Here is a 69,837-nt window from a genome sequence, read left to right as displayed (position 1 = left end):
TTATTCGCACAGCCTTCACGTGATCGTAGCACTAGAGCGTATATATATGTTACACCCAGGCCTGTCGTACAGACCACTTTAGGTGGTTCCGACTCGTGGGCAGGTTCAGTTATTGAATTTGAGATTTGAGCTCTAGACGCAGCCGTACAGGTCACGTTAGGTGACTCCGGCTGCCAGATTACGTGATATTGACATGATTATACCTGAGCACTTGCATATCATTATAAGGTTTCGACATGGCATATTATTGAGCACATGGTATATATTTGAGCATGATTGGCATATATACTATACGTATATTTATGTTCTGGGAAGTATACAGGTTTTACGGCGAGGGGTTAGAATGTATTTTATTGAATGGTTTTCGAAAGCTTTGTTTTTGCCCACTCACGCTTTTGTTTTGCGCCCCTCCAGGTTCTAGTTGAGTAGTAGTTTCGGTGGTTTCCCAGAGGGCGTCCCGGCATTTCTGACAGACACTCACCATTGTAGGGTCACCTTCGGGTGTACTATTGTCGCATTTTTTGCTTTTGGACTGCTGTAGACTTATTGCTTTGAACTTAGCGTCTCACTTACGCTAGCACTTATTCTTAGTACCTTGTATGCTAGAGTTTTTAATTACTCGTACTTTTATTACTATTTTATTAGCTTCCGCACGTGCACATGGTTACGTCACCTTCGTGTGACGGCCAGCACGCCCTGATCTCAGTCGGGGTGTGTCAAATATGCTATGCCAGAACCTCAAAGAAAAATGCAAGTGCTCAGGTACTATCACATCAATGTCATATAATCTGTCAACCGGAGTCACCTAACGTGACCTGTACGGCTGAATCTAGAGCTCAAATCTCACTCTAACTAACTAGACCTACACATGAGTCGGAATCACCTAAAGTGGTCTGTACAACAAGCCTGGGTGTAATATAAGTACGCTCAAGTGCTACGATCACGTGAAGGCTGGGCGAATAATCGCAGGTCACCTACGAGTGAGAACCACCTAGAGTGGTCTGTACGACAGGACTGTGCACCTAACTTGGATCCAAGCTGAGCGTGTGGTGCGGGAAGTGAACATCAGGTGAAGGACTGTGCCCAACTCTGGGCAGGAACACTGACACCGGGGTACAGGTTATGAGCTCTCTATGCATCTCAAATCACTATTGAATGTAAACATAAATCACAACTCACCTGGCACTTATCTGTGCGTTCGCAGCACCAAACATACATATATATATATATATATATATATATATATATATATATATATATATATATACACAATTAACGATGCATAAACAACGGCAACTATAAGCATGACATATAAACGAATAAACGTTCTAAATTACTTTCTGGGAAAAGTATAAGTATATAGGTATATACGGAAAACCAAAAGCCCACTCACTAGTATGTGGAAGGGTCGTAACCCCCCTGCCTCGAGTGACCATGCTCGTCCTCGGGATAGGTATCACCTATATGCGAAACAACTATAAAAACGTTAATTTTAAAGCACATAACCAAACTTAAGAAATAACTTCTCATACAATGCTCAAATGGGGTGTATGAATACACCAACGTGATCTACTCAACCTCAGGAACATCCCCATATTTTTAGAAAAAATTTTCACCACCGCACGCACCCCCACGCGCCGGCCACGCGCAGGCACGTGCCTGGCACGCTGACGGCGTCAGTTAACGCCGTCAGGAATATTCCGTTAACTTTAATGGATTCCGTCAACGGCGTTAGGAATATTCCGTCCAAACTGACGGAATATTCCGTCGTCTTCTCCGGCGAGGCTCCGGCACCGTCGCCTGTGTCGGAAAATCGAGAAAAACTTCAAATCGTCCTATCTTCTTCATTTTTCAACCAAATTTCACAAAATTGGTACCAAATTGAAGCTTACAACGAGAGGAACAAAATCATACCACTTTCAAGTGCTAAAATCCACGAAATCTCACCGGGAAAATACCCCCAACTCCGGCCAACCTCGAAACTCGCGATCCCGACGTCCAAAACCTTCAAACGAACCACCCCGAGTGTCCTAATGACCTCACCAAGCTTTCTACAAGCTTGAAATTCCCCAAAACATAAGAATTCACGTGTGCATGAACAGTACCAAAAATCGGGTATCCCGAGTTCGACGTAAAAATGAAGGTATCCTTACCTGAAATGGGTATGGTTGGACTCCAATGGACCTCACAAGCATGGATATGTACTTTGTTTCTTCGATCTGTGAAGATTACATGGGTTTTGGAGGTGTGTCCGTACAAGGGATATGAAAATGGGAAGGGAAATGGCACAGGATAGGTGCAGGGATAGGGGGAAAGGGTGAGGGAAATTATGGTAGTGTGCGTGTGGTCCACAACCAGCCACACCAACTCAAAACAACCACACAACGTAAAAAAAATCACACTAGGGGCAAAATCGTCTTTTCACGGATACGTTTTAAAATTTTTAGAACTGGCTGTCACATTTTTGTTATTATTATTTTTTTAAAATTTATCTGATCTCATAATTAAAAATTAAAAAGGTGTATAAAAAATAAAAATAAAGTGTGCATGTGCTAGTTTTTATTGGTTTTTTTTTTTATATTAAAATCAAAATCAACCGACATTGAGGCTTGAATGGTCAATTTGTTAAGAATGGATCATATATTTCTTATCGGAATGTGTGGTGGTACACGAATTGAAGTACAAAATACACTTTGAGAATTGTATTGTAATATAAAGTACAAAAATATTTTAGTCTTTATTTCTTATTATTTTATTCAACTGTGATTTGCATTGTAATATAATTGCTATTTGAATCTTGGTTCCGCACAACCAAACCCCAACACAATTACCTTCTTGTTGTTTTTGCTAAAACAATACAGACTGGATTTGGAGTAGATTACCTAGTAGGTACTGGATTTATTATTTATTTATGTTGGATTAATATTTTTATTTACCGAGAAACATCAATTAACGGTAGTGCACAATTATTGTGTGCTTTTTACAAAAATGCCACTTTCTTAAACTCTTTTCTTTCTAGCAATGATGTAATATAATGCATACTTTAGGGATATCCGATATGGTGGAGGGTTATATGTTTCTTGACTATTACTTGATATCATGATTCTAAGATCATCTCTAATAGGGAGGATTAAAAGTTTAAAAGCTAAAAAGTGACTCGATTTGTTCAAAAATTTATCTTTAATTGATGGCTGGTCTATAATTTTATAAAGTACATCAAGTCATTATTTAACTAGAGGGCATCAGACAAGCTAAATGTAATCCCTAGCCTTTTTTTTAGGCTAACTTTTCGGTTACAATAATTAATTCAAATTTAATGGCTAAATTTGAATACATTCAATTAATTTAATTAATTAATCACTAAATTTAAATTATAAGCTTAGATCTAATAATTATTGAGGATTATGTTTAGCAGGACTATAATTGTGGATGAAGCTATGTATAGCCTTTTCAGATGGAGAAGACTTTAGTTTAGTTGTATAAAAACCGGGCTGCTTCGTTGGTGACTACAGAATAGTTATGGAGGGAGATGAAGCAAGAGATTTGTTTGGAGCACAGTCCCATTTGTACAAGCATGTATTCAGCTTCATAACTTCAATGTCACTCAAGTGTGTAGTGCAGCTCGGCATACCGGACATAATTGACCGCCACGGACAGCCCATTACTCTACCTGACTTGGTCACAGCACTTCAGATCCACCCGGCTAAAACCGGTAATGTGCACCGGCTCATGCGCCTCATGGTGCACTCCGGCTTCTTTGCACGAAACCAAGTTCCTAAAAATCATGGAGAAGCAGATGAAGGAGAAGAAGAGGCGTATGATCTCACACCGTCTTCTAGGCTCCTCCTGAAAGACAAAGTACCCAGCTTGTCTCCGTTCGTTCTGGCGATGCTCGATCCAGCTTCCGCAGCACCGTGGCAGTTCCTCGGAAACTGGTTTCGAGGAAGTGAGGTCACGCCTTTTGAGAGCGCTCATGGGGTGGGGTTTTGGGAATACGGGGAACGAAACCCCGAATACAGCAGTCTTTTCAATAAGGCAATGGCTAGTGATTCTGGAATGGTGAAATTGGTGATTAGAGATTGCAAGCCAATCTTTGATGGGTTGAGTTCATTGGTTGATGTTGGTGGTGGGACTGGAAAAGTCGCTAGAATTCTCTGTAACGCTTTCCCTCGACTGAAATGCACAGTTCTTGAACTTCCACACGTTGTTGCTGATTTGCCAGACAGTGAAAATTTGAAGTTTGTTGGAGGAGACATGTTCGAGGGTATCCCTCCAGCGGATGCTGTTTTCCTCAAGGTAAGCAAATTTTCAACTTTTCAATTATCTTCTGTTTTTGACCATATGTAATTGCATCAACCATTTAGCCTTTTATAACAAGATGGAATAGAATATGGTAATGTTTGGAAGTGGTTAAAAATGGCTAAAAGCATTTTCAGGTAGCAAAAAATTCTTTTAGTAACGTTTGGCATAAAAGTGTTGGAAATTATATATTACAATATTGTTTTATAATATTTAATTTTTGTATGAATGAAAAATAAGTGTCAAGTGTTATAGTTGAATTCAAATTCATAAGTTGTATTTGTTCGTTGGAACTTTAGACAACAATTACAATTGTTTCAAAAGGGATGGCTTGAGTTCTATATAAACTCAACCATCCCACTCGTCTAAATAATTAAGAGTAGAGTTTTCCTTAGGTTTTTTATTCTTTGTTAGTCAAATTCCGAGTCGTGTCTGGAGAGTACGGAATATAGACGTTCGCCAAAATTCGAAAATTGAAGTGCTTTGACTTCAGATTATAGATTGTTGAATCCTAGGAGATTGACGCCTACCGAACTACAAGTATAAGAGAAGGGGCGAAATTCTGTATTTAGGACATTGCATTTATGCAAGCCTCAATCTTCAAGTTTGTCAGTTTTTCTAATTTTCTCTCTAGTTGTTTATGTTAATCTCATGTATACTTGATGTTGTGAATTTGTCATTGAAATTATATTGTTATTTTTTCATATTTTCTAATATTGCTCTAACAATCTAAAAACAAAAATTCTTATGCAATAATTAGAAAAATATGAATTTAAGAAATAATTATATTGATAAAGTAGAAAAGAATGATCTGAATATATGTTAGTGAAACTGCCGTTTAAAATTTAGACTTTTAGACACATGCATATTGCTGTGAAGGAATTGTTCTTGATCTTCATTAAGAAGGACATGAGTAGTTTGTTATGGTATTGTTTATTTAATTCTTTTTTCCACTTAACGTTATTGTTGTTGGTTCAATATTCTAAAAATTAGACATTGAGAATGGTGATCAGTTCTTGTGATATGTGATTGGTTTTGCGAATTCAAATCTTGCCAACCATTGTGCTAGTTAAATGGTTTCTTAACGATGTTGATGAAGATAATAGTAAAAAGAGAATGGATATTATTGGAGTTCGATTCATGCCTTTTGGTTTGAATGATTTTGATTCAAACAAAAGAGGGTTTTCAACATCTTTTTTGGGGTCTTTGAAAATTTGACCCTTCACACCGTAAGAGGTATGTGCAGAATTGTCCATTAACTGTTAATTGACATGGCATGCATATACACATGCCACGAGGATCATGCACTTTCTTATATAATTTGGCATTATAAGGTTATAGTTTATGCATTAATCTGGATCACTAAAGTTTGATTCTAGGACCCAACATGTTTCTGTGAAACACATGTCGATCCTTTATACATATATGTAGTTTAGTTTAAATAACTGATTGTCGGTGTTTCCAATTCCTTTCTCTGGAAAAATGAGACATCATTATTAGAATGTGGATAATAAGTTGCGGTAAGATTTCATAAGTCCTTAAATTATTTTACTATCTACATGTATAAAATACGCGAGACATATTTGTACTGATGGAGGAATTTAGAAACAACACAACGGTTCTTGATGGGTTTGCAAATCGTTGCATCATTTGAAATCAACGAGGCCAGGATAGGCCCATGCTAAAGTATGCTCAATTTTAGTTTACACTGAAAAAAGGTGTCGGTTAAGGTCAAGTGAAATGACTTGATTCAAGAATTTGCTTTATCTGCAAATTTAGAATGGTTACAGTGATACTAGTTCGTGAACTCAGATCCTTTTTCAGAAAGGAATGAGTCTGAATTGATGCATTTAATCCACAATGCGATAAGTTCTTTTTTCATGAAAGAGAAGATAAACCCCTTATGTCCGTATGTGACTAAGAACTTTGGTTGTGACAAAAAGAACCATTGATTTCATAGTCACTGAAATGAAATTGGCTGGTATGTGAAGGCTTCAAAGCCATAGTGCTAGAGAAACTTGAAATCAGTCTTTGTTTCTTAATAATTATGCGATATTAAGGAAAAGAAACCTTATATAACGTTGAGGTTTTCTAGTTTTTTTGTAAACTCAGTTTAGTTAAGCATATTTATAGAATGATAAGCACTTGTAATAAGAGTTGCATAACTAAAAACTGCGTTTTTCTACCAGTCATGATTATGAATGATAAGAAGCCCAAGGGATTAATAATTTGGACTTGGAAGCGTGAAATAAAATTTGTTGTTCCTAGTCAAATTATAAATCTTTGAACTCATTTTTACATGAGTTATCATCGTCGTAGAAAACGATGAATGGACAGAAAGTATGGGGGTATTTCGTAAAGAGAATGATGAAGTGCTGAAATTGATGTTTATTGAGTAAGCATACACAATTAATATAGACATGATGATGCTTATTAAGCAAGAATATTAATGAACATGTTATGAATTCAATGATGCTGGCTGATTGAATTTTGATAATTTGAAGTCAAAGTACATATGGATGTGCAAATGCATAATCTATACTGGAATTGAAGATAACCTTAAATAAGGCTAGTGAACATGTACTCATGTGATCATTTAGCCGAATAAGGGCTAAACATGAAGTTCAAATACGAGTAATTTGTTTCTTAAAAGAGAGATAATATAAAAACAGTTATCTCTTATAATGAGTAACTTTAAGGTATGAAGAGTTAGAGACCTTCCTACAATTATCTTAAGTGGGGGAGTATGCCCAAATATTAGCAAATTACTTACTAAAGTCCCAATGTGTACAATTGAGGACTTGAAATTGTAAATCTACTTCGTATGAAATATAATTTCATAAGATGGATTGTGTATACCATTAAAGATAGTCAACCTAAGTAGTACCAATTATTAAAGGATTGACTAAAGAGTAAGTTGATCATCGAAGGGAATGAGGCTAAAGCCAATATAACTAATGAATCAGCCGGACAGAAACCTAACTTAGTTGATTGGAGATACTATAGTCTAAGTTCAATAGGCAAACTAGTTGGGCATGATTCAAAGAAGTTAACACATTATATACCTCATTCCTATGATGGAAGAAGTGTGTTGTCTGTAGAAGTTTTAGGGTGTATATTTATACTTAATGACAATGATATCTTATAAATAAGAGGAATAGAGTAGACTATTCTTAATCAATGGTCACCTATGTGAGAGTAGAAGTGGGTCATTTCTATGAGAATGAGATGACTAAATTCTCTAAAGCTCTTATGAATTCAGGATCAAAATGAACACAACCATATGAACTGTAATATATTAGGATAAAAGATGTGTGTTGCTTATTATCTCGGTTTACTGTTGCAGTGAATAGTTCAAGATCTTTCACATCTACTACGTCACCAAGTAAATCTGATAACTATTCACTAGATTAGGTTCAAGTCCAAAAGACACATCTCCCAATGCATCTCTTGTCCGCCTATACTCTCAAATTCTTCCTAATTTTTCATTCATGTGGGGGATTGTTGGAAATTATATATTATAATATTATTTTATAATATTTAATTTTTGTGTGAATGAAAAATAAGAGTCAAGTGTTATAGTTGAATTCAAATTCATGAGTTGCATTTGTTCGTTGGAACTTTAGGTAACAATCACAATGTTTCAAAAGAGATGGCTTGAGATCTATATAAACTCATCCATCCCACTTGTCTAGAGTTTTCTCCAAGGCATGGACGGGGCCAATGAAGGCCCACTGGGGGTATATGCCCCCACTCAAGTGGTTCGTTTGTTAAGTTGTAGATTACAATTATATACTACACAAGCGTTATCTTTGAAGAAAATATATGAATCTAATATTCAACATACCTTCATACTGCATATACTCCATATTAAATATTATATGAGCAAAAATGTTCTTATTCTGTCATTCAAACCGAAAAACCTCTCATGCGTAATCATGTATTAATATTTTTCTTATCACCTTGTCACTTTCCACTACTACATTGAAATTTTTGTAATATTTGAATTGTGATGCATCATCATTTGAAATCATCTATATTATCATATTAGGTATAAGATACTATAATAAGGTTTTCTTAGTTGATTTTCGGGTTGTCCCCACTAGAAGAAATTTCTAGCTCTGTCCCTGCTCCAAGGTCTTTTATTTTTTGTTAGTCAAATTCTGAATCGTGTCTAGAGAGTACAGAATATAGACGTTCGCCAGAGTCCGAAAATTGAAGTGTTTTGACTTCGGATTATAGATTGTTGAATCTTGGGAGACAAACGCCTACTGAACTACAGGCACAATAATATGAGTGAAATTCTGTCTTTAGGACATTACATTTATGCAAGCCTCAATCTGCAAGTTTGTCAGTTTTTCTAATTTTCTCTTTAGTTGTTTATGTTAATCTTATGAATTTGATTATTATCATTGAAATTATATTGTTATTTTTTCATATTTTCGAATATTGCTCCAACAATAAGTTTAGTGGCATACATGAACAACTAAGTATTTAGATCTCCAAGATGATATGTTTATTTCAAACTTGAATAATTCATGGTTTTCTGGACTCCAACTAAACATGCCACAAATGTGGTTTTGGGTTAAAAGGACCTGGAGCTGAACTGCTTTTCGAAATGGTGATTAAGGGAAGAAGTTCCAAGTACTTTTCTTTAAAGCACTTAAAAATGTGTTAAATTTTCGACTGCTGCTAATAACAGCGGCTTTGACAAAGACGATTTTGGTTATATGATGTGAAAATTGGGTAATTGGCAGCTGATTTTGCATGATCTGAGCGATGAGGAATGCTTGAAGGTTTTGAAGAAATGCAGGGAAGCAATTGCAAGCAATGGCCAAGGGAAAGTTATAATCATAGACATAGTGATAAACGAAGAGAAAGATGAGCATGAAATAACCGAAGCAAAGCTTTTGTTTGATCTGTTGATGATGGTTGTGGTCACTGGAAGAGAGAGGAGCGAGAAAGACTGGAAAAAGCTCTTTCTGGAGGCTGGTTTCAGCAGCTACAAGGTGACACCAATATTTGGTTTGAGATCCCTCATTGAAGTTTTTCTTTAGAAAGTTAGAAGCAACCATGTAATATGTGTGATTTACGTGGATGATGAGTTTTAAGACTAATCAGCTACAAAATAAAGTAGTTGAGTGTTTGATAAACTATATTTATAAAAGTATTGTGAGAATGAAAAACAGTGAAAAGGCGTTTGGTAAATTTGAATGTAAAAAGTGATATAATTATATAATGATAGAAATGAACATGATAGTAGGGACGATGACAATGACAAAGGTGGTAAGAGTAATGGTTGTGATGTTGGATGTGGTGGTGTCAATAAAGGGGTTTGGTGGTTGTGTTGTAGTCTTGCAGAGGTAATAATGGTGGTAGGGATGCGACAAGTGACAACAACGATAGTGGCAGTTGTGGTGGTGGCCATTGTGGTTATGATGGTGGTGGTGGCGACAATAATGGTAATGGCAGTTGTAGTTGTGGTGGTAGTGGTGGCGGTGATGGTTGTGGTGATGATGGCGGAGTGATTGTGGTGTGGTGGTGGTGACAACAATATAAGCGGTAATGGCAATGGTGATGCAAGAGGTTATGGTTGTTGTAGTGGTAGATGATTGTGTCTAAAAGCATAAATAATGTCTTTTGTTTTTTAATTAATGAAAGTATTACAAAAATTGAAAATATTTATTAAAAGACTCAACTCCATTTTTTTTATTAAAAAAACTTGTAAAAGTAGGATATTTTATTTTTATCAAACAGTTTTTATTGCTTAACTGAAAAGTAAAGCAGTTTTTTTGTAAAAAAAACAATACCAAAGGGACCTATTAATGATTTAATATAATTCATTCTAAAGAGTGATATGATTGGTCGCACACACATGTATAATAATTTTGACTACTTTGTAAATATTATAAGCATAAATAATCATAATCAGTCTATTAGCAAAAAAAAAAAAAAAAAAAAAAAAGAGTCAGAATCAATCGTGCATACATGTGTAAATTTGTTCTGATAGTTCTTTGTAGTTTTACAAGCATTAAAAATTATGACAGTTCCACACATGTAATGCCACAACCCGTCCCGGAATTTTTAATTCCGAGGACGTGAAGTTACGAAAATGCCCTTAAACGGGACTAAGGGGCGTAAAGTTGGCATTGGTTTTTACCTGAAGTTCCTAAACTAATGTTAATTGGAATATTCATTAGTTTTAGGGACTTAAATTTAAGACTTAGAACTAGGTTTATATGTTATAACTTGATGATTTGGGAATTGGGTAGGAACCCCACATCCCTCAAATCTCTCCCCCATTTCTGCATCTTGTCTCTCTCTCTCTCCTCCCTCACAAACCTCTCATTCTCTGTCAGTTCTCTCTCTCTCCTTCGAACTCACACGGACCACCCACAAAACCACCCCAAAACTATACCAACGAAGGATCTAAGACCACCATCGTACTCCTGAAGACCACACGAACACGATGGTACCAATTTCAGGTGAGTTTCACTTCGGAAAACATGGATTTCAATTTCACTGTGCGTGTGCACTGTTCATGAACACGTAAAACTTGATGTTTTTTGGGATTTTGAAGCTTGTAGGAAGCTTGGTGAGGTCCTAAGGAAGCTCGGAGTGCTTCGTTTGAAGGATTTGGACGTCGGGATCACGAACTGTAAGTTCGGCCGAATTTTCGTATTTTTGGAAAATTTTGATTCCGTTGTTTTTAGGCCCTAAAACTAGTCCAACGTGGTAGATTATGATTAGGGCTTCATTTTGGTATAAATTACGTGAAAAATGGACGTAGGAACACGGAGAACGACAAGTTCAAAGTTTGGCCGCAGCTTTCGGGGCTTTTTCTGGTGAATCCACACCGAGTTAGAGGTCAAGGCAGGTATGGATGTGTTCGTCTCGTCAATACCTTCATTTTGATATATTGTACGTCGAAAATGGTTAAGAAATGAAGAAGTTATGACACTTTGAAATTTACCCAGAAATTCCGGCAAAACACCCACCTCCGGCGAAACCAGTCCGGCGACGCGAGGAAGAAGACGCGCGCGTGGGCAGCACGTGAACAGGGCGCGTGGGGGCGCGTGAGAGCTCCAAATTGAGTTCTAAAAATTGTCACGCGTTCGTGACGTCGTGTAGATCACCGTGGTATATTCACACACCCAAATTGAGCAACGTATGAGAAAGTTATGGACGAATGTTTGTGTGTGCGTTTAATTGATGATTTTATAATTATTCTGTTATAGGTGAAACTTGTACGGACGACGAATGTAACCAAACTAGGCGTGAGGGTTACGAGCCGGCTACTTATCAGTGAGTGGGCAGTTATTTTTCAGTATATATATATATATATACGTATGCTTGACGTATTTCCCAGAAAACGTATTTAAAAAGAAATACGAATTAAATATCCTGTCATATATGCATCATATTTTAATATGTGCATTACCATAATTATGCATACTGTTGCATGGTGCTGAGGAGGCCCAGGTAAGCTACATTTGAGATACATTTGATATACGTACGAAATACATTTGATATACGTATGAAATACGTTTGGAATACGATTGAAATACTATCATCACATGCATTAGTAGCGGTATACATTTATATATGTGTATTGGTGCTGTGGACGCACAGGTAAGTGCCAGGTAAGTGGTATTCATGTTTGTATGCAGTAGTAGTTTGAGATGCTTAGAGAGCTCATAATCTGCACCCCCGGTGTTAGTGCTCCCGCCTAGAGTTAGGGGCATAGCCTTCACGTGTATGTTCACCTCCCGCACCGCATGCTCGCCTTGGATCCAAGTTAGGTGCATAGCCTGTCGTACAGACCACATTAGGTGGTTCCGACTCGTAGGTGACCCGCGATTTATCGCACAGCTTCACGTGATCGTAGCACTAGAGCATATATATATATTACACCAAGCCTGTCGTACAGACCACGTTAGGTGGTTCCGACTCGTGTGCAGATTCAGTTATTAAGTTTGAGATTTGAGCTCTATATGCAGCCGTACATGTCACGTTAGGTGACTCCCGGCTGCCAGATTATATGTTATTGATGTGAGTTATGCTTGAGCACTTACATTTCATTATGAGTTTCCGACATGGCATATTCTTGAGCATGAATGATATACCTTTGAGCATGTTGGCATATTTATACATACGTATATATGTTTATTTTTCTGGAAACTATACTTGTTTTACGGCGAGGGGTTAGTATATTCAAAGAGAAAAGAAGGTTTTGAATACGTTCGTTTTGCTGACCCACTCAACTTTGTTTTGCGCCCCTCCAGGTTCAAGAATTGAAAAGGTGTGGTGACTACGAGGAAATTCAACGGTGTTCTGACAGAATGGACAAAAATGAGGACTCACCTTCGGGTGGTTCATCTTAGAAGTTGTATATTTTTAAAGCTTCCGAACTGTGTAAATGGTTACGTCACTCTCACGTGACGGCCAGCATGCCCTCCTTCGGGACGGGGTGTGTCATGTAAATGACTATTTCTAGCATTTCTTTTCCCTTAGTTTTAATTAAATAATTGTTCTTGCATTGATAGATAATTGGGGGACTTTTCTTCATTTTCACATTTTGATAGATATAATTCCAGTACTTTGATTTGTGCAATTTACAATCAACCCAAAATTATGCATTAGTTTGCAGGTGGCTCTTGATCGTTGTGGTGAAAATGAGTGTTATCTTTGTATTCTAATGTGAATTTGAATCTCATCTAATTTGATAAATTTATTTTTTGGACAAAAAAAATTTGGAGTATGCTATTTACACATTTATTTTTATTTTTTACACAATTTTAGTTAATTTTTGTTTATTATTATTATTTTTTAAATTTATCTGATCTCATAATTGAAAATTAAAAAATGTATAAAAAAATAAAAAGAAGTGTGTATGTGCTAGTTTTTATTGGTTTTTTTTTTATATATTAAAGACAAAATCAACTGACATTGAGGCTTGAATAGTCAATATGTTGGGAATGGCTCATATATTTGTTTTCTGAATGCGTGGTGGTACAAGAATTGAAGTACAAAATACACTTTGAGAATTGTATTGTAATATAAAGTACAAAAATATTTTAGTCTTTATTTATTATTTATTTTATTCAACTGTGATTTGTATTGTAATATAATTGCTATTTGAATCTTGGTTCCGCACAACCAAACCCCAACACAATTACCTTCTTGTTGTTTTTGATAAAACAATACAGACTGGATTTGGAGTAGATTACCTAGTAGGTACTGGATTTATTATTTATTTATGTTGGATTAATATTTTTATTTACCGAGAAACATCAATTAACGGTAGTGCACAATTATTGTGTGCTTTTTACAAAAATGCCACTTTCTTAAACTCTTTTCTTTCTAGCAATGATGTAATATAATGCATACTTTAGGGATATCCGATATGGTGGAGGGTTATATGTTTCTTGACTATTATTTGATATCATGATTCTAAGATCATCTCTAATAGAGAGGATTAAAAGTTTAAAAGCTAAAAAGTGACTCGATTTGTCTAAAAATTTATCTTTAATTGATAGCTGGTCTATAATTTTATAAAACACACCAAGTCATTATTTAACTAGAGGGGCATCAAACTAGCTAAATGTAGTCCCTAGCCTTTTTTTGGGGCTAACTTTTCGGTTACAATAATTAATTCAAATTTAATGGCTAAATTTGAATACATTCAATTAATTTAATTAATTAATTACTAAATTTAAATTATAAGGTTAGATCTAATAATTATTGACGATTATGTTTAGCAGGACTATAATTGTGGATGAAGCTATGTATAGCCTTCTCAGATGGAGTTGACTTTAGTTTAGTTGTATAAAAACCGGGCTGCTTCGTTAGTAACTAAAGAATTTGCAAAATAGTTATGGAGGGAGATGAAGCAAGAGATTTGTTTGGAGCACAGTCCCATTTGTACAAGCATGTATTCAGCTTCATAACTTCTATGTCGCTCAAGTGTGTAGTGCAGCTCGGCATACCGGACATAATTGACCGCCACGGACAACCCATTACTCTACCTGACTTGGTCACGGCACTTCAGATCCACCCGGCTAAAACCGGTAATGTGCACCGGCTCATGCGCCTCATGGTGCACTCCGGCTTCTTTGCACGAAATCAAGTTCCTAAAAATCATGGAGAAGCAGATGAAGGAGAAGAAGAGGCGTATGATCTCACACCGTCTTCTAGGCTCCTCCTGAAAGACAAAGTACCCAGCTTGTCTCCCTTCGTTCTGGGGATGCTCGATCCAGCTCTCGCAGCACCGTGGCAGTTCCTCGGAAACTGGTTCCGAGGAACCGAGGTCACGCCTTTCGAGAGCGCTCATGGGATGGGGTTTTGGGAATACAGGGAAGGGAACCCCGAATTCAACAGTCTTTTCAATAAGGCAATGGCTAGTGATTCTGGAATGATGAACTTGGTGATTAGAGATTGCAAGCCAATCTTTGATAGGTTGAGTTCATTGGTTGATGTTGGTGGCGGGACTGGAAAAGTTGCTAGGATTCTCTGTGACGCTTTCCCTCAACTGAAATGCACAGTTCTTGAACTTCCACACGTTGTTGCTGATTTGCCAGACGGTGAGAATTTGAAGTTTGTTGGAGGAGACATGTTCCAGGGTATCCCTCCAGCGGATGCCGTTTTCCTCAAGGCAAGCAAATTTTCAACTTTTCAATTATCTTCTGTTTTGACCATATGTAATTGCATCAACTACTTAGCCTATTATAACAAGATGGAATAGAATACGGTAATGTTTGGAAGGAGTTAAAAATGGCTAAAAGCACTTTCAGATAGCAGAAAAATCTTTCAGTAACATTTGGCATAAAAGTTTAGTGGCATACAGGAACAACTAAGTATTTAGATCACCAAGATGATATGTTTATTTCAAACTTGAATAATTCATGGTTTTCTGGACTCCAGCTAAACATGCCACAAATGTGGTTATGGGTTAAAAGGACCTGGATTTCCAAGTACTTTTCTTTAAAGAACTTAAAATTGTGTTAAATTTTCGACTGCTGCTAATAAGGTTTTAAGTTTTTAACAAAGACGGTTTTGGTTATATGATGTGAAAATTGGGTAATTGGCAGCTGACTTTGCATGCTCTGAGCGATGAGGACTGCTTGAAGGTTTTGAAGAAATGCAGGGAAGCAATTGCAAGCAATGGCCAAGGGAAAGTTATAATCATAGACATAGTGATAAACGAAGAGAAAGATGAGCATGAAATAACCGAAGCAAAGCTCTTGTTTGATCTGCTGATGATGGTTGTGGTCACTGGAAGAGAGAGGAGCGAGAAAGACTGGAAAAAGCTCTTCCTGGAGGCTGGTTTCAGCAGCTACAAGGTGACACCAATATTTGGTTTGAAATCCCTCATTGAAGTTTTTCTTTAGAAAGTTAGAAGCAACCATGTAGTATGTATGATTTATGTGGATGCTGATTGCTGAATAAGTACTGTCAAATTGCATACCATATGATTATGGACTAGTTTGGGATTGATGTGTTTTATTTTTTTAAAGCTGTTTCTGCTATGTTTTAAGAATAATTAGTTGTAAAATAAAGTTGTTGAGCGTTTGATAAACTGTATTCATAAAAGTGTTGTGAGTATGAAAATAGTATAAAAGTGTTTAGTAAATTTTAATGTAAAATTGATATAAAATTATACATAATAACAAAAGATGAACATGATAGTGGGGATGATGACAACAACAATGATGGTGAGGGCGGTGGTTGTGATGGTAGTGTTGGTGGTTGTGTTTATAGTGGTGGTGATGGCAATGGCGATTGTGACAACAATGATAGTTGCAGTTGTAGTTATGATGTTAACGTCGGCGGTCATGCTTGTGGTGGTGCTTGTAGTGGTCGTGTTGGTGGTGTTGGTGACGCGATTGTGGTGTGGTGGTGTCACCAATGGTAGTGGTAATGGCAATGGTGGTGGTGGTCAATTTATTCTTCAAAGATAAAATGTGTCTACATGGATAAATAACGTCATTTTTTAAAATTAATGAAGATATTACAAAAATTGAAAATATTCATTAAAAATTGCTTTTTGTTACTTAACTAAAAAGTGAAGTAGTTTTTGGTTAAAAAACCAATACCAAACGGGACCTATTAATGATTAATATAATTAATAAAAGAGTGACAGGATTAGTCGTTCATGCATGTATATTAATTTGGGCCACTTTGTAAATATTACAAACATGATTGATCAAAATCAGTCTATCAACAGAAAAGAAAATCAAAATCAGTCAGTGCACGCGTGTGTAAATTTGTTTTGATAGTTCTTTGTAGCTTTTCAAGCATTAATAATTATGATAGTCCCACACGTGTATGTGACTATTTCTAGCACTTACCTTAGTTTTAATTAAATAATTGTTCTTGCATTGATAGATAACTAGCCTTTATGCACGCGCTCATGTGCGTACAGAAGACATTTTTTGAATTACGGCGTGCTACGTGCGACTTACACGTTTTAAATGTATTTATATGCATGAATTGACAAAAGGAAAGTCAAATATTTGAAGTAAATGAATAATCTTATATCATGCTAGAAAAAACCCCTCGCAAACCAATCAAAGTAACTGAATTCACTTAATAAAATCGATCTTTCAATTTCCATCTACATTCTATTGACTTTACATTAAGAATATAGAAAATAATATTTAATAAACAACTGGTTGAATCACATTATTGCTAGCCTATTGTGAGGCTAAGTCCACTGTAACATCCCACATTGTCCAGAAGAGTGGATCCTGTAAGCCTTATATGTATATTCTCATCTCTACCTAGCACAAGGTCTTTTGGGAGCTCACTTACTTCGGGTTCCGTAGGAACTCCGAAGTTAATCGAGTTCACGCGAGAGGAATCCTATGATGGGTGACTCACTGAGAAGTTTTCCCACAAACAAAACCGTGAGGGTATAGTAGGGGCCCAAAGTGGACAATATTGTGCTACAATAGAGTCGAGCCCGAGATGTGGTGGAGGCCCGGGCCAGGATGTGACACCCACACATTCCCTTTTAATGTAGATAAAATCGTATGTTGAAACAAAAAAAACAAAAACATTTTTGTCCAAAAATTTTTGGTGAAGCTTGTGACCCCAAAAGGGGTTGTTGGCTTTATATATAAAGATTTGACAACTAATTTAATCACATTATTATACACGTGCGAAAGATTTTTTTTATAACCGGCATTACATGCCTCTTAAGATGTTTTGAACGTGTTTAAAAATAGAGAAAATAATATTTAATGAACAACTGATTGAATCACATTATTGCTAGCCTATTGCGAGTTACTAATTAAAAAAAATGTACAAAAATAATTAATTAGTTAAAAAAACAATGTTAAAAGGATGAAAATACCCCTACATTATTTTGGGTTGGTTTTTCATTTTTTTCATTTTAGGGGTATTTTTGTCCAAAACTTTTTGATGAAGCTTGTGATCCAAAAGGGGTTGTTGGCTTTACATATAAAGATTGGGGGACTTTTCTTCATTTCACATTTTGATAGATATAATTGGGGGATTTTTCTCCACCTTCACATTAAACAAAGGGTACATGCCTAACTTTCTTCATTTTCCATATGCAAATTTTCTAATCTTCAGATTTTAACTTCACCACGGCAACTTGGCCAAGAGAAATCTGCAAAGAAACGAAAACAAAGAACACAAAGTAAACAGAAAAATATGGACAGATGATGTCAGTTTTAACAAAAGCGCGAGACTATTTTGTATTTTTTTTCACTTAACCCTATACAGATTTTACTTAATGTGTTGTCGTAGTCAGTCGATGCCATTAAAAGTTTTTTTCCCAAGTAACCAATGCAGTAATAGAGGCAAAAGGCAAAAACCAAAAGGGTATGTAAGAACCAGCAACTCATATGCAAACAATCTTGCAATATTAATTAGGGATTCGAGGAGCTCCTCTCTGTTATCTTTGCCCAATAAATCAACACTTCTAGAAATTGTTGTTTTTCTTTTTTAAGTGTCCTTAAATGTGGATTAGTCATTTGGTCTGAATTAATTAGTACTAAATAATAGGCAAATCCAAGTCGCTCTTGCAGGCAGCCGAAATTGAAGTCAAGGCTCCCTTCCAACAAATCCAAAGAAATTATGATCTTCCTACAATATTTGGGAAATGTATATGAAAAAAATTCATTTATAAATTACAGTCCACTTAATCCCTACTTCCTTGATTCTGAAGTTAGCAAACCAGCAAAGCAAAAATTATGAATTTTGGAAAGGAGGACCTTGATCTGGTTTTGGTCCCAAGTGGACTGTTCATCATGCTTGTCTATCACATATTCCTCCTCTACAGATATCTCCATCAACCTCACACCACAGTCCTTGGGTTTGAAAACAATGACAAAAGAGCTTGGGCTGAAAGAATTATGCAGGTAATAACAATCTCTCCCTGTTTCTCGATGAGCGGACCGGATTATATAACAACCTGACATGCATAAGTGCAAGAAAAAAGATTTTGAGATTTCCAAAGTTGTGACCCTAGCATCCAATTTGGGTCCTTGATGCACGTTGCGTAGCTGCATAATCCGGTCCGCTACCTATTACCCTAGCATAACCTAATTTTCATTGCACCTAAATACCTTTAATTGCAGGTTGATAAGAGAGATGTTGGCACAGCCTTAAATGTGATCTCATCCAACACATCAGCAGCAACTTTTTTGTGCTCCATCTCCTTGACTCTCAGCTCCCTCATTGGAGCTTGGCTCGGAAGTAATTCAACTAAGACAGTCTTCCAGAGTGAATTGATCTATGGCAACACCAACCCATCAATCCTCGCAATAAAATACATAAGCCTCTTGACTTGTTTTCTTCTAGCCTTTGCATGCTTTGTTCAATCGGCAAGGCACTTTGTCCATGCAAACTACCTGATCAGCATGCCAGATAGTAACATTCCGGCGTGGTACGTGCAGATGGCGGTGATAAGGGGAAGTGATTTCTGGTCACTTGGGCTTAGAGCACTCTATTTTGCTCTCACTCTTTTGCTGTGGTTTTTTGGTCCGATTCCGATGTTTGTTTCCTCCATGGTTTTGGTCATAGTTCTACATAACCTTGACACAAACACCAGACCACTGCATCAGCATCAGCTTCCGGGAAAGGAGCTCGTTAAACACACCGGCGAGAGAATCTCAGAGGTGGCTGTGACCATTCAGCATGATACAGAAACGGTTAAAACTACGACTAGTAGTACAGCGTAATTTTCAATCGTGTATGCATGTTTGTTTGGAGTTGTTGGGTAGTAGGTTTCCTTAGCTAGTAGTGCTATTTGATTTATATGAGTGTGCTGCCAAGGAAGATCAAATTGTAATTTGATTAAAAAAAAACCAATGTCTTACAAACACCACGAAAGAGTTTTGGAAGCTAGAAATTGGGAGATTAACTTCAAAATTTCCCTTCAATGGCCCAAAATTTTGTTAGTAGATTGGAATTTAGCATGATTATTACAAATAAGCACCTAGCATCCTAGTTTTGAAAAAAAAAAAAAAAAATCAACTGTTATTGCACTCGACTACTAACGCACTATAGACGAAGAGGTTTCTCTTTTATTGTAGTTTGATCTCTCAAGTGCTTTTCTCTAATATTATCGGTTGTCAGAACTACTATTTTAGTAAATTTATATTGATTGGCTAGTACATGGAGATGTCTATAACCTATGCACTACAAGTTGGATTTTTACCTAACTTGAAACGTGTGTTTGAATACTCTTTATATATAGCCAAGACAAGTTGTTGGTTTCTATATTTTATTTAGAGGCAGTTGAATTGACAGTATTGCTTAATTAATTTTGGTCTAATAAAATTATTTTTTCCCAATAATAAAAGCAAACTTATGTATGCAACTTGTTTTATAGGACATCCTTGTGAAAACACATGTGTACATACTCCATATTAGAAGCACACATTGACTTTTTTTTAGAACCTCGATGATACTAAAAAAATTTATGAATCTGAAAATAAAAAGTTACACTTAGCCAAGAAGACATAAAACTTCTCTCTCATAAAATAAGAAAACCAAAAATAAAAAAAATAAAAAAAAATAGGGACATAAACCTTACCCTTCTTTAAAAAAATACAAAAAAACGAGAGGGGACACAAACCTTACCACATATCAAGAGGGGGAGATAAACATGTAGGTGGGCATGCCCAAGAAACCCAAATGCAGAAAAAGAAGAATCTGTATAGGAGGAGCGGCATGTTAAACAAATACGAGTGAAGACGAGAGATGCACACATTGATTTAAAGTTGTGCATAATTGATAACGTAAGTAACTGGAAATTATTGCATTCACGATCAATAAAAATTTGATTTAACTCTACAAACTTGACGCTCAAAAAACCACTAATAATAGTTCGTTTGTAGCCATGGCCTCCAATGCCAGTCACTTCTGATCACCGCCGGACTTTCTCAAAGTCGTGGCAAGATAGGATCACGATGGTCGCGACAGATGAAGCTAACATGGGAATAGGTCCAAAAAACCACAATAGAAAATTGAGAGCAAAGTAGAGTGCTCTAAGCCCAAGTGACCAAAACTCGCTTCCCCTTTCAACTGCTCTCTCGGCTTTTTTCACGTCGCTTTTCGCGGTGGCTCCTGGGGTGGCTAAAAGGTAGTTTGAGTGGACAAAGTGCCTAGCTGATTGAACAGCATGAAAAAGCAAGGAGAAAACATGTCAAGATGCAGATGCACTTGATAGAAACGGTTAATGGGTTTGTGCTGCCATATATTATTTCACTTGGTAAGAAGTTGTTAATGGAGTTTGCCATCCAAGCTCCAATGAGAGAGCACAGAGTTAGAGAGATTGATGCTAAGGACGTAGTTGCACTTGTATTGGAGGAAATGACATCAAAAGCTGTTTTAACTTTCGTTGCAACTTGAACATCTTCACCCTGCAGCAACCAACAGTGAACAAATTAACCCGGAACATGCAATGGCTCATAGCGCAAATGGTTAACAGCTTTCGTCCATGCACTTGAGAGTAGTATATATAAACAAAGTTCACAAAATTAGGTGAAATTAAAGAAGATATGAAACTTACCTGCAAGATTTTTCCAACCCAATTTTTCTTGTCAATGTTTTCAGATTCAATGACAGTGGAGAGAGGGTGATTGATGTATTTGTAGAGCTTGCTTCAGTTTCCATTTAGATGCAACTAATAGTTGACATTGAAAGCTGTTGCCGAAATCGAAAGCAAGTGGTAATCTTCAAACTCAAAACTACAAGGTGGAGACTCCTACATGCTGAATATTCTGCAAGTTTCTGATTTGCGGCCAAATCTTATCCCTAGAATCATGGATTGGACTTGACCGGACAGGAAAGGACGGAACCATTCCTTTATAAATAGAACAGGAAGACCCCTTACTCATCGCCATTTAGCACCAAGAGATCGGAAAACTATGGAGTTCTAATCATGCTGATTTACCACCTCTTCCTCCTCTCCTCTATAAGTACCTCATGCAGCCTCTTTCCACTGCCACTGTATACGAAAACATGGACAAAAAGAATTGGGTTGGCAAACTTCTGCAGATAAGCATCATGTGTCCTTTTTTAATACAAGCGATATTTGAAGGACCTCGACTGCAAGGGCACGTAAACGCTAATAACCGTAATTTGTTTACATTTGATGGCTGCAGGACCAAGATGCTACGAAGAATGTTTTACCAGCTTTTACTGTGATTTCCTCCAAGTAAACTTATCAGTAATCTCTCTAACTTTCTGCTCTCTCATTGGAGCTTGGATGGCTAACTCCACCAACAATTTCGTCCCAAGAGAAATAATATATGGCAAAACACACCGATCAGTTATTTCTATCAAGTACATCTGCCTCTTGACCTGTTTTCTCCTTGCTTTTTCATGCTTTGTTCAACCAACTAGCCACTTTGTCCATTCAAACTACCTGTTAAGCACTGTGGGAGCTACTACGAGAATCGATGGTAAAAAAGCCGGGAGAGCGGTTCAAAGAGGAAGTTCAGTTTTGGTCACTTGGGCTTAGAGCACTCTATTTTGCTCTCAATTTTCTTCTATGGTTTTTTGGACCTACACCGATGCTTGCTTCCTCCATTGTAACGGTTCTGATCCCAAGTTGCCATGACTTCAAGAAGCCAGATACAAATCAGCAAGTCATCGCTATGTAAATGAAGGGTATTATTCATTTCTTGGGCATGAATTTTGTACACAGCTAAAACCATATATTCTTCTTCCTTGTTGGACATATTTGTTCTGTCATTTGTGGTTTTCATCAAGTAATAAACAATCCTATTCATGTTAGAAATTTCAATCCCTAATTGCACGAGGGGTAGTATAAGGAATAATGATAGTCAAGCATGCTTGATATGTCACCCGAATGGTAAGGCCAGCTTCTGCAACATTTGCAAGCAAGTTGGCCTGGCCATTTGGTTTAGCAGCATCCAATCTTCGCTCCGGTTGAGAGAGGTCCAAAGTTCAAATTTCACGAACAATAATTGTTAATAAAAGAAACTTTTGTAAGCATGTTTCGTTTGGAGCTTATGCAAGAGGAAGTCAATGAGTGCTTTTAACAAATCCAAGCACAATGGAGTCCTCAACTAATATATATGAGTAAAAGGTCTTCTTGTGATAAGATTTGAGTTGCAAATTAGACCTTGCACAGAATATTCAGCATATGTGAGTCTCCATTTTTGCAACATCTTACAATGTCAACTACTAGCTGCATATAAATTGGAAACTGAAGTAATTAAGTTATAGTATACAGGCAATCGAAAGCGAGTCAAAGATTACGTTGTTAAACAAATCCCGAAATATCCCATGAATCTTGGGCAGGACAGCTTATAAACAGAACAAATCCTCTACTGCATTATAGTTTTTAGCACCATGAGGTTAGAAGCTATGGATTTTCTGCATTTTCAGAAAGAGCACTTAGATGTGGTGTTGGTCCCAAGTGGGCTCTTGATCATGCTAATCTACCACCTCTTCCTCCTCACAAATACATCACTTACCCTCTCTCCACCGCCATCGGTTCTGAAAACAATGACAAGAAAGTTTGGGTTGGAAAAATCTTGCAGGTAAGTGCCGTATCTTCTTTTATTTCTCCGAAGTTCATGATCTTTTGATTGATATTGGGGTAGGGGTGAATGCTCCTAACCAGTTCAGCTACGAGCCCTTTCAAGTTCCGTGTTAATTTGTTTACCATTTGGTTGCGTCAGGGTGAAGATGTTCAAGTTGCAAACAAAGTTAAAACAGCTCTTGATGTGATTTCCTCCAATACAAGTGCAACTGCGTCCTTAGCATCGATCTCTCTAACTCTCTGCGCTCTCATTGGAGCTTGGATGGCAAACTCCAACAACTTCCATAAAAAATAATATATGGCAACACAAACCCTTGAACTACTTCCATCAAGTACATCTGCCTCTTGACATTTTTTTGTCCTTGCTTTTTCATGCTTTGTTCAATCAGCCAGCAGGCCCGGCCTAGACCCAGTACTGGCAGAACGACCGTCTGGGGCCCAAAATAATTGGATGCACCAAAATTATTAAGATGATATATTTATATATATTTTCATAAGAGTATAAATTTATAAAATTTGGTTCAATGACAAAGAAATTTAACTATAACTGATGGTTTTGTTGTTTGAAATTAATGAGGAGGTCTTGGGTTCAAAACACTATGTGTGTGCTTATTTACTTTTCAATTTTTACAAATTTCTTTTCATAAGAGTATAAATATATAAAATTTAGCTAAATGATCAAAAAGTTTAATTAGAATTAATGGTTTTTGTTGTTTAAAATTAACGAGAGATCCTAAGTTTGAAATGTTAAGTGCATATTTATTCTTTTCAATTTTTACGAATTTTTGTTTGGTTGTTAATTTATTTTTAATTAGTAGCTAGTAGTTATGTGGGTTGTTATTTTTCAACATTTGTTCCAATTCAAGTCTAATCTTCAACAAAGAGTATTGTGTTGACCAAATTTTTAGACCGAATTTGCAAATCATATGACACGTCATCAAAAAGTTTAAGTACTAACCCATTTATTACTTATACATATCAACTAAAGACTCAAAAACATCATTATTTTTTTAGTCCCATATTGACAAGGTTAGTAAATAAAAAAAAACATCTCACGATTTATACAAAAATAATTTAAAAGTTTAAATGGAAAACAAAAGTTATATCTATTTTGACACACCCCGACCGAGATCGGAGCGTGCTGGCCATCACACAAAGGTGACGTAGCCATGTGCACGTGCGGAAGCTAATAAGTAGTAATATAAAAGTACGAATAATTAAAAACTAGCATACAAGTACTAGAATGAGTGCTAGTTAGTGCGATACAAATTCAGAGCAGGTCTATAGCAGTCCAAATAAAACAACAACAGTAGTACGCCCGAAGGCGACCCTACAATGGGGAGTGTCTGTCAGAACGCCGAAAAGCTCTCAAGGGAAACCACCGCAACGGCTAAGCAACTAGAACCTGGAGGGGCGCAAAACAAAAGCGTGAGTGGGCAAAAACAATTCTTTCTAAAACCATTTATAAAATACTTTCTAACCCCTCGCCGTAAAACCTGTATACTTCCCAGAAAATAAACATATATACGTATGTGTAAACATGCAAAACATGCTCAAGGGTATACCAATCATGCTCAAGATATGCCATGCCAAAATCTCAAAGTGATATGCAGGTGCCCAGGTATAATCATAATCAATATCATGTAATCAGGCAGCCGGAGTCACCTACGTGACCTGTACGGCTACATCTAGAGCTCAAATCTCACTCTCGATATCTAAGCCTGCCCACGAGTCGGAACCACCTAAAGTGGTCTGTACGACAAGCCTGGGTGTAGCATATATATACGCTCTAGTGCTACGATCACGTGAAGGCTGTGCGAATAATCGCGGGTCACCTACGAGTCGGAACCACCTATTGTGGTCTGTACGACAGGCCTATGCACCTAGCTTGGATCCAAGCTGAGCGTATGGTGCGGGAGGTGAACAACACGTGAAGGACTGTGCCCTACTCTGGGCGGGAGCACTAACACCGGGGGTGCAGGTTATGAGCTCTCTAAGCATCTCTAAACACTATGTAATGCAATCGTTAATTAACGCTTACCTGGCACTTACCTATGCCTCCACAGCACCCACATATAAATATAAATGACATATGCATATGTATATGTATGCCACAAATAATGCATGCAAAGATGCATAAACGATAAATAATAAAGTGCTTGGCATAAGGCAAATAACCCTTTTTAATTCAATTTCTGGGAATATAAATGTATATAGGTATATACGGAAAACAAAAGCCCACTCACTGGTATGTAGAAGGGTCGTAGCCCCCCTGTCTCGCGTGTGCACGCTCGTCCTCTGGGTACGTGTCACCTAGATGCGAAACAACTATAAAAACGTTAACTTTAAAGCACATAACCCGTTTCTCGTAATAACTTCTCATACATTGCTCAAAATGGACAAATGAATATACCCACGTGCTCTACACAACCTCAGGATCACAACCATAATTTTAGAAAAAATTTTGGACGCCGCACGCGCCCCCACGCGCCAGCACAGGCACGTACCTACGCGCCCCCCACGCGCGGCCACGTGCCAGGCACACTGACGGTGTCAACAGACGCCGTCAGGAATATTCCGTTAAACTGACGAAATATTCCGTTAAAACTAACCGGATCCGTTAACGGCGTTAGGAATATTCCGTCAGAATTGACGGAATATTCCGTCGCCTTCTTCATTCGAACGCCGGCGACGTCGCCGGCGCCGGAAACTGGGAAAACCTGCAACTAGGGTTTTCTCGCTCGTTTCTCGACCGTTTTTTGTGATTCTTGGACCAAATGAAAGCCCTAGACTAGTAGAACATGTCCCAACAAGTTTTAAGGGCTAAAACTAAGAGATTATACCTGTGCAAATTCTCCAAAATCGGCCAACTTCGAGTAGGACGATCCCGACGTCCAATTTTGTCCAACGAAGCACTCCGAGGCTCCTTGGGACCTCACCAACACATCTACAAGCTCAGAAAACCCAAAAACTTAATGTACAAACTTTGCATGAACAGTACACAATTCGGACCACTTCGAAACGACGTGAAAACGATGTGTTTCTCACCTGAAAATGCTACGGTTGTGTTCCCCTCGACCTCACGAGCTCAAATGTGTCCTTGGTTTCCTCGATCCACCACAGTTTGAGGGGTATGTGTGTTGGTCCGTACGTTTTTGGAAGAAGAAGAAGAAGAAAGGGAGAGAGAGAGAGACACGGGACAGAGACAGAGAGAGGGTGAAGAGAGACAGTGTATGTGCAGGTGTGTGTGTGTGGCCCAAAGCTTGCCAACACCACACAAAGTAACCAAAAACAATAATACGAAAACCAACTAGGGGTAAAAAGGTCATTTCCTAAGCACATTTCCGATATTTTCGGGACGGGATGTCACATATTTACTTGTAAACCCGGAGTTTTTTTTTTTGTTTCCTTCTCACGTTACAAAATATATTAGTTTTTTCGTGTTTCTAAATTATTAAGTTTGAAGTGCTTTTTATAAGTATAATTTTATCGATGTCTTAAATGTGAAAACAAATAATTTTCTTATATAAAATGATGGCACATTTTTTTGCGTCACCCCGGGCCTCAAAAATCTCTAAACTAGCCCTGTCAGCCAGGCACTTGGTCCACCCCTCCTTTGGAGGCTGGCCCAAAGCCTAAAAAATTAGGCTAGCACCCAAAAAACTCACTCCACCCCCACAAAATAGGCCTGCCTAAAATGGACTAAGGGAGGAACTGGTCTATCTGGCATCATGCTGACACCAGCATAACGTCAACGAAGGCCAGAATTTTTTTTTGCGTCAGGTACACTAAAGAGGCGCGAGATATGGCCACATGGCGCGTCTTCGGCCGTTGGATTTCCAATGGTAAAAAAAATTTGAAATTCAAACCCAACGGCTAGTGACGTGGCACAATCTGAACTGTTAGATTTTCATATCAACGGTCCAGATTTTTCGCCCAAAAAACTTTAAAAAAATAGATAAAATGTCATAAATTAATGATTTTTTTATATATAAATAAAGAAAATATCATAAATTAAAAATAAAATAATTATTTTAATTATTTTATAATAAAAATTAATGATATTTTAATAAAATAGACTAGGTTATTTAGTTTTAGAGGTGAAAATGCACTTGGCCAATTACTATTCATTTGGGTGGGGGTGGAGTTGCTCTCAAAATACCTGTTAACTGCACTAGGAGCCACTACGAAAAGCGACGTGAAGAAAGCCAGGATAGCAATTGAAAGGGGAAGTAAATTTTGGTCATTGGGTCTTAGAGCACTCTACTTTGCTCTCAATTTTGGGAGTTTTAACGAAAAACCACATTTTTACACAAAAAAATCAATTCTGGTACTATTCACTTTACCTTTTATTTTGTCATTATCGTTAAAACTCAAAGTTTTCAAACCCTTTTCATTAGTTTTCCTCTCAATTTTCTGTTGTGGTTTTTTGGGCCCATTCCCATGTTTACTTTGTCTGTCGCGACGGTCGTGATCCTATCTTGCCACGATTTTAAGAACTACGGCGGTGATCAAAAGTGCCCGGCGTTGGCCAAGGCCCGAAATGAACGGTTATTGTTGGTTTCTTGAGCTTAACGTTTGTCGAGTTGGATCAAAGTTTGATGGATCATGAATGCAATACCAAACGCTTACCATACAACAAAACCCGACAGCCTCTGTCAGCGACAACGACCGATGCAGTTCCTGAGAGGTCCTCCCGCTCCACACATCTTTCGACACGTGTTATCCGAATCTCGAGATAGGATTACCCTCACGCCCAGCAAGAAGGAAAAATGGAAGACTGAAAATTTTCTCTGAGTAAGTTAAATTACCTACAGCGCTGAGCTGTGGGGCGCAAATCACCGAAATGACGGAATTAGCCCTTCGCTAGTGCAACGCGTGGCGAGGAAGGGGACGGAGAAGGAGCGTAACTGAAAAAACGACGTCGGGTGCGCGCGGATGATTAAAGTGACAAAAGTACGATGAGGGGCAGAGGCACTGGGCCAAGGCAGGGGCAGTACCCCGGTAAAAGTCGAGCGGTCTCTCCTACAAAAACGACGCCTTTAGTCGTTTAGGCCCTTTGGTCATAAGAGCGAGTCCAATCGATTAAGGAGGACAAATGCGCTGAAATTGTCTTTATTATTTACTTTGAAAGGTAATTATTTTTGTGCAAGTTTACTTGTTGAAGAAAAGGAAGGAGCAGGAGTGATTACTTGTTGAAGAAAAGGAAGGAATAGGAGTGATTACTGTTTAAGGAAAATTAATGAAAATGACAAAATAAAGGGTAAAATGAATAGTACCATGATTGACTTTTTAGTGAAAAAATGTGGTTTTTTGTTAATGTGAACAATACCAAGAGTTTTCGTTAAAATTCCCTACTATTTAAGGTTAGGCATGAATTGGCAGGGCACCTGCAGCCCACTCGCTGATCAAACAAGTATTGAGTTAGAGAGATTTTTCAATGTACTTTAAGTCCGAGTTGGTGTATTTGTTTTGTATGTGTCTTAATATTATGAGAGGAAGATTAAAAAGTATATTTTTATTTTATAAAACGACACATGATGTACTTTTTTGCTTTTCAGGCACATGAAAATATCATGCTATGAGTTATATGTTTGTTTAATATACGAGAGCAACCTACTTAGAACATGTTCACAAAAAGATTTTACACACGACAATATATTATTAAACCAAATCGTCAAATGAGCGTGAATTCATCTTGGTAATTCATTCTATTGATACATGGGTTTTTGCTGAGACCAAGGCGCCAGGCGCGAAGAAGAAGAAGAGAAGGTCATGTGCATGGTAAAGAATCAAGAAAGGTGGGGGTAGGAGAGGACAGGAGAGGGTGGAGACAATTGGCCCACTGGATTCGTATTTGTAATGTGTCACATGGTTTTGCACAAAGTGGAACCTTGTAGGGTTATTAGGTTGTGAACTCACTTGGCTGCGGATTTGCTGCATGATTTACAATTGCCACACTAGGGGTTAGTATGTTCACTTATTCAGTATCAATGAGATCATTCTTGCAGAACATATTCGAAGTTCAAACATAGCGGATTTGGGAAAAATTATTCGAAGGGTTACATGTAAAAGTTCACAAATATTTCAACATAGCGGATTTGGGAAAAATTATTCGAAGGGTTACATGTAAAAGTTCACAAATATTTCTTAAACATACAATAACTTCAAAAATTAAACCAGAGTTCCGTCATTCATACTAAGACGAGCAACTCCTCTTTGAGGCATTTTAATAAGCAGTTGTACAAAAGGTAACTCTAACTTTTAAAAGAGCAACACCAAAGTCATCTATGAAGATTTATCGAAATTTGGAAGTTCAATTGATCATGTGCCCGTGTCCACCCATGGTTCAAAATATCCAATTTTACATGATGTTAGCGTAAAAGGAATCTTAAAATGATTACCAATTATTAAACCAAAACCAATAAAACTGAAAATTAGAATGGCGTTGAATCTTGAACATGTTGAATTATTCATCTAGATGCCCTCGTTATACCTGTTTGCCGTAGGTCCACATTTGACGTTCTTCATTTGGATAAATTCAGAGACGGTGAAAAGTACTTTAGTTTCATCAAATCTTTCACGTAAATCCAACAACTTGCAAAAAGGGGTACTTTCACTCTTCACTTCGATTCCTTCACGTTCATGTAAGCAAATTATTAGCCTGGCAAACCCAGCAAAACCATAACTGCTTTAGCAACAATTTAATTTCGTTCACTTACAGTTTTACCATGTCACCGGACATCATTCTGAGAAATCTTACGCATAAAATCTAACTGTTAGTTGCAACCAATATAAATATACGTAAAGATTTACATATCGCACAATAACGAAAATAACTAGTAACTAGTAACGAAATAAATGTTTCGAGTTGACAATGATAGGAGTGTAGTCGAAGGATGTTATTAAAAAGATTCGTTAATTAAGTTTTAATTGATCACCATTAGGACAGCATTATGATATCAGATTGTCTCCCACATTATTAAGTTTTGCTTTTTTAATGATGTTTTTTAACCTATGGTCATCTCTAATGGTATTCTTATATTTGGCCTCCATTCGTATATATAGCACACTAAAAATAGAGTTTTTAGAAGAGTGGTTATCATTTTTCATCACCAATGGCGCATGAGCTATATATATATTTTTCTAAATATTTTATTATTTAATAATATATTGAGGAATATTAAATTGTACAACACTCAGTCTAACTCATCAACTATTATGTATTGTTTAAAATTAATTAAACTGGAGAAAAAAGTAGGAAGAAAATGAGTAAATATATGGGAAAAAATTATTTTGTGCTAAGAAGGTGTGAAATTATTAGAATGTGAGTGAGATATTTAGATTTTTTTGAGTTTTTATTTTTATTTTTGAACAAACGATATTATTTACACTAAGAGGGATGCGTAGGCTTGGCCTCACAATGGGCTAGCAATAATGTAGTAATTCAAATTCGCCTTCGGTATTTAAACAAATGGCTGATATTTGATATTTACAAAATTATCACCAGTTTTGACATTTTTTTCTTAATAAAAGAAATCCCAGCCCCAAGTTCCAAAACCCCACCAGCTTACTTAAAGGGTGTGTTTGTTTGCAATCACTGGGCTTCATTGGACTGGAGTAAATTAAGAGTTGGTGTAGTCCCATATTTGTTACCTGCAAAGACTAGTTTTAATGGAATTAGAAGAGACTTGTTTTGACAAAAGGGCTCGCTAGATGGTCTTAGTGAGACCCTTTTATTTAAATTCGGCTATCTTCTTATAAATTAGAGTATTTAAATTCTTAATTGTCGCGTATAATATTTCTCTTCCAAAAAATGTTTGGAAATTTTCTTGTGAGATCAACAGAAAAATATATATCATTGTAAAGCTAAGACTGAAGTCATTTGTCATAAAACTAGAATCGAGGCCTTTTGGGTTATATATTATAACTTCATTCCAACTAAAATTGCAGCATTTTGTAATAAAACTTCACTCATGTCTGATGTGCATGTGATAATTAATAAGTTGAAAATAATATTAGTATCGGTGGAAGTAAGTCTTTAATCTGATACTTTGACAAAACTTACAGTATTGAAGCTTGTTTTGTGATTGTAGGTCCATGGTTATTTCGTCAACGAACTTTTCAATAACTCTCCAAAATCCAAATAAAGATGATCTAAATTACGTAGTATGAACTCCGAGATTTATAAAAAGTAAACCAAATGAAAAAGAAGAGGGTAACAAGTAATCGTTTATAGAATCCAGGGTCGAAAGCAAAACTATAGGAATGTAAGGGTGAAAAATAAAAAAATGAGTGGGGTGGGTGGGACTGACAGAAAAGTTAAAAAGTGAGGCAAAAGGGAAACAATTTATGATGCCAAGTTGCCAACCCAGTGAACCTTTAAAGGCAGCTGCAGACACGTCTCTTTCATACCGGCCACGGCCACGGCCACAGCAATTCAATACACACAAGAAAACCTCACGCTTCCCCATAAGACCTTTTTCCATCCCTCATGCTTGCTGAAGAAATATTTTTTAGTGTACTCAAAACACGAGAGCGTTATACCGTATGTTACTGTATAATTAGAAAAATATAATTTTTTTAAGGGAATTGTTATTAGTATTTCAAAATTTTCATTCTAAACTTATTACAAGTATATTTTTCTTTCTAATTATAGAAAATTGAAAGTGACAAATGAGATTTCTGAAGCGTTAATAATAATTCTCTTTTTTAATTGTCCCTTCAATTACATAATAACATAGGACGCACTAATAAACTCTGAGTCAAAAGTTCTCCTTGGTCCACAAAGAAATTTTAATCTTCTCTTACCCTAATTACCTCTCAACTTTTAAGAACATTTCGAACATAATAGAACCTTTTTCCCAATCTAGCTTTCGACGTAGGCAATTTAAAGTATAAAATTAGGGTAGTGCTATTCTCACACTTCTTTTTACCTCTCACATACCGTTGTTAATTTTTCCACTAATATTCTTTAGTTTATTCAATCCAACGAATCGAAAATTGAAATAAATGTGTGAAAAAAAAAAAACTGAATTGTTCTATTTCGTTCTTAAAATGCGCAACAAACCCACATTGAATTGCTGCAACTAATAATTAACTCGAACTGAATTGAGAGACTCAAAACAAAAGAAAGAAAATAAAAGACACTTTCATCATTGACAATTAAGCACCACCAAATAAAAGCTTGATAAACATTTCTTGTTCTACAAACACGAAATCAAACTGTGTGTCAAACGCTCTCACAGGGCGAGTGGTGGTTGACAACTTTCCCATGCGAATCGAAAGACCCGAGTCATTTGCTCAATCGGGCATTGAGTTGCAACCCGTTTTATCCGGGTTATTCACCTAAGCATTGCAAAAGCGACTGAAGCTAGTAAACCTTAACCTAACGTGTATACACACACAAATATATATATATATATATATATATTTATATGTATAGGTGTATAGCCCTATAGCCTGTGGTTACTGGGTTCTTTGCAGTTGATGGCTCAGGTCAGATAAAGACCTGCTCCTTTACTGTGACACAATTGTTTATCCAACAACTAAAAAGACGGTTTTACCCTAATTTATACCGTACATGCCAAACAGTAGAGTATAGTAGAATTCTTTTATTTTTTTGTTATATATAAGAACATTAAACTAATAACCGCAATGACCTATAATTTTAATAATGAAGTTTTTACAGTAGAGCGTAGGAAAATTTGAACCACATTATTACTAGCACATTGTAAGGCTTATCCCACTTTCTTACTACTTTAGTATCGTTTGTTAAAAAACCAAAAAAAAAATTCTTTGGACCTTCCTACATTACTTTAATTGGCAATTCAAATAAGTTTCCAAAACCGTTAAAATTTAAGTGAATAGCTATATGTTTTTTTTTTAAATGATCAGCTGATGATTTTATCACGATAATCCACCATTTAGAAAGTCAAGAAGACTCAAAGTCTGAAATTCCTGATCACAATTATGTGATTCACATCGTTCAACCAAATAGTTGTGACAATTATTTAAAGTTTGGTTGTCCTTCCTTTTTTTATGGGGAAAGGTTGTATGGGTTTGATTTTCATGAGTGAATAGTTTATTTGTGAACAAGTTTAGGTTTGTGTGCAAAAAAAAAAGGGGGGGGGGGGGGGGGAGGGGGGGGGGGAAGGGGGGGGGGCTGGTATCAAGGAATAACAAGCAAGAATGTTGCATGTGAAAATGTCCTAATTAATCACAACCTATGTCTTTGAGTCCATAGTCTGTTGAAAAATGTTGATATTTAGTATTTTTTAAAGTGCGATCCACTTCTGTGAACTTATATTTAAAGGACAGAGATCCCATCCAGATCTCACTCCACCAAATCTTAAAGATTTGAAGATCTAAATTGTTGAAATTTGATCTAACGGCTACAAACAGGGGGCCCTTCTAAAAGTGATAATAATTGTAGCTGCTTAATCAAATTGCAAGGGTCCGGATCTCCGAATCTTTAGGACTTGTTGGGGGAGATCCGGCTGGGATCTCTGTCCATATTTAAATGTGACTTTTTCAATCAAATATATAATATTTTTTTATAATTAAAAATCATAATTTTCAATACGTATAGTATAACTAGTGATCTTTGGTCATTGGATCATTGACTATTTAATTTTTTAAGTAAATCTAACTCTCCAGTTAAGGTATGTCATACACTGGAGTATAGTAGAACTTTCGTTTTTAATTTGCAAGTCAAGTTTTTACTAAAGTCCATGTAGATGTGAGAAACAAAATTTGATCATTAGTTATAGTTTCCGACCAAAAAAGAAAATGATAGTTAAGTTGGTTAGGGCATAATTGTTCACTGCTATAATATATCTTAATTGAAATATGATTCTTTTCCCTCTTAATTTGTATTATGCAGAAATGGGAAGTGCCATCTTTTTACTTGTCCCCCAACTGATTAAGCATAAAGACCCACATTTGACATTACTTTTGCCCTAAGAAATTAAACAAGAAATAATGAGCCATAAGACTCTTATGGAAACAATCAAACATGGGCAGATAAAGCAGTTGGGTAAATTTGCAGCAAAAGTGAAGAATGTCTTAAAGATTATGCATGTGACTTTTGAATTTGGAACATGTGTTTTTTTTTTTTGTTTTTTGTTTGTTTTCCAAGTTACCGAGTGAGTGGTGAAGGTAAAAGCTTGCAAAAGTTGAATGTGTAAAGCCTACCAGTTCAGGTTGCTAAAATAGCAACCCAATTTCGATTTGTGAGATGACGAAGGTTGCCCTAAAAAAGAAGTTTCCTAAGAGTACACTATAGTTTTCGAAAGTTGGATATTTCATACTGCCCATATTGTTACTATCTTTTGGCCAGTTTAACCAAATGGTTTTGGTTGTGCAAGAGGAACTGACCCCAAGAAATAAAGGGAGGAGAAGATAAAACCCAAAACATCCCCAAAATTACAAAAAAAAAAAAAAATTGTCTTGAATGGTACGTTATCAAGATTCTAAGTCAATCACATACTGATATGTAAGATTTTGGTTTTGTCAAAATCTTAATTAAAATAAATTAAATATGGGAGGAAGGAAAGAATGAAGATTAAGGAAAAAGGGGGGGGGGTACGAGTGGGATTTGATGGAGTAGAAGGGGACAGAATAGACATCCGCCCGGAAATACAGGGGGTGCCGTACAAGACCTCCACTCTCTCTCTCTCTCTCTCTCTCTCATACACACACTGTTTCTGCCACACATCACACCCAGCAGCTGCAACAGTGCTGCAGTTCAGCCTGCAGACGGAGTAAAAAGGTTTAATCTTTTTTTATTTAAAAACCCAAAAAGGGATTGAATTCAACACCAAAAGAAGTCCCATATTAAATTATCTGATTTTTTTGGGTATTAATTTCCATTTTCTTTTTCTCACCTCCCAAATTGTAAAAGCTTTTGAGCTTTTGATTTGATACCCAAAAGCCCGTCCAAAAGAAAAATAATAATGCGTTCAAAAAAAAAAAAAAAAAAAAAGAAAAAGAAAAATAATAAAAGTTAAGAATTAAGCAGAAAAGAGAGAGAAGTGCTTTTCCGAGCTTCTTTTAGCAAAGTGCCATCAAACCCATCTCTCAAAATGCAGGAGAATTGAAACCTCCTCTACTCTCTTTTTTCTTTTCTCCATATTATAAACAAGCTTAAGCAGAAGCAGAAGCAAAAAGCAAAAAAGCAAAGTGCTTTTCTCCTTCTTCTTCTTCCTCTTTCGCTTGTTGGGTCCTTACAGTTTCTGTTTAATTTCACATGGCGGGTCTAATTGATCTGAACAGTGCGACTGAGGACGAACAAACGCCATCGTCCGGCTCGCCGTCTTCGGCTTCCTCTGTTTCCGACGCTCTGGGTTCTTCCGCGTCGGTGTGCATGGAGCTCTGGCACGCCTGCGCTGGCCCACTGATTTCGCTGCCGAAGAAAGGGAGTGTGGTGGTGTATCTTCCGCAGGGCCACCTGGAGCAAGTCTCGGATTTTCCGACCTCGGCTTATGATCTCCCGCCCCACCTCTTCTGTCGGGTTGTCGATGTCAAGCTCCATGTCAGTCTCTCTATACAATGAGCCTCTCTCTCTCAAATTCTTTTTGGGTTTTGGATTTTTGATGAAATTTGATAGCTTTTGGGGTTTTGCTATCTGGGTTCTCAATTTCTTGAGGGTTTTTTGGGTCGCAGGCTGAGACTGGCACTGACGATGTCTTCGCTCGGGTTTCCCTTGTTCCTGAAAGTGAGGTGGGTTTATTTGTACGGGTTTTGATTTTCTGTTTGGTTCCTTAGAAAATGCTGGAAAAGTAAAATTTTTCTGAGAAAATGCTCACGTTGTGTAGAAACCGAAACAATTAAAAACCCAAGCTTTAGAATTTCACTTTCTTTCTTTCCCGCTTTGGCATTATCAAAGATCATATGTTAGCATCTCTGTCTCCTTACTGTTAGTCATTTCACGAATTTATGAATTAGTTACTTATAATTTATACAATTCGATTTCGGGGTTGATGTTTTTAATTTTCTTTGCTCTTCCTGGTGATCGTGTGATGTTTTTATCTATTAAACATTGACATTGAGGTGATTTCACTAATGCTTTAATCTGTGTAGGAAATTGAGCACAGATTGCGGGAAGGGGAAACCGATGCAGATGCCGAGGACGACGTTGAGGCAATGGGGACGTCAGCCACACCCCACATGTTCTGCAAAACCCTTACTGCTTCCGATACTAGCACTCACGGAGGCTTCTCTGTGCCTCGTCGTGCTGCCGAGGATTGCTTTCCTCCCCTGGTATTCCTAGTTCATGTTCTCCCCCAACTTTTGGTTTAGCTTCTGCATAACATTTTTGAGACTAAATTATTAGTCTAATCAAGTACATATTAGTATTTTGTTTTTGAGACGAATAGATTGTGCTTTTAGGATTACACTCAACAAAGGCCTTCGCAAGAGCTTGTAGCAAAGGATCTGCATGGCCTGGAGTGGAGGTTCCGACATATCTATAGGGGTAATGCAAAAAATATGATCCCTTTTGTGCTTCATTAGTTGGGGGTTTATCTTTCCATGATACGGTAGCGATCTTATTAGAGTTTTATACTGAACTTTGTAAATTGGATGCTTTAGATTCAATGTTTTTCTGTTTCTTATTCCTTTTTTCTAATTGGTTTGAGTAGGGCAGCCACGGAGGCATTTGCTCACCACTGGGTGGAGTGCGTTTGTGAACAAGAAGAAGCTCGTCTCTGGAGATGCAGTGCTGTTTCTTAGGTATATAAACCCTTCGATTGAAGAGATTTTGGATCCCCTTATTTATAATTCTCATCCAGTATTTATAATAGGGGTGACGATGGAGAACTGAGGCTCGGAATTAGAAGGGCAGCCCAGTTTAAAAGTTCTGCTACTTGTCCAACTCTTTGTAGCCAGCAATTGAACTGTAGCGCTATCACCGATGTGGTGAATGCTATATTCGCGAAGAATGCTTTTAATGTGTACTACAATCCAAGGTAATCTGGCGCTCATCATTTAACATGTTCCTAAAATAATCTTGAAAGTTATTGTGCTTGAGACTTTAGACCTTTCTTCCTTCTGCATCTTTTTTCCTTATAATCGTCCATGATCTTGTAGGTCCAGCTCTTCTGAATTCATAATACCTTCCCATAAGTTTTTGAGGAGCCTAGATCATTGTTTTTCTGCTGGAATGAGGATCAAAATGCGTTTCGAAACTGAAGATGCAGCAGAGCGAAGGTTTGGCATTCTTACTTTTGAAATAGTTGTAGTTTTGTGCAAAATTTTGATTAAATTTTTCTTTTTGGCAGATACATTGGGTTTATAACGGGGATTAGTGAATTGGATCCTGTAAGATGGCCTGGTTCAAAATGGAGATGCCTAGTTGTACGTATTTTCTACACAAACTTATATGTATTTTTTTTTTGTTTCTACTTATACGTATCTGCTTGAGAAGGTTCGGGTGGTGAATGCCAATGTACTAAACCAAAAGTTATCTTTAGGATACCTTAAATTCTGTATTTATCTTCTTTATGGGACACTTCCTATACTTATTGGTTATTTTACAATGAGATTCCCAAAACCATTGTCATGAACAAATCTATGATAAGCTTTTCTGAACAATAGTTGAAGCATGAGAGTGCAGAAGGTAACAAAAAAAAAAAATGTAGCCAGCTTCACCGTATTCCAACTAGGATGAATTGCACACACTTCATATGTCATGTGAAATGTCACGATTTGGTAGAGTTTCTGGCTAAATTTAGACTGGAAGCATAAATTTTCTCCCGTATTAGCTACACAGTTTTATCTTAATTGTTGATCAAGCCACCCTACGCATAGTCCTACGGAATAGAAACTCAGGGTCTATGAGCAATTATGTCTTGATAGTAAGAGTTAATTTTCACTGTCTTGAGAGTCGTTTACCTAAATCCATATTGACTTCTGGTATTCGCTCATGCCATTAGCACTAGATATATTGGTTTGAACATTTCCTTTGCTATTGCAGGTCAGGTGGGATGATATAGACACAAGTAAGCACGGCAGGGTTTCCCCATGGGAAGTTGAGCCATCTGGTTCTGTTTCTAGTTCCCATACCCTAATGGCAACTGGCTTGAAGCGGTCCAGGATTGGTTTGTCTGCAACAAAACCAGAATGTTCAGTTCCTAGTATGTCCTGCAATCATACCACGACATGTCATCATAACACTGGTCTCTGCAACATAATTGATTTGTTTGAGTGTTTCCCTTTCAGATGGTGGGATTGGAACATCAGACTTTGGGGAATCTTTAAGGTTCCAGAAGGTCTTGCAAGGTCAAGAAATTTCGGGGTTTGATACTCCTTTCAGTGGTTTAGGTGGTCTGAATTCGCTTCCATCTGAAGCAAGGAGAGTCTTCCACGGTTCCGGTGGTTCTGGGATTGCTGCTGGAGGTAATGGTCTCAGACAGTCACTTGTGGATTCTGAGATTGCCTCAAAAGGCATAGGCTTTGGTGAATCATTCCGATTCCGTAAGGTCTTGCAAGGTCAAGAAATACTTCCAAGCTCACCATATGGAAGAGCTCCTGCTTCTAACGAAGCTCATGAATATGGTGGACCTGGAATCTATGATGGTTTTCATGTGCCTGGCTTTAGGAATGGATGGTCCACCATGATGCAGAGCAATAATACACATGTGCACTCATCTGCCCCATCTGTGCAAGTTTCATCACCATCGTCTGTGTTAATGTTCCAGCAAGCAGTGAATCCAGTTGTGGAATTCAACTCGGTATACAATGGCCATAACCCAGAGGACCATAGAGTAAATCGGACTCTACATGTCTCTGAACATGATGGTGGAAGGCAAACATCATCCTCGTTTGGTGAACGTAACTTCAGCAGGGAAGATCGTGGAGGCACGCATTCTTACAATCAGCATGGTATTTCACCTCATCCAGGTACGAGTCAATCAACAATTAGTGGCAGCCAGGATTCTATTTCACCAATCAAAGGTAGCTGTAGACTCTTTGGTTTCTCATTGTCCGAGGACAAATGTGTCCCGGATCAAGAGGGCAACCCCAATGTTGGAGTGCGGTTTCATTCAAAGCCTCCTTTGATGACTTCAACAGTTGGAATTACCTGTACTAAAGTAAGCAACCTCTTTGCTGCATGAAATGCAATTTTCAAATGTTACGATTGGGGTATTTAATCTTCTATTTGACGGAAGCAAATGATTATCTGATTAGCAAGTGGGATGTTTATGTCTAGGATTGGGCTTTTGACTGGCGCGGAGAAAGGATGGAAAGCTGTTTACAAGGATAGTGATCATCCTGTGCTTGTTGCAGATGATCTGAGGCAGCAACTAGTAAGTCCTCACACGTTTACTTGTTTTATGTCTGTCTATATTTGTTCTGTTTGCAACCTAGCATCGGAATCTACATGCATTCTTCATTGCCTGTCTATTGTCGGTATGGCTTGAAGTACGCTTATAAACCCTACCTATGGAACTCATTATGGCCATGTTTGTCGTCGCACTATATCTTCCAAAGTCGTATAAGTAAACCCGATGAACATGAAGAAGATGCTTGTGTTCCGGTCATTTATTTGTTTGAATCTCTCTTTTGGCAGGCATTGTTACTGTAATATCAATAGTTTTGCGTTGTGCCGATGAAGAAAACTCTCGACAGGCGGAGGTTTTCTTCGGGATTATGTGTGTGCTGTCAATTATGTAACTTAATTTTGAGGCAAAAGTTGTAACTAAGCGCTTCAAGGGACTTTGATTTGTAATCTTAATTCAGCTTTGAGAACAAAAGTTTGTAGAACCTATATTTAATATTGCTTAACCCTCGTATGTAAACCTGATGAAAGAGGGCTTATCTGCTAAGGCACAATACTCCGATCTGTAACATTTCTTTATTTTGAAACTAGTGTATCTGAGTCTTTGACCCGACTAATTACTAAACCCCAGCTTGACAGCTGAACATTTGGGGAGCGAGAAACTTTAGCATTTGCTACGTGGGTATTGTGGGAGAGTCGAACCTCACACCACTAGGGAGCAAACCAAGTTCATGAGACCAACAATTTTTAAGTAGTCGTCTAATGGTTAGGACTTTTTAAGTAAAGAGTACGATGACTATTTTATAAAAATGAAAACTAACGAAAAGTTTGAAAATTTTTTAATTTTAATGAAAAATGACAAATAAAAGTGTAGTGAATAGAATTAGGTAAAAGTAAAAATGTGGTTGTTTTGTTAAAAGTGAACAGTACCAGGAGTGTTTTGTTAAAACTTTTATAAAAATGTTAGCTGACATATGACATATGTATTCTATTTAGTCCCAATTTATTTGTCCCACAAGAAAAGATTTGGGTTTTGGATAAAACATTAAACCCCCAACTTGTAGATTTTGGTTTTATTTTTGAGTTCCATGTCCAATTGACTGACTAACAACCTTTGCTTTTCAAAGTAAACACAGAATTGTTATTTTTATTATATGCTAACTTGCTCATTTCCACGCAATAATCCAATTAGGTCGTTTCCTCTTGTTCATCTGGTAAACCTAACCTTGTATTTCTTCCAACAAGAAAATAAATTACACGTTAATGTATCAAGCATCAATCTAGCTACATTAATCTCAAGATAACTAATCGCCATCAGGTGACTTAGTGATCGGGGACGAATTCTAGGCTCGTGTTCCACATGGGGGGTTTTGGATTCGATTTTTGGCGTTGGTGAATCACACGACAATGGCTAAGGACAGACTGAAATGCCTCTATAAGTCTTCACTGCATCCGAAAAGGTGGATTACCATAACGAGTCACCAACTGATCCCTTTTTTTTAAAGAAGAAAAAAATAATCACAAGATAACTTGGGATCTTAGATTGAAAATTGTATTCATGCATATTCATATGTACTTAACGTTTAGCTGCAATAATGGTTGCCATTAAATACATATTTAAAGAAAAACGATTTTAAGTGTCGCAAGGAAAATATCACATCCGAGTGTAGCATTCAACATGTGATCATAAAGTCGTTGATTAGCAAAAATCTTCCATCTTCAAATCATAATAAAAATGCCATATACATTTAGAATAATAACATCGATCTGACCGATTCATGTAACAAATTTCAGATACTTAAAATAATTATATATATTTCCTATAAAATGTCACAAGATCATGTAACGATATTTACAAATCCGTAACATAATTTATATAAACAGAAGAGTAAGATGAGAGCGTTGACCCCCACATGATCAGATTCAGGATCGATGATCATGTGATTCACGGCTCAGATTAATTCAAACATGTAATTAAATATACGAAGCTTCCAACAACCGCCACGACTAGAATTTCCACCCCTCGTGTCTTTGACTGATTCCTCGTGACGTGGGCGGAATTAAAAAAATAGAAAAAAATAATGCAACGAAAGGTACGTCCACGTCACGCACTCGTCAGCAGGAGAGAGAAAGGCAAGACGTCAGGGATAAATTTTTCATTGTAACGGAAATACAGACGTTACACCACGTGTTATTATGTAATTAGTGAAAAAATTTATTTTTTAAGTTATTAACTTTTTAACATACATATTCCATCATTTATATAATCATATATATGTTGTACCATCTTATTTGTCGGTCACACTAAAAATCTTTAGACGCGGGGCTTCCAAACGCGACTGAAAACGACATGCTCAAGAATCCAGGTTTTTGATGATCAGATAAGCGTCATTCGTTCACGCCACGTGGCGTGCTGTGATGGTGATTGTGACTGCTTTGGTAAGCAAATGACGGTGTGTGGTGGGTGGGTGACGACATGGGGTTGTTGTCGTATTACTACGTGTACGCGGACGCACCGTCCGCGAGCGGCTTTTGTCACTACGTGAAAGTTGGGATGAGCAAATAGTTGAGATTTGGAGATCACTTTTATTTTTCTATTGGTTGCATGTGGATATGTTTTTATTTTATTTTATTTTATTTTATTTATGAAATATGATATTTTCCGAGGGGTGGACTTAGCCTCAATTGGTTAATAAAAGTGTGGTTAAAATTTGTGTTTACCGAAAATCAAATATAAGATTTCTCATTTATAAGTGAAGAAGAGTATTATTAGACTGTTAATAACTTTTTTATTATATTAAATTGCCTAATTTTAACATTTGTGTGTCTAATTAATTTGGTGAAATTGGATCGTACCTTTCACCCACTTTACTATTTCTTTTTTTTTTTCTTTTCAAGAAACCCTCCACCTAATCACTTAAATGAGTTATTATTAAAAATTTAACATTCATTCGCAATAATTGAAATACATGTTATAATCACCATTTGGTGGCCCAATGGCTGACTAGAAACGAATTTCAAATTTATATTCTACATGGCATATTCTAGGTTTGATTTCTGTCCCTGGTAAATTACACGATAGTGGCTAGAAGAATGTTAAAATGCCTCTGTGATGAGTCTTCTTGCCTCCAAAATGGTGGGCTGCCGCGACGAAGCCACCAATTTGTTCCCTTTTTATAAAAAAGAAGTACATTTTATGTTCTGTTTTTGTAAAAAAAAAAAAAGCTCATGCTGATAATTTTCGCACTACTAATAACTCTGAATTAATGATGAAGTGTCATTCTATATCATACTTGGACAAATATTAAGTTAAATACACATCATTTGGAGAAGCAAAAGGGAAATAGACAGGTATCTCTCCAAGTACCAGTCAATTATGTTAGGCATGTATCAGGCAGACATCATGTTGCTCTTAACTCATTTTTTGTGGACATACCCTATATTGACTACAAGGAACCTAATTCTTGGAATCTATCAGTTATATATCGGCGCAAATGTTCTCACAATAATCAACAATTGATAATACGTAATTAAACATCACCATTGACACAACTTTTTCGCATGAAAGCACATGTTATAATTGTACTTTTTACACTAATTTCGTCAAAAAAAGGACATAAAACCGAAAGAGCATGAGCAAATATTTTACGATGAACGCAAGTAACTGTCGCTAGCACAACTCTTCGATTTGTGCATGTTAGGGTTATGGTTTTATTTTAATTTCGTCACAAAAGTAGATGAGAGCAAAAGAGTATGGCCAGCTTGGAGTACTAACAAACAAAGGCAAAAATCGCAAAACCTGGTGGGAAAATTAAGGGCAACGTGTGCGGTGCATCATCTGTTAGCCCCACTTGGAGAATATGTCCGGTGTTAAACAACGCGGGTGACGAAAGTAAACGTCACCCACAGCAACCTGTGACGTCGAACACTGCGCAACTGCCGTTGACGTTAGAGTCTACGCTCCTCTCTCCTCTCTCTCTCTCTCTCTCTCTCTACAGATTATAAATCCCCCGTCCTCAAACGCCACTTCTACATCACCGCCCCCTCCCTCTGAAAATCCTCTCTCTCTCTCTGAAAAAATTGAACTTTAATTGCAATATGCAATCACAAACTATCCCATATGGAACATGGATTCCGGGCAGCCGGGCCGGCCACGCGACGCCGTCCTCACGCGAGCAACACCTAGCGGCGGCCAGCGTACAAAAACTGGTGTCGGAGAATGCTGTCACGGTTGTCGGACGACGTGGCTGCTGCATGTGCCACGTCGTCAAGCGACTGCTCCTCGGCCATGGGGTCAACCCTACGGTTTTCGAAGTGGACGAGGAAGACGAGACCGGGGTTGTCGCTGAACTGCGGAGACTGATCGGAGCAGACCAGGAGGATTGGTCGCAGTTTCCGGTGGTGTTTGTAGGCGGGAAGTTGTTTGGTGGTTTGGAGAGGGTCATGGCTACCCATATTACAGGTGAACTTGTGCCTGTGTTAAAACAAGCTGGAGCTTTATGGCTTTGATTTTTTCTTCTCCTTTTCTTCTGTAATATTTTTGGGAGTTTTGCCCTTGTAATTCAGCAAACTTTAATCGTATTCGGATTTAAAAAAAAAAAAAAAAAGAGAAGATTGACGAAATACTTGTTTCACACGTACAGCTTCAAAATTGCAGATCCTGTGATCATTTCTTCATGTATCTGTCTTTAATTTTGTTGAATATTTTTGTAGGACACGAGTTATTGGGAGATAATTAATCTGAAAGTTGTTGTAATAATCGATGATATGATGTGAATTTTCAAAATTTATGCTAATCATGGACAGCAGGCAACATCCAGTGGGGCTGAGCTGGTTGCTGCAAGCAAGACCCATGCTTGTCTGAGATGGCCTTTTCCATTATTTGTTTTTGCATTATGCATCAATTCGTACATCCACTAATAAAAAATGCTACGAAAGTCGCTTATGCAGGCGTGTCCTGTTTAATCAAGGTAACGTTGAAGAGATTAAATTTATAAATAAAATTTATAAACTAAATGATGTATCAATAATAAAAATAAGCATGTTTATCAATGCTTAAGTCATAATTCAATAATTAACTTTCATATCAATTAGTTTACAAAATTTAGTCTTACTATAGCATTACTCCTAAACTATTAACGAAAATGTTAGTGCATAACTAATAGCTATCCACCTAAAGTAACTAAAACAACTAATAGCTATCCGCCTAAAGTAACTAAAACAAGAGTTTGCATATGAGCGGGGTTAAACTCTTACTACACATGTAATGTTAGAGCAGCATAAGTAAAATTCTAATAAAAGTAAAGTAATGGTTAAAGGGAAAGAAGATACATTGATATTTTTGCAAAAAAATCTCGTCATCATATGAGTTACTGTCACTAAATTAAAGAGGAACAAAAAATAAATATGAATATCAATGTGTATTAATAAGTGACAGTCTCAACCACCGTGACTGTTGTTAGCATAATTCATGTCAATAAACAGTGATAATAAAATCAAAAAATTGACGCATAAAAGAAATGTAGCGAGAAAATTGTGTCGGTCTGTAATATTAGTCTTATATATGGTTTGCTTTAAATAAATAACATAGAAGGACTGTGGTGGTCGATTTTGGGTTCCACACGCTTAAATGCCTGGACCAGAAGTCATAAGTACAATTCCATTTCGGCATCAAATTGCTGGCCTTGCCCCTGCATAACCGTCTTTGTAGATGACTTAGGAAATGATTAGCGAGTTTTGAATTCTGAAAAATGATTACTTGAGAGTGGATGTGTACGAGAAATGTTAAGAAAACTTCATCAAAAGTGAAATTTACTATAGACTTTTTGTCACTTCATAATTTAATGTTAATTCATGTATCAATTAGTGACGGAGTTAGCGTGAGGTCTTTGGTTAAACTTGACCCCAACAACATCAAAACTTCATGTATATCTGTTTGTATATTGTATTTGACCTCTATAAACAACTACGGTAAACTAAATAAAAACCTCATCCTCTTACTCCTTCTATTTTCTTCTATCATGCTTATCTTCCTTTTCTCTTTTCTTGTGTGCTACTTTATTTTGCGCACCATGTGCTCATTGAAATACCTTAGTTGACAAGCCTTGACAATATTTAACATTACTCCACAGTATCCTACATCCACCAACAACAAACTCTACAAACAATATAATAGTTGCAGACATATGATGGCAGGAATTGGCATTTTTTTGTTGTTGATATTATGACCCAATTATTTGAAACTTATAACTCTGATATTCATGCCAACATTATAAAATATTATGCTAAAAATATAAAATGACAAAATTCATAAATATTTTTACTTTCGAAAGAATCGTCTTAACACTTTTCTAAACAAATAAAGATAAAATAGGAGTGTGAGAAAATGACAACCTCACGACGTGCACCAATCAATTGTTTAATTGTCAATTAATATCATCCCATGATCCCATCCGACTGCAACAACAATGGTTATCACTTCAGGGCTTTGTTACTTTCTGTATCCATTTCCAGCGTAGCCACTGCATATAATATTCAACACCTTAACAATAATACAAGTTGGGCCACATGTGCATTATGATAACTTAGTAATAATACCATTATATATTCTGTGAGAATAGTAAACTTACAGGTTCCTCTAATTAAATGAAAATCAAATGCCTCTAGACGAACTGATCATTATATATATATATATATATATATATATATATATATATATATATATATATATATATATTTTGCATAGGTTGTCTTACCATTGCCCCCAAGAGCTTCAAAATTCCCCAAAGAATTTAACGTTCCAATGTCCAAATACATGTGCCAGACCTTGAAGGCCGAAGACCTTCCGTTGAATTTATTTTATTTAATTCTGACGTTTAATAACTTAACTCCTTTCTATTGGGTGTTTTGGTATCGTCAATGACATTACAAATTGTCATCAACATTTGCAATTCCAAAATCCTATCTAGTCTGCCCACCACCTTCAATAGCCAACTTTGAGCTTTATCTTGTTTTTTTCCTCTAGTCAATCAGAGAGCCAGTGGAGAATCAAGGTTTTGCGTTCGATTTTCCACTCTTCCAAAATGTTACTTGTACTGACATGATAAAATACTTGTTATTTAGAAATTAGTACGACGTAGGTTGATGGATTCATTTGGACACATTTTATGTAGAATAGTCGAATAGATTCGTTACGTGAGGCATGAATGAAATGAACTTTTACAATTCTTGCTTTTAGAATTTCTCTTTAGCCTTGTTCTTCTTCTTATTATGATCCTAACAGGATAGCGCATGCACAACAAGAAATATTATCTACACTAAGGGAGTGGGGAAGTGGTCTAAGCCTCACAATGGATTAGCACTAATGTGGTTCAAATTCACCTTTGAGGAGAATCGAATCTAAAATCTCTCACTTATAAGTGAAGAAGAATACTCGCAGACCAGGCAAACAGACGAAAGTTGGAAGTAAAGACCTGTATAGGATCAGAACAAACTCGGCCACTCTTAGGGACCTAAACCGTTCTCATCACCCGACCTTCCCACGCACAAAGCTCAGCCCAGCTGAATTAACTTGATGGTCTAAACCCTAAACTCATAAGCCCAGCCTAGCAATGCCGAGAGTTATTGGGCTTGCTTTTGGGCCGCCATTGCTAAAAACGAAAGTTAGTGGCGGTCCTGCGTTACACACTTCCCAGAAAAGAGGCACATACTGTGGCAGCTGAGCCTACTGCAAGGTCAGCTTTGTTTCCACGCTGTCGTTCCGATTTGGGATCCACCTTTGTGTACAAGTACAATAAAGCCCTTCACGTAATTCGATATCCACCACGACAACCAAACCCATAAGCGTAATTTGACTCCTGCCCCTTCTCCTTCTCGCTGCTCTGTAAAGCTCCCCAAAAACATCCGACCCCTTTCCCTCCCCAATTTTAAAACACTCTCTCTCTCCTCAGTGAACTGGACGACGGAAGGCAGAATCACTAAACGACGTCGTAACAAGGAGCGACGGTAAAACATGAGGAGATTCTTCAGAGGCAAAGACGATTCTTCACCGCCGTCGCCGTCGCCGTCGCCGTCGTTCTCTCCCTCGCCTTCGCGATCGGTGACGGGTCCCCCGAGGCCGATACGGCTCGTCTACTGCGACGAGAATGGGAAGTTCCGGATGGATCAGGAGGCGGTCTCCATGCTGCAGCTCGTTAAGGAACCCATTGGTATCGTCGCGGTCTGCGGCCGTGCCCGCCAGGGCAAGAGCTTTATTCTGAACCAGGTTCGGTTTCTCGGCTTTTCTTCTCTCAATTTTTGTGGACATGTCTTAATTATCGTTTTACTTTTGTTTTCTCTCTGTGAATTGAATTCTAGGGTTTATGATTGTAAGGCATTGTAGAATTAGGGGAGTGAATTAAGTGTAGGAATTGTAGGGTCCACGTTAGCCCCAAGACGTTCGTCTCTAACGAGAAAAGCAAGTGCTTGAGCTTGAGTGAGAGGGGCCTCCGGTAAAAGTAATGGACCTACTTACCTGTGGACCAGCTGGAGAGCTAACCCTTGCTTTATTGGTTTGGTGATTGCTACCAAGACGATTTCTTTACTTTAGGTCTCGGTTTTTGGCTGATTGGACATGCTTTGAAAGGCCAAAGTGTGGATCTTGGTGGACTTGGATAATGGTGGAATTACCTCACTGTCGTAGACTTGGATAATTGTAGGGTTACTTTAGGTTTCTCTAGTTCTTGGACTTGTCTATGATTAACCTAAATCATGTTCTTGCAACAATGTTTGGGTAGTATCGACTCTTAAGACAAGGACATATGCATTTACGATGGAATACTGTTATGTTAGATGTGAAATTTTGATTATACGGTCAAACAAAATTGGGGTGTGATTCACAATAAGCGTAAGATATAGAGATGGAGCCTACTGTTTAAAGAACTTTCCGTTTCTGATCAGCTCTTTCCCTCCATGAATTTATGACCACTAAGCTTGCTTTTGTTTTTCTTCCCAACTGGTTTAATGTTGCTGAAAGTAACATAATTGTTTTTGGACTTCTCTGTTGTAGCTTCTCGGAAGGAGTGGTGGATTTCAAGTAGCATCTACACATCGCCCATGTACGAAAGGGCTATGGTTGTGGAGTGCGCCCTTTAAGAGAACTGCATTGGATGGGACTGAATACAATCTATTACTGTTGGATACTGAAGGAATAGATGCTTTTGATCAGACGGTTAGCCTTCATTCTTTGCTTATAATATATTAGTTTCAGCTCATTATACAATTTTTTATAATGAGCATCATCAGTTGTAGTGTAATGCTTGTAACTTATCTTTATCTTACAGGAAACGTACAGCACACAGATATTTTCCTTAGCGGTTCTCCTATCTAGCATGTTTATTTACAACCAGGTTAGAAAACGATGCTGACACTTTTATACCTTCTTTCTGTATATGGTTTATGGTTTATTCTTAATTTCATTTTGATTTGTTTTAGATGGGTGGTATAGATGAAGGTTCACTTGATCGTATCTCTCTTGTCACTCAAATGACCAAGCATATACGTGTTAAAGCTTCTGGAGGAACCACAGTTTCTGAAATTGGGCAATTCTCCCCAATCTTTGTGTGGCTTCTAAGGGTAATTGGTTTTGAATTAACCTGTTTCTTTAATCTTTGTGCCATTTACTGCAACAGTTCATCTGCTGCTATTATTTTTATTTTTATTTCTTGCGGATGCAGTGTATTTAGTAGAATGTGTTATATGGTTTTCCATTTGTGGTAATGCTTACTGCCTTGGTTTCAGGACTTCTATCTGGATTTATCAGAGGAGAGTGGAAAGATAACACCCCGTGATTATCTGGAGCTTGCTTTGAAGCCTGTCGAAGACAGAAGAAGGGACGTAGTTGCTAAAAATGAGGTATTATCTGGCTCTTCTTAGTTCTTGACTTTATTATTTCAGGAAGTTCCCTTGCCCATTCATACATGGTTCCTTCAACAGGCATTTTGTGCTTTAGATATACCCTTGTTAGCTGTTTATGACTCTGTAGGCACATTGAGCACTACCATTTCCAAATTATGTTATTAATGTATGCTGGCTTGGTACTGTATGAATGACCAATACAGATACGAGCCTCCATTCGAGCTCTATTTCCAGACAGAGAATGCTTCACCCTTGTGCGGCCTTTGAACAACGAACATGATCTTCAAAGACTTGACGAAATTCAGGTGAGTAACTAGCTGCTGTCTTTGTTCTCTCTCTCTCTCTCTTGTTGGTCATGAGCTCAACCCTGTTACTTTCTTTCTTTTTCTATTAGTTGTTTTGAAGCCTAAGGTTTTCTAATGCAGTTGGACAAATTAAGGCCTGAATTCAGAGCTGGGCTAGATGCATTGACAAAGTTTGTTTTTGAAAGGACAAGGCCCAAGCAAGTTGGGGCAACAATGATGACGGGTCCAGTTCTAGTTGGTATCACACAGTCTTATCTTGATGCTCTTAATAAAGGGGCGGTGCCTACCATATCCTCTTCATGGCAGGTTTGTGTTTGTCCTGAACTCCCTTTGTGATTGGTATTAAATTAGAGGGTTGATAAGAAACTTTACCCTGATAAGTATTTAGTCTGTTAATCTTAATCTTACTCTGCAGAGTGTCGAAGAAGATGGTTGCCGAAGAGCATATGATTCTGCTCTTGAGGTGTATAAGTCTGCTTTTCAGCATCCAAAAGATCCCGAAGAAGTAAGTTGTGCATTATGCCTTAATTGTTGTTGAATATACTGTTTACTAATCCCAAGTGTTGGTAGGCTGCATTCAGGGAAGCACATGAAAAGGCAGTTCAGAAATCATTGGCTGCGTTCAATGATGCTGCTGTAGGAGTTGGTCCACTGAGGAAGAAGTACGAAGCAGAGCTCCACAAAAAGTTGAAAAAGGAGTTTGAGGTACAATGCAATACAAAGCAAATTTATAATTAATAGGTTGTCAACACACTGATGCATGCAAGGCAGAGCTGCATGTACATCCACACTATCCATAGTACAATTAATGGGCTTTGGCACAAGTGTTCTTGCCCCGACAATAAATAGTTTGGTGACAGTAGCTCAGTTATCATGCATATGTGCGCTCTTGTTATCTCATCTCTTGTATACTGGTCTTATTTGTTTAAATTGGCTACTCACACAGGATTGTAAAAAGAATGCATATATGGAGGCAGAGTTGCACTGTTCAAATGCCATACAAAGCATGGAAAGGAAGCTGAGAACAGCATGCCATGCTAGTGATGCTAATATTGATAATGTTCTTAAGGTAAGGAACGGTGGATTGCTTCTGTGGTCTTTAACATTTTCGTTCATGTATTTTTTTTTTTTTTTTTTTTTTTTTTTTTTTTTTTTTTAATATTTGGATTTTCTTTTTCCAGGTTCTTGATGGTCTTCTATCCGACTATGAAGCAGCAAGTCATGGTCCAGCAAAATGGCAGAAACTGACCATGTTCCTACAAAAGAGGTTTGCCAATTGGCTTTATTTCCTTATTTTTTATTAATGTATGAGTGCATATTAACGTCAATTGCACAAAATCCAAATTCACAGTTTTGAAGGTCCAATACTTGACCTTGTCAAGAGACTGATTGACCAAGCTGGAGCAGAGAAGAGCACCCTCATGTTGAGATGCCGCTCATTAGAAGATAAGTTGGGGTTACTTAACAAGCGGCTGGAGTCCAGTGAGAAGTCCAAGTCTGAATATCTTAAGCGTTATGAGGATGCGATCAATGACAAGAAAAAGCTAGCTGATGAATATATGGGCCGCATAAATAACTTGCAAAGTAATCACAGTTCATTGGGTGAGAGATGTTCTAGTTTGGTTAAAACATTGGACTCTGCAAAGCAGGAATCCTTAGAGTGGAAAAGAAAATATGAACATGTCCGATCAAGGCAGAAGGCTGAGGAAGATCAATGGAGTTCTGAAATTGCAATTCTCAAGTCCCGATGCAGTGCTGGTGAAGCAAGGCTGGCTGCTGCTCGGGAACAAGCTCAGTCTGCACAAGAGGAGGCTGAGGAGTGGAAACGCAAGTATGACATTGCTTTTAGAGAAGCAAAAGCTGCTCTGGAGAAGGCTGCAATTGTCCAAGAGCGTTCAAGTAAGGAAACTCAAAAGAGAGAAGATGCTTTGAGGGAAGAATTTGCTGATACTTTGGCTGATAAGGTGATCCTCTCTTTCTTTCACACACACACACACACACGTACAGAAACACATACAAACACACGCATTCACATGCACACTCCAATTCTCTAGTTTCTTAACATATTTTGACTTGTTTTTCTTGTTTATAAATATCTAGGAGGAGGAAATAAAGGATAAGACAGCAAAGATTGAACATGCTGAGCAGTGCTTGACAACTCTAAGATTAGAATTGAAGGTGAGTTTGAATCTTCACACTTTGTAAGAAATGTTTTTTGAGTTTGAATCTTCAGAATTCTAAGATTATAGTTCCATATCATTTGGTGATGATGTTTTGTGTGGCGAGAATATACACTGTTGGGAGGTTAACAGTGGGGTTATTATGTTGTTCTAAAGCATTAGACTATTATCATTGAAATTTGGATCAAGAAGAATCCTTATTTTGCATGTTTTCTTCTCATGCGATGTCTATTTCAACACATGTATTTATCAATGGTGTGATTGTTAACAAATGCACATCATTTGCAGGCTGCCCAATCGAAAGTAGATAGTTATGATGCTGAAATATCATCCATGAAGCTTGAAATCAAGGAGTTTATTCAAAAATTAGAAGCTGCAAATGCAAAGGCCCACTCATTTGAGAGAGAGAAAAAGATACTGGAGCAGGAGAAGCTATATCTGGAGCAGAAGTATGAATCTGAGATTAAAAGATTTGACGAAGTGCAAGAAAGGTGCAAAATTGCTGAAAAGGAAGCAACAAGAGCAACTGATATTGCTGATAGAGCACGGGCTCAAGCAGATACTGCTCAGAAGGAAAAGAGTGAGATGCAGAGATTGGCAATGGAAAGATTGGCCCAAATTGAGAGGGCTGAGAGGCTTATTGAAAGTTTGCAAAGGGAAAAAAGAGACTTGGATATTGAACTAGAGAGAATTCGTGTATCAGAGATGGAAGCTCATTCGAAAGTTACTCTACTGGAGGGAAGAGTTGAAGAACGAGAGAAAGAAATAGAATTGCTATTGAAATCAAATAATGAGCAGAGAACTAGTACTGTTCAGGTCCTTCAAGGCCTTCTGGAAAGTGAGCGCGCAGCACATGCAGATGCAAACAATAGGGCAGACCACCTGTCTCATCAGCTACAACTTGCACAATCACAGCTTGATTCACTCCAGCAAGAATTGACTTCTGTTCGGCTGAATGAAACAGCATTGGATAGCAAGCTGAAGACTGCTTCCCATGGGAAACGCTCAAGGGTAGACGACTATGAAGTGGGCATGGACTCTGTTCAAGACATGGAGATGAGTGATCGGATTTTAAGAGTGAATAAGAGGTCTAGAAGTACTACCAGTCCTTTAAAGCACACACAAACAGAAGATGGTGGTTCAGTATTCAAGGGAGATGATGATACCCATAGTCAGCAAACCAATTCGGAAGACTATAAAAGGTTCACCGTCACAAAAATTAAGCAAGAACTCACAAAACATAATTTTGGTGCCGAAGTGCTCGAGTTGAGAAGCAATGCTAGCAAAAAAGAATGGCTTGATCTGTACGAGAAATGCATCCTTCAGAAGTTGTGACCAGTTGAAATCTACAGGGCAGGTGACTAGTCCAGTATCTAGCAAAAGCTTCAAGTTCTCGATGGTTTGGTTTTCTGGTAAACCTCGCCAGCGTTGTTGCAAATACTGTGTTTTATTCTAGTGTAACAACAAAAGGTTGAAATATTTAGGCGCTTTAGGCTATTGAGATCAGCTACTCTTTAGGTAAGCTATCAGTAATTTGCCTATATCTGTGTATTTTTTGCATCCTTTTCGTCTCCAAGTTCTACACGCGCGAGCATGTTTCTTTGCTGCTCGCCGGTGTGATCTATCATGCGTCTCTGTGTGGGTGTTTTAATGACAAACTTAATTTTTATTTGTACTATATAGACAGATTTTGAGCAAAGGAGTTGCTCAGTTGATATGTAGCAACAGAATTCGTTCGTACGATGGTGGCAGTCTAATATTTACGAGGAATTTGCACATAGTTTGCAAATGTTCAATTTAAATTATATTTTTCCAATAAATGAGCACTAGAAGCCTGTAAAACACGTTTTAGTGGCCCTTTATTGTCCGTTATCATTACTATAAACTTGTATTGTATTCATGAAGAAGCAAGGGATTTGCGATTTAAATTGTTAGTAATATTTCTTTATGCTTTCGAAATTTTGTGTTCGATTCTCCTCTTAAAGAAAAGGTTGGAAGAGGACCTTCGAGGTCACAGTTGATACTTGCCATATTTTATGAACGTACATTCGTCTCTATTACAACTTGATGGCCTCACCAGCAATCGTGCTCGGCTACAAAATCACCGTCAATCGTTGTTCGGTGTAGCCATCGTCGACTCCTGCCGATGTGGAGAGCGGAGGCTGACCCTAAAGGTCTTTAGGGATGTAAGGATGGAAGAAGGTGAGACAGGGAAGAAGGAAGGAGATGAGGACAAGAGAGGGAGGGGATGGGTTTGGCACCGACCCCGCAGCCGAAGGCAGAAATCGGCAGCGCTGAAGCTTTTCTTACGTTTTTCCTTCAAAGGCTCTAGGGTTTTGTTCCTGTGTAAATTTACTAAGTAGGTATAAACTAGAAAAATAATTACTGTGGGCAAAGATAGAAGTATCCTGATCAAAATTGCTAGACTTGGTCAAAATTTTTATTATCTAATCCTATTGGTGAGCTCTGTTTCTATTAGAGAAATAATACAAATGTGATATGAAAAATATAGTAAGTATAACATTACTTATTTCTAAATTTTCTTTGATTACGAGTGAAATGTTCACGATTGTTTTACTCTTATAATCAAGTAAAGCCTTTTTTTTTCTTTTTTTATTTTGTTTCAACTATAGATTTGTTAGATTAGATGTTAGATTTGAGAGCCGACGAGATTCGAGCCCATGTCGTGATGTAAGAGCAACACTCTTCTCCACCATTATGGTAGAGGGTCACTTGCAATAAATCAAGTAAAACTTTCAAATATGTCACAAAGCTTTCAAAGTATAATTTAATATTACAGTTCATTGATATTGTTCTTTCATCTATAAGTAAGAAAGATTTTACATTCGACTTCCGTGATAAATTCATTTTGTGACTTAACACAATCTTCGACCCCAAAATCTAACCAAAAGGGTCCTGTAAAAAATTCAAACAAATTAACTTCGCGAAGACTTTCAAGTTTCCATGACGGATGACTGATCACTTGAGTAATAATATATATGGAAAAATTGTTAATTAATTAATTAATTCTTATTTGTTTGACAAATTTCCAAAAGTGCTTTCTCTCATAGGCTGCTTGAATTTGACAGGTCTATTATCATATAACTCACATTAGACGAAACGTATATCAGAGCTGTACTTGGAATCTACATGTATTATAAAAAAATATATATATGAACAAAAGTGTAGGAAAAAAATCATAAGCTAATGATCAAACGTTAATGTCCTATCAGACAAATTAATCAGATAGAAAAGTTTGTATAATCGTCTGTATATACATTTCTAAAAAAAAACATCATCTTAACTCTCAATAATCAATTGCTCATTGTCATAAAATCACAGATCACAATGTCTGTATATATATGTACACATAAATACATTAATATGAGTTAAAAATACCGAAAGTAATTGTAAAAATATATTCTCCTTTATTTCTTATTGTTTTTGGTCACCAAAAATCTTAATATTGTAATCATTAATTTATTTGATCATGGTAGTAGTATTCCACAGAAACCCTAGCTATGTGTGTGTGTGTGTGTGTGTGTGTGTATAGCTACCTCATCTGAAAAAGAGAGCTCTTCCATCCATGTCCAATATTGTCAAATCACGCTATTTTCCTCTCGAGCTTCCCTTTGCTTGCATCTGAAGTTAATCGAATAAATGAAGACCCGTCACCTTGGACAACTAAATTTGGGATTAGCTGAGGTGGGCTTTCTCTATTATGCCCCCCTTGATTATGATTATGTTGATGATGATCATAATTCATGAAAGGACCTCCAGGATTGTAGTACTCCACAAGACCTGCCTTCTTTGCTAGAGGAAGAGGATTAGTGGCAGCAGCACTAATTAGACCATCATTCCCTTGCCCACTTCTTATATTCACACCTTTGTGATGATCGAACGTTGGAACATCTTTGATGCTTGATCCACATTGCCTAGGCTGTGTCTGGTAAAAGACCTTCGAGACCACCAGCTCCCCATCTTTCTCTTCCTCATTGTTGCCAAGGTGGTATTGGTGCATGACCCAATTGGTCTTTTCTGGTTTTCTTTGCCTCCCGTAGTTGGTGTAGAGGACTAGGATCTTTTTGAAACCCTTCACTGCTCCGCCAACAAGAACCGGCCTTGTCTTGCCGGTTTTGTGCCATCTTGTTTCGCTTCCATCTTCTTCGGTGTGAACCTTCCTTCGCTTTCTGGTCCCAGTCGTGTATGCCTTCGAGGGACGGTGGAAGAAGTGGCGGATTTGTCCGTCTTTATTCACTCCTGCATGCACGTCAGATGTCCAAATAAAATGTGTTGTACTTTAATCACGTAAAAATAATTTCAATTACAAAAGAAAACTTGAGGGTAAGTTGAATTAGTTAGTTTTCTTAACTTTAATGTTTTATCATGTTAATCTTTAATTTTCATCATCTAATTGTGACACCATTTATATATATGCATGAGATTGCGTTCAGTATTAACATCCAAATATGTATTGCCAACTTGTGCCTTCACATGCATAAAACATGCTTGAAAAGAAAAAAGTATAAAACACAAACATACTAATTTGAATGATTTTATAGGAGAAGCAAGCGAACCCATGTGCTGGTTATATGTTTCAATGTGACATCTAAAAATAAAGATAGAGACGTGGTGAAGAATATTTAATTATGAAAGTCGAGATCTTATATTTAATTTTCATCCTTTCAATGTTGCTTGTATAAAAATAGATAAATACATAAACACAAGTAAAAAAAATTAAACAAATTGTAAAAAAACATGTCGAAAAACAAATCCCAAGTGTTAAAAATAAAATAAAATGTTAAGTATATCTGAGTATGTTTGTGGATTAAATCACGTCAATTTTGCAAGGGTAATGCTAGATAGACCATGTATTTTTTATATATTTTGTAAATCATATGATATGGTTGTTGATGATTAGATTATTACTTAAGTGTTGATTAATATATTTATTTCTTACAAGTGACACATCACATAATTTACAAATGTGGTCTAAATTAGCTGGTCTACCTAGCATTACTCATTTTGCAATCCATTGAATGAGGATTAATAATAATACCCGCGCTTCTTAATTACCATCCCTCGATAGGGTTTTATTAGAAAAAAAACAAAAGCAAAAATTTACCCAAAATAAATAATTATAATAACCTGGTAGCTTTTCAGGGTGAGTGTAGCAGATCCCATTCTCCCCTTCAAGCGTTGGTATGAATTCATCAATGAGAGGATGCAGCTTTCTGGTGTCAGACAAAACCTTTGCCTCTAAATGTTGAAGAATTTCTTGGTCAGTTGGATCGAACTTCACTCCTGCTGGTAGTCCAGGCAAATCATGAATTCCTGTCTATATTACATCACATAAACCGAAAAAATTAGAAATGAAAACTAATAACAAACAATTAGTTCATGTAAAATCAAATATTTAGAGTAAAATTTAGTTCAAAAACTTAACAATAGGTCACTGGTTCGCAATATACGTAAAAAATAAGTGAATTTCTGTTACCTGGTCGAATTCTATGTGATGTCCACAAGAGGGGCAAGTTATGTTCCGAAATTCATTTGGATTATTAGGGTTATTAGGAGGAGGGGGGCTGACAATCTGAATGGCCCTCTCATCGTCGGAGTCGTTGCACCATGTCATGATCTGATCTCTGCCGTTTTTTCTTTGAGGCTCATTCCAAACCCCAAATCTTCTTGTTATTTCCTCCACCTCTTCCAAATATACACACAACAGAAGCTCTCAAAATATTAAGCAAACCCCGAAAAAAACAAAAGAAAAGACCTAGAGCAAGCAAAGCAGACAAGCAACCAGCTAGCTTGTCACTTTTAAAGCACGTTTTCCATAACCATATCCACTTTTTTGCTCATCATCTTCTTCTTCAATATTGATGTTTGGGATGGAATATCTAGATTGGTATTTGATCTTTCTCCTTCCATTTGTTTTCTCCTCTTATGATATTATATCTTCACACAGAACTGCCTCCATAAAATAGAGAGAGAGAGAGAGAGTAGAGAGAGAAGTAGAACGAAGGGTAGCAAGCTGAGCTAAGCTATAAAATAAAGAACGGGGAGAAGAACGAATTTTCTAGAAATAGAAAAGGTTGCTTGGACGTCAAGTTTGGTTATGCTTGTGTACATACGTGTGTACAATAGAATCCGTGTAGTCTTTATAGTTAATTGGTTCCTTCTTTTCTTTTTTTCCCAAGGGTATGACTTCTGTCCTAAAAGGAGGGTTTAAACCATAATTAAAAAAAAAAAAAATTTATGGGATGGAGTTAATTATAAATAACACATACCTAACGAGTAAAAAAAATAAAAAAAGATTTTATAAAAGAAAAAAAAAAAGGGTGGCTAGAGTGGAGAGGGGGCAACCTGATTCTTTTGGGGACGTTTTACCTCTTTAGAGAGAGAAAGAGGGGAAGAGAGAGAAGGGCTTTGGTATTTAGGGTTGGAGTTGGGACTTTAGCTGCAGTGTCAACCTAGAGTGTCCTTAAAGATATATGTACATTTTCATGGACACCTACATACGAACCAACCCAAAACTAACTACTTACACATATAAATTAACATTTTTGGGATCAAAATATTTATACAGTACCAACTTCTCTGCTGCATATATTCCCCATTTCTCCCTTTCTTCGCGTAGACTTCTAATGGCAAGCAAGGAATCACTGTCTCCCTCTCCCTCTCTCTAAAAAAAGACACATTTGCAGATGGAGGGTGGTTGCTGCTTTCGATAAAATGTTCTCTGTCATTGCAGTAATCACTAATTAATCAACACGGCCAAATGTTTCAGTGCAATGGTAATGCTTGTCATGCAATAATCATTCTTTGTTAATTATTTTATTATTAATTATGGATCGTTTTCGACGTATTTTCCAACCAATTAATATTGTGATTAATTCAGAAAGCCGATTAAATACGGTATGCAATACATGTCACTTTGGCTTAGGCAGCACGACTACGAGTCTACGATGTTCACCCTCATATTATTTGAGCAACAATCCACTGCAACCGCCTCCATCCGCAATAGTTACAATCCACCCCCTTCCAACCACCATGTGCCACATGCAGCCTATGCCAGATGGCCTTGTTTCATTGGGTAATAAGATGGCATCTTCCATTGCAGAAAAGGACGTGGCTGCAGGGAAGAACTGCCCATTCGTATATATTTCTTGTACCAGCCGACATATACATATATGTGACCTTCTCAAGGAAGACACGCAACAGGAAGCTTAAGCATGAAGCTTTGGCCTTTTTGGATTGTGTTTTTGTTATAACTTAAACGTATGGATTAGGGTTTTGGGAACTTTGTCAAGTTGTTGCCCTATTTAGATATCAGATAGATACATAAAACGGTCTCGTGTTCTTCTACTTGTCCGTCGTTTTTTTTTTGTTCAGACCCTGATCAGCTTGAATTAAAAATATTTAATTAGTTCTAAGTTAACAGATTAAGCTCTAGTTTAATTCAAAGTCATTGTCAATTGATGAATTTATATGAACTAAAGTGCAGTTAAACCGATGCGTGACCGATTAAGTTTCATAATTAGAATGATTTCACGGGAATCAAAGACTTTTTTGCATCACTTTGGGTTACTTTTGGGAAAAAATAGCAGCAATTTGGTTCTGATTTCAATGGTGAAGACTTTGGATGAGATGAGAATTTCTCGAATAGGAGACTTTGGCTGTGTACTAATAAAATAGGAGACTTAGCAGCCAAATAGATACTTCAGGTTTTTTGTTTTGATTTATTTTTCTTGTTTCTTGGGGTCATGTACTAATAAGATAGGAAAGAGAGTGATATTGAAGAGAATTTGTCTGTGTAATTTCATGAGCAATGCTAACGAGACTCTCTCGAAAGTAGGTCTGCCACCTCATGATAACTTTGGCACAATGTTTAATAATGTTAGCATAATAATTGACGTAAAACTATGAGGTGGTAGATAGTTTATGGAGGATCCCCTTAGCATTCCTCATAATTTCATACAAGCAATACTAGCTAGAAGGGGGTGAATCGAAAACATGACCTTAATTGAAAGAATAAGTGCTCTTATAAACTTCTTAGAAGAAGAATAAAACTTATTCAGCATAAAACTATTTACTTGTCCTTCTGTAGAAACGATATAATGAGTGGGGAATTGAACACATGAACTCAAGAACATGAATAAATCCTTTTAATTATGTCAGCTACGTACAAGTCTCTTGCAAAAAAAAAACTTGTGTTGTTTGGCTTCATAGTTACTACTTGTGCTTTTTCAAAAATTCGATACAACTGTCTATCTATAACATCTTCCACACACGGTGAGACCAACGTAATGTCAAGTGCAATCAAAGTTTATATGAAAAAAAGGTAATCCGGCATTCTTTCTCAAAATTCTCCTTCAATAAAGACCATAAAATTACTGCTTATCACAAGTTCCGTAAAAAAGAAGACTAAAGTAAATATTAATCGTGAGAAACATCCTTATAAGATCACTTTCATCCAACAAATGCATCTTTTCTTTTTCCCCTGGTTTCTTTGTCCTTGTCAAAATTTAATAATCTTCCTACAATTCATCCGCTCAGCCCATCCTACAGATCTGGGCCATGATCAGAGGAATTGTGTTTACTTGTACTACAATTCATATGTTCAGCCCATTCCTAGTGTTGGTAAAGGTTTTTATTTTTCATTTTTGCCTGTGTTCTGCAATAAGGGGCAGTTGAATTGTTGGTGGAATGTTCAACCCACCATCCTTGTTGGTAGTTCTAAATTCCTATCAGGATGTTGACATTCTTTGTGTAAACAGACTGTAAACATGAAAATCCAAAATTTCAATGTCTACACATATATTTCGATATTGCTTTTTACATTCAGCACATTGTAATTTATTTAGCGGCATAGAGATATCACATCCATTTATTTATTTATAATTTTTACTTAATTTGAACTAAAAATGAATACGAGTGCACGAAGATTAAAAAAAAAAGTGTAGAAGTCAACTCCCATGTAAACAAAATCAACCCATATAATAGAGTGTTTTTTTTCCTTTTAATATAAGCGTTTAATCGGGTAAAATTTGAATTCAAATATTTCTAACCACTTAAATTACAAACTCGTCGAATTACCGATGTCTTGCCATTTTTCATCCCTTAGATAGCGCCAAAATCCAGGAGTATAATTATAACAACAACCTATGTTATAAATTATACAATGTTTATGCCCATCATGACAGATTGGAACACTCAACCACCATCCAATGAACGTATACACACAGTGTGAATCCCCACTAGATTTTATTAGATAAATATGCAACCAATTGGCAATAAATCAGGTTTTTAAATTATTTACAGGAGATTTTTAGTCAAATGATTGACCAATAACAAGCAAACAAAGGACTCAAAAGATCGAAAGAGAAATTGATTGAAAGAAACAAAACAAAAAATGGGGTCCCTTTGGGCACCAAAAGATCTCAATCAATATGAAAGCAAGATCAAATTCACTTTCCAGAAGACAAAGCCACCGCCCACATTTTATTTCAACATTCCTCTCAACCCCCTTCAAATCAACAATGTTTAATTATAGATTACAGTTGGATACATATAAAAAAAATTACAATTACAAAAAAGTTATCTTACATACACATCTGATTCTAATTTGCATTTAAAAAATAACGAGTCAAGTATTTTTCTTGAAATATATTGTAATGTACTTGCACGTGTAAAAACTCACTGTCACAACCTAATTATATGAATTTTTACATTTATAGACTACGAAAAGTATAGATAAGAAGTCAAAAGAGAAAAACCCTAAATTTTCAAATCCTTGCTGGAACCCAATTCTCATCATATGCAAATAACAGCAACTTAATTTGAACGAAAAGTCATGGCATTCCACTTTGACTTTAAGGAACAAAAACAAATAATTTTCAAGTCATACTTTCAATCCATCTCCAAATTGCTCAAAATGGTTGCCACTTGACCAATTGAAGGCCTGCTTTTTCTGGAATTGCCAACACAAGCAGAAGCAACTTTGGCCAATCTAACAAGAGGCATGATATCAGAAGGAATCACAAGTCTTGGGTCCAAAAACTCACTAAACCTCTTTTCCTTGATCAATGGCAGTGACCAATTCACAAGCCTCCCATCTTCACACAACCTCCCACTCAAAATCTCCAACAAAACCACACCAAATCCGTACACGTCGTTCTCCTTGCAAGCGCCGCCGCCTCCTCCTCCTCCGCCCCCACCGCCCCAATACTCGTCGTCCACGTATCCCAATAGGCCTCTCTTCTCTTGGGGAGCCAAAAATGAGAGCCCATAATCGCAAACCCTAGCACAAAAGTTAACATCTATCAAAATATTTGTAGCCTTGACACACCCATGTATTATGTTTGGCGCGACGACTTCATGCAAATACTCAAGCCCTTTGGCTGCTCCAGCTGCAATCTTCAACCTGTGGTTCCAGTCCAATAACGACGCGCCATCTGGATTTTGATGCAAATAGTAGTCTAAGCACACCATGCCTACAAACTCCATCACTATAATCCTCTCACCTGGGCCTTCTGAGTACCCAATAATTGGAACTATGTTGGGGTGCTGAGCTAGAGATATTGACCTAAGTATTCTACAAAACCCAAGCCCTGCATTGCTCAAAACATGCCTAGAGTGTATTCTTTTCACTGCTACTATCTCCCCCTTTTCGAATATGGCGGCGTAGACGGTTCCCAACCGGCCTTCGCCTACAATTCTACGGGGGTTGAAACCGTCTGTGGCAACGTCTATGTCGGTTAAGGGATACACTTGAGCGGTAGGCTTGGTTTGTGGTGGTGTTTCTTGGGTTTGGACTGGTTTTTTCTTGCAGAGGAGGATAAGAGTAAGGACGATACCAAGAACAACAGTCGATGTGCAAAGTATGGATATGATAAAAAGATAGGCAACATCCTTACTGTGCTTCATCATGTTTTTATCTAGTCTGATCAGATTGATCGGAAAACAAGGGAAGAGGAAGATGGATATATATATATATATATATATATATATATATGTGTGTGTGTGTGTGTGTGTGTGTGTGTGTCTGTGTGTGTATATAATATGGGTTTGAAATATGATGAGCTTACAAAACAAAACAGAATTAGACTAGATGAAGGTTTGAAAATTAGTAAGAAAAGGGGGCATCTTGTTTTGAAAATTTGGGTGGATTGGTAAGAAACTTGGAAGTACGGGTCATAGTTTAGTTATATATTGGTTCAGAGTTGGCCTCCTCATCATTATGTAAAGAAGTAGGATCCTCTTCCCTCTTATTCTTATCACATTCCCTTCATTCCTCTCATACATTATATTTTATTTTATTATCTTTATAAAAAAATCAATATAACACGAATCCTCCTACTTTTAGAAAACATCTTTAATCTGCAAGTCCTGTCAGAGAAAACTTTTGGAAAACGCAAGAATAATTTTATGTGACATTTAATCTTATAAAATTTTTGTGCCTTGAATTTTGATCATGCTTAGGTACCGTATGATTTGGGTTCCTTAGAGAAAGCAGTAAGGAATAATATATTAGGATTAAAAAGTGGTTTCAAGAAACTTATTAACTATATCACTCAATAATACGGTCTGATAGCATTCATCTTTATTTGTAAATGAGAGATTTTAAGTTCGAATCTTGTGGATGGCGAATTCAATACCAAATTAGGTTGCCCATTGTGTAGCTCTGCCAAACTCTCCCTCCTCTTAATGTAAAATATATCGTTGCACTAAAAAAATAAAAAAACTTATTAACTCTAAAATATTCAAGGTTAATTGTGAAAAACTTAATATGTTGCGTAAGTAATACGAAACGTTTTATGAATAGTGTGGAAATACGCAAAATCAGTTAAAAGTATGTAACGTTCACTAATTGGATCATCAACTCACCCACCTTTTGTTCATGTGTTTGTTCTTATGTTGTTTGGCATAAATCAACAAGACAAAAGTTAAAGGTTGCAGCACACAATTAACTTAATTGACAACTACAACATCTTCATTAATTACTGACTTAACATCTTAATTAATTACTGACTCACAATTAACTTAATTGACAACTACAACATCTTAATTAATTACTGATTCATAATTAACTTAATTGACAACATCTTAATTGACGTTAAGATTATTTTTTTCTGGACAGTTAACTCATCCACAAGAAGCCACATGTACCCGAATCATAATGTCGAACTCTCTATAAGTATATATCGTCTTCACATATGAGCCGAACGTGACCATAATTTGATGACACTAGATGGGCTTCTTGAAGCCCATGTTTTGTTGTTGGATTTCGTTTAACAATTTTCAGACCCTCATGTGAAATAATCATTGAGGCCCAGTGGTGGGGAATTAGGATAAAACCTTATTCAAAATTATTCAAAACTTCATTAAGTTGGTGCTTAGCTGTTGGAATGTGTTAATATTTGACTAACATATATTAATAAAAAATGTATTAGCTCATCAACTCATTAATCATTCACTTACCACATATAAAATCCAAGTTTATTTCCCTTCATAGGCATTTAAACGAAAAGAAATACTAGGCCAATTTAGTTGGTCAAGACAGTTCTTACCACATGAACAACTACATATGACGTAATCGGTAACACAAAAGTTTGTCTCACGCTGAAATCAAGTATGACATAGATGAACAACTTTTTTATCTCGTGCCCAAACGATCAGAACCATTGTCGTTTTTCATTCGTAACTTCTCTCATTAAAAATATAGGAAACTGTAGCTTATCTTAAGTTTAATTCGATTAGAGCAATAGTCTCTTAACTAAAAATTCGATCATTAGTCTCTTATCTTATTATCAAAATATACAACTATAATCATTTTCGTCTACTTCGTTAGAACTTCCCCCAAAATGAGAGGTCATGACTGTATTAACTGAGCCGACCTAAACCTGCAGTCACAGCGTTGAATCCGTTGGAGAGGATGAAGTGTATGGTCCGTTGGAGAGGATGAAGTGTATGGTCCAAAAGTGGAGCGCAGATTTGGAATTTCTTCACAAGATGGAACAACTCTGAATTTACTTTACTACTATCAAATTTGAACAGTGGGGCCCAACCTAGGTTTTTTGAAAGTTTTAACTAAATTGCCTCTGCTGGACTATCAATCCCACCAACCACCGCCTTAAACACTCTCTCTCTCTCTCTCTCTCTCTCTCTCTCTCTCTCTCTCTCTCTCATGTCCTAGCTTGGCAGGTCATTTTCCATGGAGCCCGCTCAAACATGGTTTTTTTTTTTTTTTTTTTAACTTTTTTTTTAACAAAGAATATTATCTACATTAAAAAAAAATAATAGATTTAATTTTATAATAAACTTCTGAAAATATGGGTCAATTTTATTTTTGACGAAAATCGAACTTAAAACATTACAAATAAAAAAAAAATACCATTAAACTATATGACTAAGTAACGGATCACTTTTTCACATAGTTATGAATGGACTCGATTAGGGCTAACCCTACCAACCTGTCTTGTTAATGCAATATAAACTTACACATGGGATTGTCACTCTTTCTGTAGTTGACGCGACTCACACATTATGTTGATATTTCAAGCTAAGCAACAAAAAAATAAAAGCATTTTGTCGATTTTTTTATTTTTTTTATTTTTGTCAAACTAGAAACTATTACATGAAATAGAAAGCCGTAAGGCAATCCATAATCAAGCATAATTTAAAAGAAAATACAACACAAAGACCCAAAAAGAACAAGCCCATAACAACAAAAACTATAAATTAGGAAGACTGCTGCATCCACCACAAAAAATGGGGGTGAGAGGGCCAATTTTCAAACAATAGGGTCCTTAAATTTCCATCTAAGACCATCTCCAATTGAAGGGTCCAGAATGCCAGATGACCGAAAATAGCTTGAAAACCGTCTCCAACCAAGAGTTAGGCCAAAGGGCTCGTGGGCTCCACTAGACAAGAAAAGGCCAACCGACTGGCCCAACTCAACCAGCCAGCCAGCCCTGGGCTAGCCAGAATTTTCATTATTCTTGTCGGTTATATCCGACAGGAATGGTAGGCCTTTTTTTTTTTTTTTTTTTAATACAAAAAAATTTATTTTATTTTTTTAAATTCTATTTTTTCCTATAACTTCCCAAGCCATTATACAATATTAAATTAAATTAAGTAACATGAAATTTAAATAATAAATTATGTTTGGCCTTATGGTTATTTGACCCTCGGTTGGAGACTGTTTTTTGTGACAAGGCTAAAACGAGCCATATGGCCCTTAGTTGGAGATGAAGGCAAATATGACCATGTACTGTTCATTAAAATATTAATATCTTCGAGGGTCAGAGGGCTAAAACGAGCCCTCTGGCCCTCGTTCGGTTGGAGATTGTCACATCCCGGCCCGGGGCGGATCACTTCCCGGGCTCGCTCCACCACCGTAGCACGATATTGTCCGCTTTGGGCCCCGACCACGCCCTCACGGTTTTGTTTTGGGAACTCACACGAGAACTTCCCGATAGGTCACCCATCCTGGGAATGCTCTCGCGCGCTACTCGCTTAACTTCGGAGTTCCTACGGAATCCGAAGCCAGTGAGCTCCTAAAAGGCCTCGTGCTAGGTAGGGATGGGAATATACATTTAAGGATCACTCCCCTGGGTGATGTGGGATGTCACAGAGATGGCCTAAGTTCTCTTCTTTTCCACCCACCAAGACCATCTACAATCGAAGGGTCCAGAGAGCCAGAGGGCTGAAAATAACCCGAAAACCGTTTCTAACCGAGAGCTAGGCCAAAGGGCTTTAGGGCCCCATTGGACAAAAAATGGCCAAATGACCAACTAGTTGGCCCAATCCAACCAAACATTGTGGCGGCATATAAAGTGAGTTACACACCGGCAACAACTTTATCACGCAACAATATTTAAATGCCGCCACTATGACATTCCAAGTGCGAAGGAAGCCTCCCAATACTCAAATAGGGTTTTTTAAGTTGGGTAAAAACCACCGTAAATCTCATAACTAGAGAGAATGGTCAAAGCATTTAAACCTGGAACCGAGTCGCAGGCTCCACACAGCACAGGTACAATTGCAGAACAATTTCACGGAAATTCGTTGACAAAAGTGAAGTAGGAGGTTGCTACAAGTGTTTGCTCATACAAATCACCTGAGTGATTTCACGCGAAAAATCACAATCATTAAACAGTTTATACATCACTTTCACCGAGGTCTCTCAATGCAGACAGATTGCAGAGGAAGGAGGGCACGTTACTGCTTAAGCTTACAACATGATAATTCTGGCGGTTAAAAAATATACAGTACGGAACAATTTAACCCCCCTCGTAACTTTTACCCTTCTCTGAAGTAATTCCTCTTCATCTTCTTCCCGTCCTCTGCTCTCCGAAGACCAAAACCCTAGAGGAGGGTGAAAATGATATTTGGGAAGTCGGATTTTAGGAAGCTTCAAAAACTGGAAAAATAAAGCTTAACATATAAACTTCCCCCATATCTCATTGCTTTTTCGCAACGAAACCATATGGACTTCTTTCTTACTTCTCAAGCTACGCTTCCATGATCTGAGACGTCTTCGTAGTAATAGGGTGTCAATTTACCCTCCTTTTTAGCAGCCTGGGGATGTTTCTCTGTGCCAACTTCTTGCAACAACTTCACTACTCGTCTCATTGATGGACGATTAATCGGGAGAGGGCTGGTGCAAAGGAGGCCAATGTTGAGGACCTTGCATACTTCTTCCTTGTAACAAGACTCAAGTTTTGAGTCAACCACATTGTCTACTCCTTTCTGATCCAATGTGGTGCAGACCCACTTCACCAAGTCGTTTTCTCCAAACTCTGGATCGACTGGGAGCCTCCCGGTCACCAGCTCCAGAATAACCACACCGAAACTGTATATATCGCTCTTCTCATTCACTCTGAGAGTGTACGCATATTCTGCAACAAGATTACATTTACAGGATTAGAATAGCAGGGTAAAAATTTAACTAATGTGAGTTGATATTGTGAAATTTCAGTGTCAAAAGCTGTACTTTCCACAAGAACATCAACATACAAGACAAATTCAACTCAACTTAAACAGTGATTTGAACAAAAATTTGGTTAGGGAGAAACTTTCTGACTAACCCGGAGCAATGTAACCACAAGAACCTGCAATGATGGACATGGATTTAAGTCCTTTCCCAGTTACATCAACCTCCTTGGCTACTCCAAAATCCGCCACTCGCGCTCCAAAATCCCCGTCCAATAATATGTTGTTTGATTTCACATCTCTATGAACAATCGGAGGAACACAATCATGGTGCAGATAAGAAAGCCCCTCCGCTGCGTCTAGAGCTATCTTAAACCTTGTAGGCCAATCCAGCAACCCTCCTTTGCTGCTATGCAATAAATCACCGAGACTACCATTTTGCATATACTCATAAACCAAAAGCTTGCAGTCCCTAGCAGTGCAACAGCACCAGAGCTTCACAATGTTCTTGTGCCTAATCTTCCCCAGAGTGTCTACCTCCGCCTCAAAGCCATCGTCTCGCACCCAAACCTTCTCAACATCTTCTACTTCACACTCCTTTACTTTCCCTCTCCATAGCTTCTTTACTGCAACAACCTCTCCACTGCTCAGCACAACCTTGTACACCTTCCCCGACGCCCCGCTACCAATCACATTATCTTCATCAAGGCAATCCAAGATCTCATACTCACTAAAACCCAGTTTGTGAAACGACATCAGCGTCCATTTCGATTTGTCTATTGTTCGCTTCACCTTCTTGAAGTTCTTGTACTTCAAGTAAAACCAAACCACGCCCACAACAAATACTAAACCAGATAGAATGAACATGCACCTAAGCAACCATACGTACCCCTGACTTTTAACCTCGGCTCTGCTATCACACAACCCATCCAAATCTCCACAAAGACCAGGATTCCCCAGAAAGCTATTCCTATAAATTTCCTTAGCAAAAAGGGGAGGAAGCTCACCTGAGAGCCGATTGTAGGACAAATTAAAAACATTGAGCTTCATATTCTGCAACCCAAATGGGATTTTCCCGGAAAATCGATTCCCGGAAAGATCAAGGTAATTAAGGACGGACAAGTTCCCAATTCCATCTGGGATTTTCCCGGAAAGTTGGTTACTTGCCAGATTGAGCTCGTTTAGTTTCGTCCAAGATTGGATCCCAACTGGGAGCTCACCGGAGACTTCATTGCTGTGAAGGTCCAGAGTCCCCAGCTGCCCAAGTCTCACAATGCCCTCCGGCAACGGCCCACTGAATTTATTGTCACCACCAGAAAACTCCATAAGATTCTTCACCGACCCAATCTCCTCCGGTATCGGACCCGAAAACTTGTTCTTCGCTAGGATTAATAGCGAGAGGTTCGTGGCTCCGGCAATGCTCTTCGCTATCGGCCCAGAAAGCTCATTCTCAGCGAGCTCCATCAAGTAAACGCGCGGCAGCCCCCAGAAGCCCACCGGAACTTCCCCACTTAACCTGTTGTGACCCAATCGGACCCGGGCCAAGCTCTGGCACTCGCCCAACCTTGCCGGGATCTCGCCGGAGAACTCATTGTGTAGCATTAGAATCTCTTCCATTTGTCCCTTCTCGCACAGACTCGCCGGAATGGTGCCCGTGAACTGGTTGCTCGACACATCAAACCACTTAAGCGGCGAGTTCTTCCCGAGATTTTGGGGCAGCTCGCCGGAGAGCTTGTTTCGGAAGAGCCTGACCTCGTACAAGTTGGGCGAGTTGGCAATGCTCGCCGGCACGCTCCCCTCTAAGTTGTTCTCGTAAAGGTTGAGACTTTCGAGCGGTAACCGGCAGAGCTCGTCCGGAATCTGCCCGCTCAGCTGGTTCATGGACGC

General features: G+C 37.5%; 10 protein-coding genes across 10 annotated transcripts in view; 6 read left to right on the top strand and 4 right to left on the bottom strand.

The window, feature by feature from the left end:
* The first annotated feature begins 3,485 nt into the window (after positions 1-3,485).
* On the top strand, positions 3,486-9,397 carry LOC137726105 (probable O-methyltransferase 3). Its single transcript, XM_068464976.1, has 2 exons — positions 3,486-4,296; positions 9,057-9,397. The coding sequence occupies exons 1-2, from the start codon at positions 3,520-3,522 to the stop codon at positions 9,354-9,356; spliced, it is 1,077 nt and encodes a 358-aa protein (XP_068321077.1). The 5' UTR covers positions 3,486-3,519; the 3' UTR covers positions 9,357-9,397.
* Positions 9,398-14,046: 4,649 nt separating this feature from the next.
* On the top strand, positions 14,047-15,874 carry LOC137726106 (probable O-methyltransferase 3). The gene is made up of 2 exons (XM_068464977.1): positions 14,047-14,953; positions 15,390-15,874. The coding sequence occupies exons 1-2, from the start codon at positions 14,177-14,179 to the stop codon at positions 15,687-15,689; spliced, it is 1,077 nt and encodes a 358-aa protein (XP_068321078.1). The 5' UTR covers positions 14,047-14,176; the 3' UTR covers positions 15,690-15,874.
* Positions 15,875-18,366: 2,492 nt separating this feature from the next.
* Positions 18,367-19,631, top strand: LOC137722425 (uncharacterized). The gene is made up of 2 exons (XM_068461425.1): positions 18,367-18,689; positions 18,909-19,631. Exons 1-2 carry the CDS (start codon positions 18,522-18,524, stop codon positions 19,509-19,511), a joined length of 771 nt encoding a protein of 256 aa, XP_068317526.1. The 5' UTR covers positions 18,367-18,521; the 3' UTR covers positions 19,512-19,631.
* Positions 19,632-20,701: 1,070 nt separating this feature from the next.
* LOC137722432 (uncharacterized) lies at positions 20,702-21,845 on the bottom strand. The gene is made up of 4 exons (XM_068461438.1): positions 21,760-21,845; positions 21,347-21,437; positions 21,044-21,197; positions 20,702-20,943 (listed from the first exon to the last, which is right to left on the bottom strand). The coding sequence occupies exons 1-4, from the start codon at positions 21,843-21,845 to the stop codon at positions 20,702-20,704; spliced, it is 573 nt and encodes a 190-aa protein (XP_068317539.1).
* A 13,499-nt stretch (positions 21,846-35,344) lies between these two features.
* Positions 35,345-40,222, top strand: LOC137725999 (auxin response factor 3-like). The gene is made up of 12 exons (XM_068464850.1): positions 35,345-35,885; positions 36,017-36,073; positions 36,434-36,613; positions 36,743-36,827; positions 36,994-37,084; positions 37,156-37,320; positions 37,442-37,561; positions 37,633-37,708; positions 38,328-38,487; positions 38,573-39,444; positions 39,564-39,660; positions 39,924-40,222. Exons 1-11 carry the CDS (start codon positions 35,601-35,603, stop codon positions 39,615-39,617), a joined length of 2,145 nt encoding a protein of 714 aa, XP_068320951.1. The 5' UTR covers positions 35,345-35,600; the 3' UTR covers positions 39,618-39,660; positions 39,924-40,222.
* A 3,435-nt stretch (positions 40,223-43,657) lies between these two features.
* LOC137726377 (glutaredoxin-C9-like) lies at positions 43,658-44,266 on the top strand. Its single transcript, XM_068465299.1, has one exon. It carries the CDS (start codon positions 43,731-43,733, stop codon positions 44,139-44,141), a length of 411 nt encoding a protein of 136 aa, XP_068321400.1. The 5' UTR covers positions 43,658-43,730; the 3' UTR covers positions 44,142-44,266.
* Positions 44,267-47,490: 3,224 nt separating this feature from the next.
* Positions 47,491-53,939, top strand: LOC137725861 (uncharacterized). Its single transcript, XM_068464684.1, has 14 exons — positions 47,491-47,895; positions 48,679-48,840; positions 48,953-49,018; positions 49,104-49,244; positions 49,410-49,523; positions 49,730-49,831; positions 49,952-50,137; positions 50,247-50,336; positions 50,402-50,536; positions 50,778-50,900; positions 51,013-51,098; positions 51,183-51,795; positions 51,932-52,009; positions 52,300-53,939. The coding sequence occupies exons 1-14, from the start codon at positions 47,644-47,646 to the stop codon at positions 53,344-53,346; spliced, it is 3,195 nt and encodes a 1,064-aa protein (XP_068320785.1). The 5' UTR covers positions 47,491-47,643; the 3' UTR covers positions 53,347-53,939.
* A 1,263-nt stretch (positions 53,940-55,202) lies between these two features.
* On the bottom strand, positions 55,203-57,986 carry LOC137726819 (NAC domain-containing protein 73-like). Its single transcript, XM_068465778.1, has 3 exons — positions 57,509-57,986; positions 57,160-57,349; positions 55,203-56,271 (listed from the first exon to the last, which is right to left on the bottom strand). The coding sequence occupies exons 1-3, from the start codon at positions 57,644-57,646 to the stop codon at positions 55,616-55,618; spliced, it is 984 nt and encodes a 327-aa protein (XP_068321879.1). The 5' UTR covers positions 57,647-57,986; the 3' UTR covers positions 55,203-55,615.
* Positions 57,987-61,698: 3,712 nt separating this feature from the next.
* Positions 61,699-63,234, bottom strand: LOC137727116 (serine/threonine-protein kinase-like protein CR4). The gene has a single exon (XM_068466050.1). It carries the CDS (start codon positions 62,941-62,943, stop codon positions 61,924-61,926), a length of 1,020 nt encoding a protein of 339 aa, XP_068322151.1. The 5' UTR covers positions 62,944-63,234; the 3' UTR covers positions 61,699-61,923.
* Positions 63,235-67,008: 3,774 nt separating this feature from the next.
* Positions 67,009-69,837, bottom strand: part of LOC137725236 (receptor-like protein kinase HSL1) — a 3,739-nt gene continuing 910 nt past the window's right edge. Inside the window, exons 1-2 of the mRNA XM_068463862.1 lie at positions 68,106-69,837; positions 67,009-67,916 (exon numbers count right to left, since the gene is read on the bottom strand). The exon at positions 68,106-69,837 is cut by the window's right edge and continues 910 nt beyond it. Of these exons, the coding sequence (XP_068319963.1) occupies positions 67,525-67,916; positions 68,106-69,837 (2,124 nt within the window). The 3' untranslated portion in view covers positions 67,009-67,524. The remainder of the gene's footprint in view (positions 67,917-68,105) is intronic.

Source organism: Pyrus communis, chromosome 2 (genome assembly GCF_963583255.1).
Source record: "Pyrus communis chromosome 2, drPyrComm1.1, whole genome shotgun sequence".
Taxonomy (NCBI): Eukaryota; Viridiplantae; Streptophyta; class Magnoliopsida; order Rosales; family Rosaceae; genus Pyrus; species Pyrus communis.
The sequence above is the reverse complement of the archived record's forward strand: the minus strand, read 5'-3'. Positions and strand labels throughout refer to the sequence as shown.

Coding starts and splice junctions, on each gene's coding strand:
- LOC137726105 (XM_068464976.1), top strand. CDS start 3,520: ATGGAGGGAGATGAAGCAAGAGATTTGTTTGGAGCACAGTCCCATTTG. Junction 4,297..9,056: donor CGGATGCTGTTTTCCTCAAG/GTAAGCAAATTT, acceptor GGTAATTGGCAG/CTGATTTTGCATGATCTGAG.
- LOC137726106 (XM_068464977.1), top strand. CDS start 14,177: ATGGAGGGAGATGAAGCAAGAGATTTGTTTGGAGCACAGTCCCATTTG. Junction 14,954..15,389: donor CGGATGCCGTTTTCCTCAAG/GCAAGCAAATTT, acceptor GGTAATTGGCAG/CTGACTTTGCATGCTCTGAG.
- LOC137722425 (XM_068461425.1), top strand. CDS start 18,522: ATGAATTTTGGAAAGGAGGACCTTGATCTGGTTTTGGTCCCAAGTGGA. Junction 18,690..18,908: donor GGGCTGAAAGAATTATGCAG/GTAATAACAATC, acceptor CTTTAATTGCAG/GTTGATAAGAGAGATGTTGG.
- LOC137722432 (XM_068461438.1), bottom strand. CDS start 21,845: ATGATGCTTATCTGCAGAAGTTTGCCAACCCAATTCTTTTTGTCCATG. Junction 21,438..21,759: donor GTGGAAAGAGGCTGCATGAG/GTACTTATAGAG, acceptor TGGAAACTGAAG/CAAGCTCTACAAATACATCA. Junction 20,944..21,043: donor CATTAACAACTTCTTACCAA/GTGAAATAATAT, acceptor CTGTTCAATCAG/CTAGGCACTTTGTCCACTCA.
- LOC137725999 (XM_068464850.1), top strand. CDS start 35,601: ATGGCGGGTCTAATTGATCTGAACAGTGCGACTGAGGACGAACAAACG. Junction 37,709..38,327: donor CAAAATGGAGATGCCTAGTT/GTACGTATTTTC, acceptor TTGCTATTGCAG/GTCAGGTGGGATGATATAGA. Junction 39,445..39,563: donor TTGGAATTACCTGTACTAAA/GTAAGCAACCTC, acceptor GTTTATGTCTAG/GATTGGGCTTTTGACTGGCG.
- LOC137726377 (XM_068465299.1), top strand. CDS start 43,731: ATGCAATCACAAACTATCCCATATGGAACATGGATTCCGGGCAGCCGG.
- LOC137725861 (XM_068464684.1), top strand. CDS start 47,644: ATGAGGAGATTCTTCAGAGGCAAAGACGATTCTTCACCGCCGTCGCCG. Junction 48,841..48,952: donor TAGATGCTTTTGATCAGACG/GTTAGCCTTCAT, acceptor TTTATCTTACAG/GAAACGTACAGCACACAGAT. Junction 49,524..49,729: donor ACGTAGTTGCTAAAAATGAG/GTATTATCTGGC, acceptor TGACCAATACAG/ATACGAGCCTCCATTCGAGC.
- LOC137726819 (XM_068465778.1), bottom strand. CDS start 57,646: ATGACATGGTGCAACGACTCCGACGATGAGAGGGCCATTCAGATTGTC. Junction 57,350..57,508: donor ATCACATAGAATTCGACCAG/GTAACAGAAATT, acceptor GATGTAATATAG/ACAGGAATTCATGATTTGCC. Junction 56,272..57,159: donor TCACCCTGAAAAGCTACCAG/GTTATTATAATT, acceptor ACGTGCATGCAG/GAGTGAATAAAGACGGACAA.
- LOC137727116 (XM_068466050.1), bottom strand. CDS start 62,943: ATGATGAAGCACAGTAAGGATGTTGCCTATCTTTTTATCATATCCATA.